Source organism: Trachurus trachurus, assembly GCF_905171665.1.
Source record: "Trachurus trachurus genome assembly, chromosome: 2".
Taxonomy (NCBI): Eukaryota; Metazoa; Chordata; class Actinopteri; order Carangiformes; family Carangidae; genus Trachurus; species Trachurus trachurus.
This window is the reverse complement of record NC_139914.1, coordinates 2,656,169-2,717,116: the sequence shown is the minus strand read 5'-3', so window position 1 is coordinate 2,717,116 and position 60,948 is coordinate 2,656,169. Positions and strand designations below refer to the sequence as shown.

Below are 60,948 nucleotides of genomic sequence, written 5' to 3'. Positions count from 1 at the left end.
ATTCCCCACATGCTGCTGCACCTTGAGTCAACATGTCACTGTGCTCTGAGAAAAGGAGGGAGGACGCTCCATCCACCCTTTATACTGCGTCTGTCCGGGTCCCTGAACGCCTCCTCAGACATAAACACAGGGTTTATAGCGACGGAAACATGAATATAAAGACGTGGAGGCTCGTGCATGAGGAGAAAAACAGATTTTAACGATCAAATCTGATGAAAAATGAAAGTTACTGTGTCGAAATAGATCAATATAATCAATATTTAGTTCGAAAAAAGGTCAAAACAACGTTCAGTATAGAGCTGTTTTCAGTTTCAACCAATTTCTGTCACAAATTTTGTAAATAACAGACAAAAACAATCATGAAAAGTATAAAATGTACATCTTTAATCAATTGTTTAAACCCAAAGTACCAAAAAAATCAGCTAAATTGATCCTTCCATAAAACTGAGATGATTTCAATGTAACAACAAACACAAGATTAAAAACAGAAAAACGTATTTAATGAATTAAAATTAAATCTAAAAACCTATTTTACAAGATTAAATCAAAACTGAATAAAAACAGAAAGTTTCTCGAACAATAAAAATGTCAGTGTTAGTGTGTGTGTGTGTGTGTGTGTCCTACTGCTCAGGTTCATCTGAACAGGCCGACTTTCTTCTTCTTGGGTTTGCTTTGTGTTCGCTCTGCAGGTTTGGACGAGGCGGCTGCAGACTGAAGAGGACAGAGAGGAGAAAATGTTATTTATCTGTAAAATAGTATTTGTTTCATGTAAATTTCCTGTTTTAACTTCAGTTTACGTAGTTTTTACACTTTTTTTTTTACAGTGAATGAACGACTCGTACCTGTTGTGCTGCTGCGCTGTCGGCCATCTTGGCTCCAGTCGCCGTCTCTGCCGATTGGCCGTTGTGACTCAGGTCTCTGTCGCTCTCCGCTGAGAACGACAACAGAGGCGAGATTTAAGATTTAAACTCAATAACTACAGATTTTTTTTGCAGTGCAGATTTAATTCAGTGTTACAGGAGTCGGCAGTGAACGTCACACGCACCGAAACTCTGGCTGCGGTCCGGCTCTTGTGTGGCAGCCGGCCTCTCCTCCACCTCCTCTTCCTCCTCCTCGGGCGCTTTGCGTTTCCGTGAGTTTGCGTGAGCGGTGATGGCGGCGTACAGGACCTGCAGGTCGGCGCCGAAGCCCAGAGCGTCGCCATCGTCGCTGCCGCCGCCGCTGCCATCCTGCTGCTGCGAACAAACCAGAGGAAGAGCCTGAAAGACGGAGGAGAGAGAAACACAGAGGGCGGTTAATGATGAGGTTTTTTTCATTGTCTTTTGTCAGATGTGACCAAATCTAAAAAGGGAAACAATGAATATGTGTGTTCATTATTGCTCAATCTGTTTGGTTCTGCAGCTTTAAAGGGATAGTTCAACATTTAGTCAGATCCTCCTCTCACCATAATCCCTATAGTCATAGCAGTAGGTTCATCACCTTTAATAATCGGTGCATGTTGTTTTGAGAACGGCGGAGCAGAGCCGTGAGCTACTCAGCAAACACAACGGAGGTGAATGGTACAGGTCATCAAACTCATCAAATACACAATCCAACAACTCCACAACGCTCTGGTGGACAAGTTGTGACCTGCACATTCACCACGCTATGAGATAATAACACAACGTTACCAGACAGAGTTGTTTTAGAGGTAAATGCAGCCGGAACTACATTCCAGACACGGCTGCTGGGCGGAGGGATTTCAAAAGCGCAAGTAGTTCCGAGCATTTGCTTCATGTGTCGTAATGTTGCATGCACCGATAATTAAAGGCAATGAACCTACTGCTATGACTATAGGGATTATGGCGATCCCTTTAAAGCCAATAAATCAAAGCCATATAACCAGATGCACGGGGTGAAAACATGACGTGAAGTTGCTCTGCCTTCAGCTGCAGCTCGGTGCTCGGTGCTCGGTGCGGTCTGGTCTGGGTATGTTTGTTTTACGGCCCTGCAGCAGAGGGAGACGTGCTGGAGCTGCGATAAGCCTCGAATCAAAGCTGCATTATTGGCACAGCTGACCACCGGTAGAAAGGTGAGCAGGAACAACTGGAACACACACACACACAGCTTTATCTAACCGCAGCTCTGACAGATAAGGCTGCGTGTAAACTCATGCGACATTATGCGAACACACGGCCGACGCGTTAGAAAAACACACACTATTCACTGGATCCTGATTTTTTTTCTTCTTCTCCCCACGATGGAGAGGACAAACTCTCCAAATTAGCTCCTCAAATATTGACCGGGGGGAGAAATTGGTGGTCTCCCGCTCGCTGTCAGGGCAGAGGGGCTCCTAAACACACTTTGGTCAGGTTTCGAGGTTTCGCATTGATTTATTTTTGTTATTTGTTTGTTTAAATATCGTAAAAATAAATGTATGCTCTGGTGAGGCTTAGTGCTGCTTTGGGCACAGAGACACCAATGTGCTGAGGGCAGAGACAGCAGCAGAAAGCCGATCCTTATTCTCTCTTTTTTAACATAACCCCCCCCACTCACACACACACCACCCCCACCTCCTCCCCCTCTGGTGCCAACAAGCTCACTTTACATTATTTGATCTGAAATATTGTGTTTATAATTGGTTAAATCCTGCTTATGTGAAGGCTTAATGCTCCTCCTCTGAAGCTACGGAAGCCCACTGGTTCCATAAATAAAACATCGGGAGACGTCGAGACAAAATAATAAAACACCACAAACATTTTAATTTTACTAAAATATAATAAGTTCCCACTTCCTGTGTTTTATTTTGAAGGGTTGACCTATAAGAATTTCTAAAAAGAAATCTCAGTGTAGTTTTCCATCTTCCCTCTGGAGCTCTAGTAACAACAGGTCAGTGTCAGCCAATCAGATGAGAGGAGGCTCTGAGCCGCTCTTCTGATTGGCTGACTGTTTTCTGAGTGATCTAATAAAAAAATGGAGCAGATTTCAGAATAAAACACTCACAAACCAAATCCTGCCAAGATGTTGGATGGATGGTGGGCGGGGCTTTGGGGGGGTGGCTGCTTTGTTGTGACATCACAAAGTGACAGGAAGTCCTGCCGGCTGGTTTTAAGGCTCAGTTTCTGAATCCAGGCTGTGTGCATTTCTCTGTGGACTGAGGCTTTGATACTTTCACAGTATTAATATAGAACCTAGAGCTGCTTTATAATCACACTACACATGGACATTTACCTTTATACTGTATGGAGCTTTAACACAAACATCTACCTTTATTTTGAAGGAGTTGTAATACAAACATCTACCTTTATTTTGAAGGAGCTTGAACACAAACATCTACCTTTATGCCGTATGGAGCTTGAACATAAAGATAACTCAGAGGCTGTTGTTTTTTTGGGACAGTGCGAGGCCTCCATACCTCCCTGTATTTTAGGAGAGGTATAAAAGTGGCGACAGGGTGCGAACACGGCAGCGAGAGGATTGTTATCTGCCGCCGCCGACCACGGACGAGATGCCAGACGGAGAATAAAAAGGTGATTACGGCGGGTCAACGACCTCTCGCCCGTTTTGTCGGGCTGAGTAATGTTCTGGAAAGTTCCCTCCCTGCTCTTATAAGAGAACAAAGTCTGACCGGACAGGAAACGAGGAGGAGGAGGAGGAGGAGGAGAGCTCACCTGTTGGCCACACCCCCTCCTCTCCACAGTAAAGAATGAGAGGTGAAGGTGATGAGAGGAGGAGGAGTTGGTGTTTCTCTATTATTAGCAGGTTGTTTTTTAAAAGGAGGAAGAGGAGGAGGTGTGTGGGGAGGGAGTTCTGGTGCCGGAGAGTCTCACACTCTCTCTCCCTCTTCCTCGTCTCTGTTGCTGACCTCATATTTACTCTCCCTCATTCCTCTCAACCTGGTTTTCTCTCCTCCGACACCTCAGCTTCCCGTGAGAGACCCTGAGGTCACGACCCGCGGAGGTCCAGTTTCAAATGAAGTTCATAAACACATAAAAAGTGGCCACAAAAATGATTAATTACAAATATGAACTAAAATATTTACTGATAAATTAAGAACTATAATTAAAAGTGAGGGGGAAAGTAAGGATGAAGATGCTGCGTTGCTACGGCGACACCGTTTCCTCTGCAGGTCACGTGATAAAAACAAACCATCCCTGTGTCAAGACGCTGCCTTCAAGTGTCACATATAATTCTATTTTTTGTTGTCCGTGACTCCTCACAGAGCCGAGTGACGTCAGCTGGTGCTGCGTTCAGGGAACTCTCCATCACAGTTAAAAGAAGAAAAAAAAAAAAAAGTGTTTTGTTTAATCTGCGAACTCCAGATGTTGTCAGCGGAGGAAAGACCAATATTTGTTTGTGGCCTGCGTTGATTTTCAGAGCTGTTCCTGCGTGGCTCGGCGCACCGCACACTTACACACGGCTGCTGGAACAGGAAGTGTTAAGTGTCACAAATAAAATACAGTATCCTCCTCTCCTCCTCTTCTCCTCTTCTTCTCCTCTTCTCCTCTTCTCCTCCTCCTCCTCCTCCTCCTCCTCCTCCTCCTCCTCCTCCTGCTGCTGCTGCCGTTGTTGTGTTTTGCCGTTTGCTGCTCTCATGTTGCTCGCAGTCTCATGATGTCTTTGCGGGACGCCGCACCCGGGCCGGTCCAGGCCGGGGCTCGGCCCAGCGATCAGCAGCAGCAGCAGCAGCAGCAGCAGCAGCAGCAGCAGCAGCTGAAGCCACAGAGGTTTTAATTACAGAGGCAGAGCGGGGACAACCCTGTGGAAACTGTGTGCAACTGACAGACGGCACAGGAGGAGGCGGAGGAAGAGCTACTGTACGGAGACGCTCGTGGAACTCGTCACAAAAACATCAACTACAGCCAGAAATAATGTCATTACTGGATTAAAGGTCCAGTGTGTAACATTTGTCAGGGTTTAATCTGAATATACTATCCACGAATATATATATATAAGTGTATACTCGCTATAAAATAAAGTTTGTTTGGTTTTCATAGCCTTATAATTCTTCTTTTATATATACATATAACAAGGGTCTTGCTTTAGAGAGTGTGGCCATCTTGCGCCGCCATGTTTCACGAGTTTCATGTTCATAGATAAACCAACGAAGAATCCCATATGCCATAACAGAACTAAATAAGAAAATGAAAAGAATATAATCATGGGGAATGCATATGTAAATGTGGGAAACTATAGGTAAGGTGTGGGGTTTTATGTTTTATGTATTTGTGGGTGTATGAAATGTGGGAATGCACGTAAATGTATGTAATATGGTCAAGGACACACTCCTGTGGTCCTTTTTCTTGACTGTCTGCACTTCTCGAGGCTGTATGTATGGAATGGTGAAAACAATTTTCCTGTAAAGGAATAAATCCATCTATCTATCTAAGAAGGTGGCAGGATATAAGAAGTCGGCGCAATAGATGTTAAATAAAACTGCTGATTTATTTCCTGACAGTCGACTGATTGTTTCTTCTTCTTCGTTTCATGAACAAACTGTGTCTGTTTCTGTTTTTATCTCACGTTTAAAATCGCACCATCAAGCGATAACGGTTCAGGTAAATCTGTCTGAAGATTCATCAACTACAGGAGAAACCCTCGGACGCCAGATCTTGGTCCGTCTGTATCTCTGCATCTGCTCTTCCTGGATCTTCAGGCATGTTTTCCTGCGTTAGGTTCCTTGTTTTAGACATTTTTTTGTCTCTGAAGAACTTTCTAATGTGCTGGATTTATATAAACACGAAGCACAGAAACACAAATTGTGTCTTTTAATAAAAAGCACAACCTTCATTTAAGTTTTTACTGGCTTTTTTAGGATTTGTTTAGTATTTTGGCTGTGACTGCACTAAAAGAAATTGCACTTGAAGACCTAAGAGTGATTCTTAATGCATTATATAATAGCACAGGGTGTCATATTGTTTTATATCTGACTCTGGCATTGATGTAAAAGTTGAACGCAGCAGGGCTGAGCGTTGTGTTGTTTCTCGCTCCTATCGGCCTCGCCTACTTATCACCTGGGCCCTGAATTCCTCAGGTGAGTGAGATAAAGAGCTGCTGCTCCGTTTGAGTCAATGATTCACCAAGGAGAGAGAGGAGGAGGAGGAGGAAGAGGAGGAGGGAGAGCTCTAGCACCTTTGTGGATGAACTGGAGCTGATACTGTCCCTATGTGGTGCCTTCAGGGCCACCGTAACTTTCAATACCTCTGCACAAGAGGGGATGTTACGATTACGATTACTTGTTTTCACAATTAATCGCGGTATGAAACGCCACAATTAATTTATCGCAAAGATTCCTAAATACCGTCACTTTCCAAAAATAGATTATGTCGGAACCATCTCAACAGATGTGCGCCAAAGTAAAGGTAAATGCACCAATACTGGTCCAGTTACCTAATGTAACATTGAATCGGTAGGAATTTTAAAGTTTGTATGTCTTTTGTAATTTAAAAAAAAAAAAAAAAGGATTAAAATAAACTTAAACACTTGGTAAAGATGACAATTAATCAATATAATGAATATATGAATGAATATAATTGATCCTTTATTAATAGATACATTAAATATTTTGTGTAAATGATTAGCTTTGTAATTATTTAGACTATATTTGATTTTACACATAGATAGTGTTGGAAATTTATTAACGCATTATAGTCGTGATAATCGTAATACCGTGATTATTTCTCTGACAATAATCGCACTAAGAAGGCTCTCGGCGAGGCGTTTGTCTCGCAGGGAGGAGGACGCCACTAATTATCAGACGCTGCAGAGTGGTTGCCGTGGAGATGTGAAGCCGCTGCCGCTGCTGCTGCTGTTGCCATCGTCTCGTGGGACAGGAAGTGGGCGACGTTCCCGAAACGGTGACGACTCAATTCAGAGCTGTGACAACTGTGACGCTGCGGCGGCGGCAGTGGTGGCGGCGGAGAAAAACTGCAAAGCACGCGTCACCACAACACACACACTGACACACACACACACACACACACACACACACAGATTCATGCACATAAACATGAAGATACAGAACACACACACCAACACACCAACACACCACACAGAGGAGGCTGTGACGCATGCTTTTGGTTTTTCAGCGCTGTGTGTTGGACGAGCGGACGGACACTCCCCTCTGCCCGGTCATGAGCTGCTGCCACCACACACTGACACACACACACACACACACACACACACAGAGAGAGAAACACACAAACACACTCCAAATTTAGGTCCTAAGGGAAGCTGATGTGATCCTAAAAGGATTTGAACTTTTTTTTTTTTCATCCTTCAGCTCCACGACCGGCTTTTAGTCTGTACCCAAGTTAAATCCAAGTGTGTGTGTGTGTGTGTTTCTGTGTGTGTGTGTGTGTCAGTGTGTGTGTGTGTGTATCAGTGGGAAGCGCAGGCTAATTCCACCCATGTAAATGTTGACCTGAGCTGGGTGGGGTGTTTGTGTGGTGACTGGGTGGGTGAGTGGGTTTCATGGAAAGCTGCAGTAGAAAATAAAAGCTCCTGCTCCTGTCATCATCATCATCCTCCCTCCTTCCTCCCCCCTCCTCCCCCCTCTGCCCCGTTGCTGTGGGAAACAAAAGGCCACAAATGGCGCAAGCACAAAATCCGCTTCAGACGCTGCTGTGGATATTTGCCGCCGTCCCTTTTTTTTTGGCACTCGGCACCTAAACATCAACGTAAATGTCAGAGAAGTTCAAGTTGAAGGAAGGAAGGGAAAAACCGACTGTGTGTGTGTGTGTGTGTGTGTGTGTGTGTGTGTGTGTGTGTGTGTGTGTGTGTGTGTGTGTGTTGTACCTGTGATGCGTCTCTTAGTCACATTATAACTCACTTTTTAAAAAAGCACAGGTTTTTGGGAAACGGGCTGATTCACTTCCTGAGATCGATATCACACCTTCACACTACAACAGCAACTACAACGTACAGGACTACGAAGGTTTCCTTGACGACAGCACCGCAAAACAACAAGACTCGGTTTGGTTTCCTCGGCCTTGATCAACTTCTGTTTTGTGCCTCATCAGAAAAACACTGACAGCAGGTTATTAAAGGGATAGTTCAACATTTTGGCAAATTCGCCTATTAAGTCTTATAGGAGGAGTAGGTTAATTACCTTTAATTGTCGGTGCAAGATGTTTTTAGATCGGCGGAGCAGAGCCGGGGGAGGCGCACGGTAGGTACTTTCACCTTACCCTCATCAAACTCATCAAATACACAATCCAACAACTCCACAACGCTCTGGTGGACAAGTTGTGACCTGCACATTCACCACGCTATGAGATAATAACACAACGTCACCACACAGAGTTGTTTTAGAGGGAAATACAGAGACTGCTTGATGAAAAACTGTCCCTGAAGGCAACGTGCATCAGCGGTTTTGCATGAATTTCCCTCTAAAACAACTCTGTCTGGTAACGTTGTGTTATTATCTCATAGCGTGGTGAATGTGCAGGTCACAACTTGTCCACCAGAGCGTTGTGGAGTTGTTGGATTGTGTATTTGATGAGTTTGAGATCTCAAAACAACATGCACCGATAATTAAAGGTAACGAACCTACTGCTATGACTATAGGGGGATTATGGCAATAAATGTTGAACTATCCCTTTAAGAGATTCATCAGACTATCTCAATGAACATCTATATATAAACAATCTTATTGATTGATTGATTATCCAGATCCATTTGATTTGAGCTGCACCAAATACAGTATATATCAAACATCATCAGTCCTCCTGAGCCTGTGGCGTGGACGTTGCCATGGAGACGGACACAGACGGCAACACAAACACCGGTCGCTTGGTGGTGGACAGACTGCGCACACACACGCACACACACACACACACACACACACACACACAGGCATGCAAAGGCCCTACCCTGATAGATAAATACTACACACACATGCCAAAAGCGATCCTCTGTTTGACGCATCCCGGTGACATTTTTCCTGAACACGTTCTATTCCAGTTTGGACTTTGGTCTGAAGGCGGCCTCCTCTTCCTCCTCCTCCTCTTCCTCCTCGCCGCCCGGTGGAATTTGCCATGAGAGAGGAGACTTTGATCTTCTTCTTCTTCTTCTTCTCCTCTTCTGCGGTCTCAACCATCACCAGTAGTCTGGAAACAGAGCCGCCTCTGTGACCCTGATGTAACTTTCCATGACTCCCGGTCGGTCGGTCGGTCGGTCGGTACCTGAGCTGGAGCCGCTCCACCTCCTCCTCTAAATGTGAATCTTTTCCTGGTTTGTCCTTTTTAGACAAACAGCATCAACAAACAGACGGTTTCCTCCCTGAGAAACCACCGCATGATGCAACCGATGAGCTCAACAAACTGGGACTTTATGCTGCTGCTGCTGCTGCCGCCGAGCAAACGAGGAGGAAATTTACCCACAATCACCTTCTCTGATGTAAACGCTCCATGTTTCCCCACTTCCTGTGATTTATTTTTGAAGAAGTTGATCCATGAGAAGCTCTGAGCCTCGCTTCTCATTGGCCGATTGTTTTCTGACTGATCCAATAAAATAAAAACGGAGCAGATTTCAGAATAAAAGACACAGGATTTAATTGTTGGGGGGATCAGAGCTGTATTAAAACACTGCTAATGCCAACGCTGCATTTCCTGCTGCTGCAACTTCACAATAAGAGCGTGTAATATACTGAAGGCCCATTCAGATGATATTAAAGGGATAGTTCAACATTTTGGCAAATTGGCCCATTGCCATAATCCCTATAGTCATGGCAGTACAGCCTCGTAAACCAGCCTCTCGCGGAAATGCATTTCATTTCATTTCTCGGGAGAGTCTGGCCTCATTCCCCCTGTAAGCGTTTGGGCTGGGCGGGAGCTGGGCGGGAGTAGTAGCGTTGACAGACAACCCCATTCAGCCAATCAGCAAGTTGGTGTAGTGACGGGGCTTTGCACCAGCCGGTCCCTGACTGGCCAACGTGCTGTGTCAATCACAGCGGCGACGCTGATTGGCTCGGCCTTCTGAGGGTTTCAGGCCAAACGCTTACAACGGCAATGAGGCCAGACTCCCTCGGAATGAAATGAAATGCATTTCCGCGAGAGGCTGGTTTACGAGGCTAATAGCAGTAGGTTTGTTACCTTTAATTGTCGGTGCAAGCTGTTTTTAGAACGGCGGAGCAGAGCCGTGAGCTGCTCAGAGCTACGCTACGGAGGCTCATGGGATTTCTTGGTTTCCCTCATCAAACTCATCAAATACACAATCCAACAACTCCACAACGCTCTGGTGGACAAGTTGTGACCTGCACATTCACCACGCTATGAGATAATAACACAACGTTACCAGACAGAGTTGTTTTAGAGGGAAATACAGAGACTGTTGATGAAAAACTGTCCCTGAACGCAACACGCATCAGCGGTTTTGCATGAATTTACCTCTAAAACAACTTTATTATTATGTCTAAGGGTAAAAATATGTAAAAATTCTGCCTCCATGCTGGTGGCTCGTTCTGTCACAGAGGCCTATACATGTTTCAAAGTGGTGAAAACATTTCCTCCATCCTCCAAACTGAATTTCATACTAAGCTGTTAACATTTCAGGAGAAGGAAAGAAGCTCTTCTGAAAAAAAAAAAAAAAAAAAACTACTCCAAGATCCACTTTGAAATATAAGGACACGGCTCCAGATGGGATTTAAATTACAGGAGGAGCAGTCGGCTCGGCTGTAATTATTACTGCCGCTCCAAGCTGAGTTAACATCACTGACCAGGGCAGGTAATAATAAAAACACCACACCTCCTCTTTGGGATTAAACCCTGACTTCAAATGTGATTTTAGTTTTGGCACAAAGTGTGAAATATGTTAAATAACAGTGACTTTTAAAACTGTTTTCTTATTATATAATTGACAAAATGGTCTCAGAGCTCTTATTTTGAAGGGTCGTCTTTAAATAAACAACTGAACATGAAGGTGAAGAGACACTGGAGTCACTTCAATAAAAGAAACTGAGGTAAGTGAATGTATCATCAGACACACCTGGAAAATTCCACAGGTAGATCTGAAATGCACACACACACACACACACACACACACACACACACACACACACACACACACACACACACACACACAGAAGTCAGGGGTCGGCAGCACAGTCAGAGATGAGAAATTCCACACCTCAATACAGTAAACCACAACACACACACACACGGAAAATGAAAACCGCTCAGCTTCCTGCCTCATTCTGATTGGTCGACAGTTTCTGTCATCGTTCCAGCGGCCGAACGACTTTTTATCATGTGGTTCTCGCTCGCCGCGCGCCGCAGCAGAGAGGACGGTTATGTGTGTGACCTCTTACCTTTGACATGAAGTCGTCTCTGTAGGTTTGCTCCTCAAAAACATCCGTCTGCAGCCGCTCTGGGTTCAAACACACACACACACACACACACACTTTAACATATTGATTCCATGAAAATAATTTCACAAATCCTTCAAAACTTGAAAAAAAAAAAAGACTCTTTAAAGGCCGTGAGCTGCTCAGAGCTACACTACGGAGGCTCATGGGATTTCTTGGTTTCCCTCATCAAACTCATCAAATACACAATCCAACAACTCCACAACGCTCTGGTGGACAAGTTGTGACCTGCACATTCACCACGCTATGAGATAATAACACAACGTTACCAGACAGAGTTGTTTTAGAGGGAAATTCATGCAAAACCACTGATGCGCGTTCCCGTCGGGGGCAGTTTTTCAGCAAGCAGTCTCTGTATTTACCTTTTTTGGGCATACATGTCAGAAGGACAACATTCCTTTTTTTTAAATTGATCTTTTGTAATATTCAAATTTTTTGAGATACTGAATTTTAGGTCATTAAATATAAGACATAATCATTACAATTAAAAGAAATTAAATAAATAAAGGAATGAAATGTTTCATTCTGTGTGTAATGGATCTCTATAATGTTTTAGTTTCACTTTTTGAATTGAATTACTGACATAAATAAACTTTTCCATGATATTCTGATTTATTGAGATGCACCTCTGTGTGTGTGTGTGTGTGTGTGTGTGTGTGTGTGTGTGTGTGTGTGTGTGTGTGTGTGTGTACCTCTGCTGAGCGTGGCTCCGTTCTCCCTGTAGTCCTGGATCTCTGCGTCCTTCCTCAGCAGCAGAGCTCCCAGCTGCTCCACCTGTCTCTGCAGCAGGCGGCTCATGTCCAGCAGGGGGCGCACCAGCTGAGCACACACCTGGACACACAAACACCATAGATAGGTTTTGCATGAATTTCCCTCTAAAACAACTATGTCTGGTAACGTTCTGTTATTATCTCATAGCGTGGTGAATGTGCAGGTCACAACTTGTCCACCAGAGCGTTTTGGAGTTGTTGGATTGTGTATTTGATGAGTTTGATGAGGGAAAACCAAAGAAATCCCATGAGCCTCCGTAGTGTACCTCTGAGCAGCTCACGGCTCTGCTCCGCTGTTCTAAAAATAGCTTGCACCGACTGTTAGAGCCATTTTGTATATTATGCATAAGGTGATACATAATTCAGATTTGTTGGATTTATCCTTTATATACCGTATTTGAGGTTATAAGAATGCCTATTAGTTAATAACAGCTGCTCTCTTCTTATTGGCTGAGACGTGCGTAACGTGATGTATGCGTAATTTGGTTCAGTTATGATTATGGAGGCGAGGAGAGCACACTAGTTTTTGACCGTGCTGTCGTGCTAATTGTGCTAATGATTATTGCCTGATTTTGGATTGCTACACAGTTTTTATTTTTTGTTGTAACTTGAAGAAAGGTTTCAATAAACCCTCGTGATAAAGAAGAACTGTGGAGTTTTTGTGGCAGAAGACACGCGTCAACTACATGCTTGCGCTCCATAATTTTAGTGTGTGTTTAAAAAGTAAAAAGAGATGGAGCCACACTTACACCGACAATTAAAGGTAACGAACTTACTGCTATGACAATAGGGATTATGGCAATGGGCCAATTTGCCAAAATGTTGAACTATCCCTTTAAAAACTCTTCTGTTCTTACAAATTGCAAAACACCCCAAGCCCCAACAAGAGATTTTATTGGCTGCTATGTGTGTATTATCACTCTCCTGTATCTTTTACATAAATGTCATTAAATAAAATAAAATTGAATGGTATGTATTGGATATGGCATTTAAATCACTTCTAGGGCTGCCCCCCAAAATTAGCCTTGGTCGATTGGTCGCAGGAAAAAACAAACCTTTGGAGCCCTGTCTCAAAATCAATATGAAAGACTATGGGGCTTTTATTTTGAAGGGCCAGATACAGGAAGTCGTGACACTTTTTGTTGTTGTTTTTTTACACGGCACGGCAGGTCTCTCTCTCTGCATCAGAGACCCCCAGCCTGAGCTCAGTCACTCCCCCTCCTCTACTGTGTTTATTGGTGATAAACGGGCATACTTCCTGTAGTAACGCTAAAACCAGACCGGCTTGTTGAATCTCGGACCCAACACGGCCGGACTCATGAGCGTTAATTAATTAATTCTCAACCCGACCGCGGGTGAAAAAAAAAAAAGGAAAGAGAAAGCCAGCGGCAACACTGCTACTGCTGGTGCTGCTGCTTAGCAGCTACAGGCTGAATGTCATTGCTCCGTAAATGCCCCCGGAGGTAATTGTAAATTCCCAACTTTATTTGAGGCCAGAAAATAAACAGTGACATAATCGATTGTGGCACGTTGCCGCATCGATGCTGAATCGTGCATGTCCCGCATTGCAATGCATCGCCGAATCGATTATTGTTGACACCCATAATAATAATAATTATTATTATTAATTATTATTATTATTATTATTATTATTATTATTATTATTATTATGATATTTTAGGTGTGGACCGTACCATTGTGACGGGGGCGGGGGTGCAGAGGAACTCCCAGTAGAAGGGCAGCCCGGCCAGTTCGCTCTTCAGCTTCAGGCTGATGTCGCCGTCCTCCCCCCGCGTCAGGGAGATCTGAGCGTCGCCGTCCAATCGGCCACCTGCTCCTCCTCCCGTCAGACAGGGCTGGACCACCTGACTCAGGTGAGAGAAGAAGGCTCGGACCGGAGCTCGGAGACGTCGGTTCAGCTCCTGAAGGAAGGAAACGGGTTAACTCTGCAAAACGACTGATCAATATTATCAGTGTTGCTGTTGTTTCAGTTGTTTTTAGTGAATTATCAGTTGGTTTTTAGAGACAACGACGGGCAGCGGCAGGATATTCTGGTTCGGATCAGAATTAAAGTGATAGTTCAACATTTTGGCAAATTGGCCCATTGCTATAATCCCTATAGTCATAGCAGTAGGTTCGTTACCTTTAATTGTTGGTGCAAGCTATTTTTAGAACGGCGGAGCAGAGCCGGGAGCTGCTCAGAGCTACGCTACGGAGGCTCATGGGATTTCTTGCTTTCCCTCATCAAACTCATCAAATACACAATCCAACAACTCCACAACGCTCTGGTGGACAAGTTGTGACCTGCACATTCACCACGCTATGAGATAATAACACAACGTTACCAGACAGAGTTGTTTTAGAGGGAAATTCATGCAAAACCTATCTATGGTGTTTGTGTGTGTCCAGGTGTGTGCTCAGCTGGAGCATTGTGGAGTTGTTGGATTGTGTATTGGATGAGTTTGATGAGGGAAACCAAGAAATCCCATGAGCCTCCGTAGCGTAGCTCTGAGCAGCTCACGGCTCTGCTCCGCCGTTCTAAAAATAGCTTGCACCGACAAATAAAGGTAACAAACCTACTGCTATGACTATAGCGATTATGGCAATGGGCCAATTTGCCAAAATGTTGAACTATCCCTTTAAGAAATGTATTTCATCCTTAAACTTATTCCAACCTGAGCTCGGCTCTGGATGGCGGCCGAGTCCATCCTCTCCTCCCACACGCAGACCATGTCGGTGAGCAGGACGTGATACTCAGAGTCTCCAAACCAGGTCTTGGCGAGGAGCCGGCAGCCGCTGATGCTCACAGGAAGCCACGGGCGCTGGAGGAGGACGTCAGACCGAGCACCGCCGCCGCCGCCGATGGTGGACATGATGGATGACACAGAGACTGAAGGTGGAGAGTCACAGAGCTTCAGATGAGATTATTTTTAAATTTTTATTGCCAAGAGCAGTAAAGGTTAGTTTACAGCTCGAGGAACTTGTCTTGGTGTCAGGTGCAAACATAAAGGTACCAAAAATAGAATTAAGAATTTAAATAAAATAAAATAGAATGAATTAAAATAAAATTAAAACATTCTAGTGCAATTCATGATGATTAACATTCAGTCCAGTTTCATATTTACTTTTTGGACTTTTTATGCTTCAGAAACTGAATTTACATTAAAATACACGTGTTTTGATTGAAAGTTTTGTGAATTTAGTGTTTTAATAGTTGTCATTTGGGTTAAATTTGACCTCAGATGATATGATTTTCGCTAAAACAGTAAAAATGTAATGAGAATACTAATCAGTGTAATGAGGAGTCGTTGTCAGAGTTTAAATCTAATATGTTTTGCTGCTAAACACCAGAATAAACACTTGTGTAGCCATATAAAGACATTTAATGTGACAGTGTGCAGGTCTGAGTTTGGCTCTGGGAGCGGATACACCCAAAACACGGTGTAATTTGGTTTTTTTTTATCAGATGTCTTCTCTCTTTTTTTTTCTTTTTTATCACTCACCTCCAAGGAATGCGCCCCCAAACGCTGGACTGAGATCTGTTAAAGCCGCGACAGACGCCGTCCCAGCCGCATAATCACCACCTTTCCCCGGGGGCAGACCACGGTGGCAGCTCCTGTGGGCTCCCGGCTCCTCTCCGCTGATCTGTAATGGGTCTGTTTTTCTGGGAAAGCACAGAGGTTATTTCTCGTCAGTCGCTTTTTCGACACACCGAGAGTGTTTCACTGGGTGACTCAGGCCAATTTGGAGAGTGCAAAAACACCAAATCAGTGACTTTATGACTACAATATAGAGCCAAACAAAGTCGGGAATGGGATGCCAGTGGTCAGAGAGAGTGTCAGGGCCGGAAGTCGTCCTGACACAAAAACAACAGCAGCAACAAACTCTCATTCATAAACCACCTCACCATTTAAAATCCTTTTAAACCTTTTAATTCATTTATTTCACAGCCACAAAGCTAAGATGTCCAAAACAAGCAACCCTATTATTTACGATGTTTTTAATTGAACTTTTGAGTCTCTGAAATATATTAATGATAATAATAATAAAGAAATGTTGATCAGCCTGTCAATCTTTATTCAGAATATCTAATTTTAGTTTGTCTGCCACTTTATATAGCTTCTGTTATTCCTATTTATTTAATTCCATTATATATTCATCTCATTATCTTTTATTATTATTTTATTTTGTCTCTTATATTCATGTTTGGTCATGTCTGATTGTTTTTATGTATGGTATACCTACTGTACTTTGTTCATTGTTGAATATAAATAAAGATTTTTTTTTTTTTAAAGTAGGCTACTACCATTTAAAATAGGCTACATTTTGCTTCTTAGCACACATTAATAATAGTGTTATATTTAAAAAGGTATATACATCATGGAAAGCTGGTGTTTAAGTCGACACACTGTCCGGTGCAAACAGTGAATGTATAAATGTATAAAAACCGACAAAAAACGATGCACAGTACCGAGAAGTACAAGTTTTTAAAAGAGACTTCTGCCCTCAAATTAAAGTGGAAATAAACTGCTAAAGAGCTGAATTCACACATCACTGAATTAATAGTTTTTTATTATTATATTATTCATATTATAAGCCAACACAGCTATGATCTGGCTAATTCTATTCACCTGTGTCTGTATCTGTATGAACTGTCTAATATTTACTGCTAAAATGCTAATTTTCTAAAATGCTAACTAACCCGAGGCTGATAACGTGATGACGTTAGCCTAGTTTGCTTTTGCGGTCGCTGTGAACTTTGACGTAAATAAATAAAGTGATGGCAGTGAATCTTCAGCCACAGCGGTTTATAAATTATTAAAAAAACAACATTTAACATGTGTAAACAAACGAGTATCTGGACTTTAAATGTACCAGCAGTTCACGCTGCTCCGACGTCGGTTCCTGTTGAGGTTGTCACTTCCGGTTCGCAGCGCCGACGTCAAACAAGAGCACGTGTCAAAGGTTCCGCTTTCAACTCTACTGTAAACCACCAAGGGGGCAGTTGTCGGTCTGAGAAGTGAAGCTCACTTCCGCATTCAAAAAGCTGCAATCCCCTCGGCTGTCGCTGGGGGCTGGCTCCAGAAGGGAGCAACTCCAATCGAGCCCCATGTTAAAATAGCCAATTTTACAGCTTAAAAAAACATATTTACAGCCTGGTACATTTTATTATTTTGGTCTCAATCGATAGTTTCTACCCCCGCACACACTCTGAGGGGGGTGAATTTTTTTTAAAACTCTACCGTTTTACTATTATTAGGTTTAAAGTTCTGGCCAATTAGGGCGCGGAACCGTTGAGTGACAGGTCCGGCGACCGCTGCTACGAGGCCAGTGGGCGGGTTCTCGGCCGGCCAACGGCCGCACCGCTCCAAATATGGCAAGTAGAATCCAACATGGCGCGGCTCAAACCCCCGTAGTAGCGGCACAAAACAGACTCCCCCAAACCAATGGGTGACGTCACGGACGCTACGTCCATTCTTTTTACAGTCTATGTAAACCACACACATCCGTGGTTATTTTATTTTTTACATTTAAGCAGAATGGTCTAACTACTCTAGATGAATAACAAGACACACCACTTTGTATAAGTGCTTTCATATGAATATTTTTTATAAGAGAAAATAACTTTTTTATTTCAATAGCTTCCAAGTTATGTGACCTACTGACCCCAAACCAATGCATAATGGTCTAACTACGCTATACAAACCTCACTTTGCTGCTCGTGCTGTGAAATAATTTTTGAAGAGAAAATAACTGATAAAACACTGAGCATAAGTATGGGATCACCTGGACAGAGAAAGAAATAAGAGACAGCTGCAATCTTAAGAAGAACTCTGGTAAATACTGGAAGAGGCTAGGACTGCCTATAGCAGCTACTTTATTATTATTATTATTTTTTAATTTGTGTGAAGAAACATGTGGAACAGTACAGAAGGATGGGTTGATAAAGTAACAACAGGAGGTGAGGTGCAACGTTTAGTCCTTTGTGTTTGCGAATGGCTGACAGTCTTTGTTGGCTTCTTTTTTGAATGTCCGTGGTGTGCTGATCAAAGGTGAGTTTATTGTCCAGAGTTATTCCCAAGTATTCGAATGTGTCCACTGTCTCAACTGTTTGGGTGTTTATGATGGTGGGGTGCTGAGGTGAGGGGGGGCTGAATAGTAATTTAATTTTTGTTCTATTGACATTGATTTGGAGATGGTTGTCTGTGCACCACTTGGTGAAATGAGTGACTGTGTTGTGATAGTCCAGAGTGGATTGGTTGTCTGAGAGAAGTGCAAGGATGGCTGTGTCATCGGAGTATTTGAGATATGACATGGTGGGTGAAATGCTAAGGCAGACAGCATTGCTTCATCCAGTAAAAATGCTGCCATGAGGCCTACTACAATGTCCTTATGGATTGTAGTTGTACTTTAGCCAAAAAGCTAGGCTATGTATTGTGTTACGTCTATATCTAGGGGTGGACAGGGCGCAGCATGAAATAAAACAAGGAAAACGAGCACAATCTCAGGCCAATTAGGATACTGTATGTATTACTGTAATCCAAAATAACCAAATAAAGACCCTCCCAGTCATTGGGAGTAACACTGGCTCTAGGGATGAGTACCTTTCACATTTGAACCGATACAGTGTACTTTTTTGCCTGTATGTGTGGTAATTAAAGTTATTTTGTATATTTAAAAAAAATAGTCAGAAATTCTGAATTTTTAATATTTATTTCTTGAATAACATCAAGTAACTCCAACATAAAAGGAAGGAAGGAAGGAAGGAAGGGATTGACAGAGTTGAGGATTGCTGGAAAGCTCCTGTAGGTCTGCAGCTCTTTTTTGGCCTGACATCTGCCTCCGTCTGCAGTAGCAGGGCGGTCTTCATCCTCAAAGAGCTGACCAAGTGCTGCAAGCTTTTTCTGTACTCTTGGTGGTGCTGCCTCTTCTCCTTCAGATGCATCATCTTTCTCCAGCTGCACATTTCTTCCTCTCTCTTCCTCCTCTTGGGTCACAACTCCACCCTTCAAAATATAGTATTAGAACAATATGTTTGTATAAGAACAGAACACATAAGTCTACTTTATGACCCCAATGAACAAACCTTGTTTCCACTTAGTGCCACAGCTGCATGAATCTTGACTTTGATGCACAGATCTAGCGCTGTAGCCTCCTCAAGGAACCCTCAAAGCTCTTTATTTGCTTCTTCCTATCAAGAACCAGCAGAGGGCAACATCTCCTGCTCAGAGACACAAGGTGAAACCATAGACTGCATGGGTGAAACAGACTCATGGACTTCACTAGCCACTGGAATGGGACAGACTTTGGCATCACTGCAGCTGAGGTCAGCTGACAATCACACAGGAAGAGGGGAGAGAAGAAACGGTCAAATGATAACGGGTAGTTTAAAAAAAAAACCAAAAAAAACAATTAGGCCTAATCCTACTGTAAATAGAGTACAGTCAAATTTAAAAGTTCAAAGGGCTTTTATTCTGAAATTCCTCATCAGATTTACCTGATTTTTTCTGTGTGTCATCTTGAGGTCTAGTACTACCAGTCTGAATTGGAATGGTTGAGTAATAACGGGTAGTTTTTAAGAATATGAATCCTAATGTACATAGAATACATTGAAATATGGAAGTTCAAAGGGCTTTTATTCTGAAATGCCAAATCAGATTGACCTGATTTTTTCTGTGTGTCATCTTGAGGTCAAGTACTATCAATCTGAAGTGGAATGGTCGAGTAATAACGGGTAAAAAAGTAGCCTAAAGTAGCCTACTGGTAAATCTTTTTAATATAGCTCTGGTGAGTGACATACAGTCATTTGGAGGCAGAAACTCCCTTTCACTGAAACATCAGGAGCTCGAATCAATTTTTGGCAAAGAAAAAACTCCAAATCATGCATTAATATGGCCCTTTACTCATTTTTCAAGTGGTATCTTCTAGATACAGTATAACTCTGTGTGCCAAATGTCTTTGTTGACGCAGCAGGGCTGGAATGCCTGGTTCACATGTCGAGAAAAGAGGAATACACAGCCTTCGGTCTGTTTGACTGGCAAACGCCTTACGAGCAAGACAACAGTCATTTAGCTATTTAAAGATTTGCTAAACCGTGTACAGGTGTTAGATCCTGATGAACGCAGCTTTAGAGCTATGTAAACTACACTTTTCAACAGACTGTGCGCGCTCCCACGGACGGAAATCAGTTTTTGGCGAGAAACAACCACTTTGACTCCGACTCTCCGCTCGCGCTGCTCCGTCTCCACCATGGGCTCCGCTCGCGCGCTGCGGCTCTCTGCGCTCTGCGCGCGGATCCAGCCCGCGGCTCGGTCCGGTCTCGGTGCCGCCTCGGCCAGAAGGAACCTGAACGTCCAGAGTCAGACCACTTCAGAGGCGGGACGGCTGAAGAGCATCGATGACCTGCCCGGACCCAGTATGTCCACCACTCTGTACTGGCTCTTTGCTAAAGGATACGCGGACAAGAGTCACCTACTGCAGGTAATATTCACCGTGTGTTGCCTCCAAAGAGTGAGATTATACACTGTCTGATGTTAGTTTTATCTGTGTTTAACCTTCCTCATGTGTTCGGGTCACCGGTGACCCGTTTTCAGGTTTTAAATGCATACCACATAAATTGGTTTATAGCATCAAGGCTTTTTGACTTTGTCAGGAACCTCTATTTTAACAAAATAAAACAAACAAACAAAAAAATTCCCACAAATTTCTAAAATGCTCTGGTTAAAATTATGACATCTGTGTTAGGGTCAATTCAAGAACAATAATTAGAGTTAAAACTGAAACGTGCAAAACCAACCTTAAGGAAGCCTAACAATGTAACCAAGAGATGAGAAACTAATGGGATGATAAATAATAGTTTTTGTGTATTTTACAGCTGATTTAAGACTCAGGTCAAAACTGACACTAACACCATAATTATTAGTATTTAATGATAACATCAGGAACATTCTCAGGTCTAATAACTCTGTTCAGAAGAGTTTTAAAAACTAGAATTACAACATGACAGGGAGTGTAATTTGCATATTGTGGTAATGTTCAGATTTAAAGTCTGGGCTGTCTGAGTTTGTGTTGAATAATTACCCAGAATCCTGTGTAGTTAGTTAGTGTTAGTGATATATTGATTACTGCAGGAATTGAAGTTAACAACATCTTCCAGCACTTTGCAGAGCTGCAGAATTCATTCACACAGTCACTGAACTGAACGTCTAATAATAATTGTCCCTCTGTGTGTGTGTGTGTTGAAGGGTTTACAGAAGAGTCTGTACGGGCCCATTTGGCGCTCCAAGTTCGGCCCGTTCGACCTGGTCAACGTGGCGAGTCCGGCGCTCATATCCCAGGTGATCCAACAGGAGGGTCGGTACCCGGTCCGCGCCGAGCTGGCGCACTGGAAGGAGTACAGGGAGCTGAGGGGACAGGCCTACGGTCTGCACGTGGAGTGAGGACTAACACTAAACCTTCAAGTGTCATTTCCTGTGTCTGTGTGGGGGGGGGGGGTTCCTCATGGTGCCTTCATGGGTCCCCTCAGGTTCGTAATTCAAAGAACCATTAAAGGGATACGCCAAGATTTATTTTTTCGTGTCTTGCCTCACTCCTGAGTCCATGACCAGCAGATAGACACCATCCTTTCGACTGTGTGTGCAGTAACAAGGGAGATACGGGCAGAGCTGGCGCACCGCTAATTAGCTTATCTCAAACACTGGAAGTGTATGGGTAGTGTTAGCCTGCCTCCACCTAAAGTTGCTAATTAGCTTAGCTCAAATACTGGAAGTGTATGGGTAGTGTTAGCCTGCCTCCACCTAAAGTCATCCGAGACACTCTTCAGCAACTCTAAACGGAAACCGGCGGGCCGATCTTCGTCTCAGAGCTGACAAAACTCTCCAGTAAGGCATCTTGAGCGGTCAAATGGCGGTAACGGAACGAGAACGGTCAAAACGGAGGGTTCAAGCAAAGTCGGTTTATTTTGGTTCAAGCTAGGTACATCGAGGGTAGGTTAGCTTCCTATTTCAAAGTAAAAGCACAAATTCTATCGTCATGGTTTTCTGTATGTAAAGGGCAACGGGTGTTTTATTTTGTGAAAGTAACCGGAAGTGCGTTGGTCACAACGGCTAGCTTGAGTAGCGCTGAATTCGTCCAAACAAAATTGTATTTGTTGACAAATTAACGGCTACTTTCTCACCTAAAATGTTTGAAATGTCGATAAAGTGATATATTTACAGAGTTTAGAGCTAAAATGAGGGTAGGAGGCAGGCTAACACTATCCATGCACTTCCAGCGTTTGAGCTAAGCTAATGAGCTGTGTGCCAGCTCTGCCCGTATTTCCCTTGTGCATGCACAGTCGAAAGGATGGTGTCTATCTGCTTGTCATGGACTCGGGAGTGAGGCAAGACACACACAAAAAAAATGTTGGCGTATCCCTTTAAAAGCTCTGTCTCTCTCTAGAACAGGACCGGAGTGGTACCGGCTGCGCCGCGTCCTGAACCCCAAGATGCTGAAGCTGCGGGAGGTGTCGGCCTTCGCTTCCACCATCCACCTGGTGGTGGGAGACCTGCTGCAGCGCATCGAGCTCCTGCGCCACCGCAGCCAGGACGGGGTCACGGTCTCTGACCTGGCGCCCGAGCTCTACAAGTTTGGTTTTGAGGGTAAGAGGCAATGTTCCCTCTAATTTTCAAAACTCCTGAGCAGAAATTCAACTCCCCTGATGACCTGCTTGAGCGACTGCGACAGCTTAAGCATACACAGTACATCCACATGCTGGTGCTATGGCCTCACCTGTCCAACTCCAAATATCAATACAATCGGCTATTACTATAATGATTAATAACAGATTATTTTGACAACATTAAAGGCTACTCCATATCTAGGTCAGTTACAGTTAATGAGAACAAAATACAATATTGTTTTGGCAAAATAGATTTTGCATTTATTGCCATATGACCATCAAGTTGGTGTCATCAACTCTTGGCACTGAAGCATTCTTGATATGAACAGTAATAATAATTCTCGAGCAAAAACTTAAATCGTAGTTGCACTACAGACCACAGTGCGTGTGTGTGTCTGTGTGAGTGTGAGTGTGAGAGAGAGCTTGTAAAATTGTAACTGTTATGTTTTGCCAATGGGCTCCAAACAATGAAAGAGAGGGATGGAAACATTGTCCACGCCACACTTTCCCCTCTGAAATAAACAGTGAACTAGTCGGGTACATTTGAGTGTGCAACTTTTTTGTCTTCTGAGCTTCCCCTCCTCCTCCTCCTGCTGCAGGTATCTCCTCCATCCTGTTTGAGACCCGGCTGGGCTGCCTGCAGGAGGACATCCCCCAGGAAACGCTGCGCTTCATCGCCGCCGTCAACGACATGCTGAGCCTGTCCGACATGGTGATCCTGTTCCCACGCTGGAGCCGCGGCGTCCTCCCCTTCTGGAGACGCTTCGTTCAGGCGTGGGACGACCTCTACGACGTCGGTAGGCAGGCGGCAGAAACGACTCGGTCCAGCCTCCAGGTGTGGATTCGGTTTCTGCTTTTCTCACCCGTGTGTTTTTCGCGTTCAGCTCAGACGCTGATCAACAGGAGAGTGGCTGAAATCGAGGCCCAGGTGAGCGGCGGCGAGCCGGCCGAGGGCATGTACCTGACCCACCTGCTGTCGTCCGACCAGATGAGCAGAGCCGAGGTTTACATCAGCGTCACAGAGCTGCTGCTCGGAGGAGTCGACACGGTAAGGATGATGACGTAGAACTTTATTAAAGCAGAAGTAAGTGATCCGGTCGTTTTGGCTAACTTCCTGTTAGCAGTTAGCAGTCCCCGCCCTCGTCCCTACGTCACCACATTCACGCGCATCCCTTGGCTGCACACACAGAGAGGACCGCCCCTCTATGCCGTTCTCTCTCCTCATTGGATAAAGGTTGTAGGATACAAGGAAAGTTTTCTCCTCGGCTTACAGCAGAGCAGAGTGACTGACAGACCCGTGTTTCAGACCAAACACTCTATAGAAGTGATTGCTGTCGGAAGATAGAACTATTTAAGACTTATATTAACACAAACATTCCGCTTACTTCTGCTTTAATTATCTTGGTGAGATGAAAAGAGACACAGCAACAAATCTCCAATTTAAATCTGGAGTAAAAAACATGGAGTAATATCAAAGTCGTAGGTTACAAGCCGCTACATGTCGAGTAAATGTCGCCTGGGGACAAACCATACAGCTGATAAGACTGGAGCGGTGTGTTCAAGGCCCCTAGGGATGTAATCTTGTGTTGATTATTTCCAATCTGACATGTTTTTTTATCTCACGTGTTGCTCAGCATCATCGTCCTCGTCTCCTCTGTCCATCGCTGGGTTCATTATCTTTCTAACACCTGGAAGTTTTGATGTTTTTAAACCTGAAACGGGTGAATTTGACTTTTTATAACTCGGCATTAACATCTAAACCTGTGCCTGCGTCTTTAAGCCTCGCTCTGCTGACACCCGACCTCTGGTTGGAAGCTGTTGTGTTTGGCCCAGGAGTCTGGACGGAGAGGCCCAACCATGGTATTCCTGGCAAACGACAGGAAGTGACGTAAATCACTCCACTAACAGAGATGCAGGTCATTTCCCTCTGACCTTATTTAGTTGTTATTCAGGGAGCAGGTTCACGGAAATGACGAAAGTGCGAATGCGCTGTGATTTCTCAACATGCTTTTGTCTTCTTTACCAATGTTTCCTGCCAGTGTTTCACAAACTCACAAGTCTCACATCGCAGCCTGTTGATTCACAGGCAGGTCAGATATTAACCGTTTGTTTGACGCTGTCTACGTGAAGTCTAAGGCTCAGAGTCGATCTTATCTGTTCACTCTAGAGTCTGATTGAACATCTGGGTCAAGTTTGAAATGCTCCATCAAGGCGCCGACCGGGAGATCGCGTGATAACGAGAATGCAAGAGAGAGAGCAAAGAGAATGCTGTGGGGGATAAATGTACGAAGTAAATAACAGAATTTCGAAAACCTGGAAAATGCTTGACCAGTTTTCCATGGAAATGGGCTCTATGCACAGCTCCACCACTTCCTGGATTTAAGGCAGGTCCTTTATTTCCTGTCTTACATTATTGGACAAACTGATTAATCCAGGTGTGTATGACCATTGTGACTACTCAGACACACCTGGATTAATCAGTGTGTCCAATAATGTAAGACAGGAAATGAAGGACCTGCCTTAAATCCAGGAAGTGGTGGAGCTGTGCATAGAGCCTATTGAGAAAGAAAAAAAGTCAGTGAATGGAAAAAGATTCATCACATCAGCTAGCAGAGCTATGTTTGACTTTTTCAGATGCCAGCCCCAAAACTGACGACTTTGGGTTGATAAGTGTTTCCAGTTGTGGTCCCAGAGGAGCAGCACAGAGCTGGAGTGGGTGTAGTTGCTCTATGATAACAGATTATTTCATAGATGAGTCTGCACATCTTTAAATCAGACTTCTGGGACTGGAGAGGAATAAACATAGAAACAAACCATGTAAATGTACAAAATAAGGTACAACTGTGGAAAAAGAAGACTTCTCCAACACATTTATACGGTAAGTGTGTGGCGTAGTAATAACATGTCTGTCACACTGTAGCAGCAGAAAATGATTTCAAGAAAAGAGTGAGAACCCTGAATGAATATTTGCATATAAATATATCTACATAGAGGTACAACCAGAAACATGCAGAGTTCCATGAATTAGACAGGACCGAGGCTGTCCACTGGCTGTGGTCCAGCGTGTTGGGAATCAAACATGCAACCTGCAGCAGCTCAGGGCTCAGTGTGTGCACTCTAACCACTGGTCCATCAGGACGCCCCGGCCTGCAGCGTATTTAACGTCAGAGCTCAGATCCGAGGCGTGGACTCGACCCGTCAGTCCTGATGTTCGACTCGCTGTCAGAGTCTGTGACATGTGACACAACATCTGCAGAACCACAACAACAGTTCCTGCAGAACTGCAGCTGCAGGAAGCTCCAGCTTCCTGCAGCTGGAGCGTGCACGCAGCTGGAGCGTGCACGCTCCAGCTGCAGGAACGTTGTGTAACAAACCAAACACGCTGGCAAAAACCAAAACCACTTGTGTTCTGCACGGCTGAGCAGCCAGCGCACAGTGGAGGTTGTCGTCCAGGCAGAGCAGATCCGTTTGACTGGAGGGAACCAGAAACGTCAGGCTGCAGGAAAAACACAGATCCAGAGCCGATCGCAGCAGAGCCTGTCTGGCTGCATTCCCAGGTGAGGTTGAGACTTGTTGCCACTGTTTTATCCTCGGGCTGGAAGTTTGACAACGTAGACCTGGGTCCCTGCAGCCATAATAACCCAGGTCTTATCATCACCACCTCCTCCCCCCATCACAACAGATGAGATCATTTTACCATCATGTTTCCTCTGAGTGTGCATGTTGAGAAGCTGCAGCTTTGTCTCCAGATGCGTGATGAGGTCGGTGCCATCATTTACGACGGTGGTGTTGTTGTTTTACTCTTTCGCTTCTATCTCCCGGATCAGCCGTAGATGCAATAAATAATGCACAGATTAACATGCAGGCATTTTACACAAACTAAGACCAAGAAATGGGATCATATGGAAGGAGAAAGTTCGTTCACAAAAAAGCCTGTGACACATGATGTTTTCATGCCAGGCGAGTGAGGCATTTTTGTAAATAATGTAAATAATATATTTTGTGTCATAGTTGGAGCCCTCATTCTTTTTCCCCTAATCCCCAAGACCTCAAAGAACAGTTATATAGTGTCTACAAAGACGTTCATATCATTTTCTGTGCGTTTCCAACAAATATATGTTAAGTTTATTTTCCGTTTTTAATTTTCTTTTCTTTTTCTGATCATATATCTTTTTCTACATTCACATGACACCGCTACAGGATGAATATTCTGAAAGCCCAGGTTGTCCTGAAAAAAAGGATGTCAATTACATGATTGTGCATCACAGGGCTGAAGTTTTACAAGGAGTGTGTGTGTGTGTGTGTGTGTGTGTGTGTGTGTGTGTGTGTGTGTGTGTGTGTGTGTGTGTGTGTGTGTGTGTGTGTGTGTGTGTGTGTGTGTGTGTTTCCCCCCAGACGTCCAACACCTTGTCCTGGACCTTGTACCACTTGGCGAGAAACGTCGGGGCTCAGCAGCGGCTGTACGACGAGGTGAACTCGGTGTGTCCCCACAGACGGGAGCCGAGCACCGAGGACCTGAGCAGGATGCCGTACCTGAAGGCCGTCATCAAGGAGACGCTGCGGTCTGTGCTCTTATCTTGACAGCATGACCTTCGACCACTAATATTCCTTTTTTCTTTTCTTTTTATTATTTTGAATTCAATTTGACTTGGCATTTGATTATCTTATTCAAAATGTTAAACTTTTATCGTTATAGGAAGCCAGTGCATTAAACATATCCTCCATTTTAAAATTTTGCACTCTCACTACAGATGCTTTATCTAATGAACTGAACCTCTCCAGCCTCCAGTAATAATGTTAAAGGGATAGTTCAACATTTTGGCAAAGTGGCCCATTGCCATAATCCGTATAGTCACAGCAGTAGGTTCGTTACCTTTAGTTGTCGGTGCAAGCTGTTTTTAAGACGGTGGAGCAGAGCCGTGAGCTGCTCAGAACTACGCTACGGAGGATAATGGGATTTCTTGGTTTCCCTCATCAAACTCATCAAATATACAATCCAACAACTCCACAACGCAAATTCATGCAAAACCGCTGATATGCGTTGCCTTCAGGGGCAGTTTTTAAGCAAGCAGTCTCTGTATTTACCTCTAAAACAACTCTGTCTGGTAACGTTCTGTTATTTGATCTGGATTGTGTATTTGATGAGTTTGATGAGGGAAACCAAGAAATCCCATGAGCCTCCGTAGCGTAGCTCTGAGCAGCTCACGGCTCTGCTCCGCCGTTCTATAATAATAATAATAATAATACATTTTATTTGGAGGCGCCTTTCAGGTCACCCAAGGTCACCTTACAAAAAAGGAGGATAAAAGATCATAGTATCAATAAAAACAAAACAAACAAAACATCAAGATAAAAGTGAGTGCAGTGCAGAGTGTCTGGTTTATAGGGAGTGTGCCAGTTTGAACAGGTGGGTTTTAAGTTGGGATTTGAATGTTGTGATGGAGTCTGACTGTCTTATGTGTGGTGGGAAGGAGTTCCAGAGTTTTGGTGCTGAGCAGCTGAAGGCTCGGGCACCCATCGTGCTGAGGCGTGATGTGGGGGTGGTTAACAGTCCAGCAGAGGTGGAGCGGAGGGAACGGGAGGGAGTGTATTCTAGAAATATCTTGCACCGACAATTAAAGATATCGAACCTACTGCTAAGACTATAGGGATTATGGCAATGGACCAATTTGCCAAAATGTTGAACTATCCCTTTAATAATAGCTAATATTAATAATACCCGGTAGCTACGGTGTTTTATTTTGTTTTATTCCTGACCGGGTCTCGCCAACCAAGTTTTGTCCACTTTAGAGTATTTTTTGCACGTTCCACTTCCTGTTTACCAAAAGCTCAGCACGTGGTCATGTGACTGAAGTTCTGTTCAGGTGTGGACGTGTGATGATGGTCGTCGTTATGCAGGAAGTGGGCGGAGTCAGCCTGACTCACTAATGCTGTAGGCGTCGTTACTCAGAGTCCAGCTCTGGTGTGGTGAAATGGGATCTTTAAAATGTTTAAATTTTTTTTTTTTTTTTTACTCATTTGACCTATTTAATACAAATAAAGATGAATAAGATCAATCAAAACACTGGAAGCGTTGGACTGGATTCAGTTGGAGGATTAGTGAGAGTCAGGGCTGAGGCTGTTTGCTCTCTGAGTGTTAATGAGTCAGATGAAGAGTTGACAGCGTGTTGGATGTTGGCCAACGTGACACACATGAGTACACACACAGAGACACACACAGCCCAGAGGTGTGTGGTTCAGGCATGTGAACACAAACCTTACACAACGTGTGGTGCAACGGCCCAGGTGGTGAGTTCACACCTGCAGGTCACAGAGCGTTGATTGAACGTGACCATCTGGTTTCTCCTCCTACTCCAGACTTTATCCCGTCGTCCCCGGAAACGGACGCTTCGTGTCAGAGAATGAGGTCATTCTGGACAACTACTGGTTCCCGAAGAAGGTACGTCATCCTTCAGCTTTAAAGGGATAGTTCAACATTTTGGCAAATTGGCCCATTGGCATAATCGCTATAGTCATAGCAGTAGGTTTGTTACATTTAATTGTCGGTGCAAGCTATTTTTAGAACGGCGGAGCAGAGCTGTGAGCTGCTCAGAGCTACGCTACAGAGGCTCATGGGATTTCTTGGTTTCCCTCATCAAACTCATCAAATACACAATCCAACAACTCCACAACGCTCTGGTGGACAAGTTGTGACCTGCACATTCACCACGCTATGAGATAATAACACAACGTTACCAGACAGAGTTGTTTTAGAGGTAAATTCATGCAAAACCACTGATGCGCGTTGCCTTCAGGGACAGTTTTTCATCAAGCAGTCTCTGTATTTCCCTCTAAAACAACTCTGTCTGGTAACGTTGTGTTATTATCTCATAGCGTGGTGAATGTGCAGGTCACAACTTGTCCACCAGAGCGTTGTGGAGTTGTTGGATTGTGTATTTGATGAGTTTGATGAGGGAAACCAAGAAATCCCATGAGCCTCCGTAGCGTAGCTCTGAGCAGCTCGCAGCTCTGCTCCGCCGTTCTAAAAACAGCTTGCACTGACAATTAAAGGTAACAAACCTACTGCTATGACTATAGGGATTATGGCAATGGGCCACTTTGCCAAAATGATGAACTATCCCTTTAACCTTTCTTCTTCTTCTTCTTCTTCTGTCTTCTCAGACTCAGTTCCACCTGTGTCACTACGCCGCCTGTCACGACGGGACAGAGTTCGTCGACCCGGAGAGCTTCATCCCGGAGCGCTGGCTCCGTGACGACGAGTCCCGAGCGGCGCTGGGCTTCCACCAGCCCCACCCGTACAGCTTCATCCCGTTCGGCGTGGGCGTGCGAGCCTGCGTGGGGAAGAGGGTGGCGGAGCTGGAGATGTACTTCGCTCTGAGCAGGGTGAGCCACAGACACACTGACACCTGAACGCCTCACTGAACAAACACAATGCTCACCTCTGTGTGTGTGTGTGTGTGTGTGTGTGTGTGTGTGTGTGTGTGTGTGTGTGTGTGTGTGTGTGTGTGTGTGTGTGTGTGTGTGTGTGTGTGTGTGTGTAGTTGATGCAGCACTACGAGGTCCGGCCCGAGGACGGTGCCTCGCCTGTGGAGCCCAAAGTCCGAATCCTGATGATCCCGGCGAACCCCATCAACCTGCGCTTCCTGTCCAGAGCCTGAAGAGATGAACCCTCAAATTGACCCAATTTGTTCCCTTCCTCCATCCTTCCTTCTTTCCTTCCTTCTTTCCACAATCCTTCCTTCCTTCCCTTCATCCTTACTTCTTCTTCCTTCTTCTTTTGATCCAATTGACCCTCCATCTTTCTTTCCTTCCTTTTCCCTTCCTTCTTTTCTCCCTTCCTTCTTCCTCCCTAGAATGAATCTGTTCCCTCCCTCCATCTTTCTTTCCTTCCTTCCTTTTTCCCTCTCTTCTTTCCACAATCCCCTCCCCACACACACACACACGCACACACAGCAGTCAATCAGAGATGAGCTCACACACACAACAGCAGCTTTTATAATAAGTTAATTCATCACAAGACACAGAACAGAACAGAACAGAACAGAACGTGTCGACTTCTGGTTTCACTAACAAAAACAAAAACAGACACAAACATTAAAAGAAGCTCCAGCTCCAGATTTTGTCTAAAGAAAATCAATTTTCACCAAAAAAATAAAGAAAAGTAAAGTAAAGAAAAGAGAAGGGGGTCAGGTGATCTGATGCTTCCTCCAGGTAACAGGCTTGTCTAAATGTTTCACATATAAAAAGCCAAATGAATCTTTGTGCATCGTCCACATGTAATAAATCAATATCTGCTTTTATTTGACTCCGCAAAACGCTGCAGAAAAATCCACATAAAAACAGAAACACTACAAATATCACACTGAAGAATCAACGGTTTGTGCAAAAAACTAAGTATTTCCTCCATAAATCAACTGCACGAGACAAATAAACAGCATTTATCTGTTTTTTTTAATGCAAATTTCAGAAAGAGTTCAGACATGATCATCAGACTGGTTTATTTTACAGCTGATTTAACTCCGTCCCATGGTCCAGCCTCCAGGAATGAGGTTGGCTGCCTTCACACACGCACGCACACACATACACAATCACACTGTCCATCTGAGCCTTCAAAGACTTTGCCTCTTGCACAATAAAATAATCTCAATATCTGCAGTGTTTGTCCAGCCAACGCCTGCACAGTCTTAAATCCACTTTTATTTGTCATCAAGTATTGATCATGGTGGTGCGTTCAGGGACCACAGTGCCCCCCTCTGACCGTGAGGTGCAACAGCAGCCTCTCGCCACCTGGTGACAGTTTCTCCACAGTCTTTTTCTGTGTGATTTATTCACATTTATTCAACTTGTCATGAGTCAAGACTCGTTCAACACGAAGCGTCGGTTTCATTTTAGTTTAAAGATAAAAACTAGTTTTATTGAGCAGGAAAGGAACGGAGGACAGGAAGACAGGCAGGAAACAAGTTAAGGAGAGAAAGGATGTTCACACGTTGAGTTGAAAAGTTGAAGTTGGTTTTTATTCAGCAGCTAAATATTTTACTTTAATAAGTCACAAATAACATGTACATAAAATAGTTTCTATATTTTTCATGTTGATGTCTCTAATATTATATTTTACTATGTAACAGACCTTTTTATGTGATTCTTTCTGCACAAATATAAAATAAAACACATTCATTAAAATGCATTTTGCATTGCATTGTTTTATTGTGTTTAGTCTCCCTCCCTCTTCCAGATGTTAGCCTCCTGAGACCCTGCGTCAGTCGGCAAGCAAGGAAACGTCACTTCCGGTTAGGGCCGTGGGGGAAAACAAACCGTGTCCCCCATACACACTCATGCAAAAACGCGGCATTTTAAACCTTTGTCAAAGGCTTTTTCGCCGTCCTGTCTTAGTTTTAATCACATGTATATGCTGACAGAGAGCTATATTTTTAGAAACTCATCACGATCTGGGTCGATTGTTGTCCGTACATTTAAAAATATTAGGTATTTCACAGTCAGTCATATTTGTCTTCCCCCACGGCTCTGACGCTCTCTTAGTCGCCGCCGGCCGGCTCTAGACACTCGTAGACACTGCCTGAGTTATTGTGTATTATTTTGCACCGCAAATAAATTCAAAAACCACAACCTGAACTTTTATATCGGAACTTCGCTCATCTTCTCCAAACGTGTAACGCTCTGACCGGAAGTGAAGGTTGCCGACCCTGCTGACTCGGTGTAGGCTATGGCTGTGAAAACTTTATATTTTAAGATGTACGGACAGCAATCGACCCAGATCGTGATGAGTTTTCTAATATATAGCTCTTTGTCAGCATATACATGTGATTAAAACTAAGACAGGACGGCGAACAAGCGTTTGACAAAGGTTTAAAATGCCGCCTTTTTGCATGAGTGTGTATGGGGAAAACGGTTTGTTTTCCCCCACGGCCCTAACCGGAAGTGACGTTTCCTTGCTTGCCGACGAGGACATTACATTTTTGCCTCTTAGCACCATGATACTCCATTTTTAAAAACTTTGACCTATTAGCCACATTTAGGGACACTGGACACTGCCTGCACCAACTTGTGGTGATATCACAAATTACACCAATTTCTTTGGGGTAAAAAAAATGGCGGGAATTTCAGCCGGAGCCTTCTATGGCAGTTCCCGGAAGATAAAAGACCAAGGTAAGAATTAAATCCAAATTTTATGAATGAAACCAGTGTTTTTATGTACAACAATGTCTCTGTCTTCATATGGCATTACAATTTGACACATTTTAGTAATAGCAGCAGACTAGGACCTTTTTTTTGGCTTTTAGGTTGCCTTTAACATCTGGCCAGGGACAACGGACGAAAACTAACGTTATTATAAAAGCAAAACTAACGTTATTATATACGCCTTGTTGGCTAAAGTTTTTCTTTTAACTCTGTTTATTAGTGGTGCACTGTCCCTATGAAATAAACTAATAAATGAAAAATGAAAAAAAATAGGACATCAATAAATGTCACGTCCTCGTTTGAGGACATTGGGACTATGTTATGTTATTAAAGTACCATATTTTTTTTTTTTTTTTGTGATATCACCACAAGTTGGTGCAGGCAGTGTCCCTAAATGTGGCTAATAGGTCAAAGTTCTTAAAAATGGAGTATCACGGTGCTAAGAGGCAAAAATAATGTCCTCGTATGAGGACGCAGGGTCTCAGGAGGATTCACATTTCTAAAAAACTACTTGTTCTTACTTGACCTCAGGATGACACTCAGAAAAAATCAGGCCAATCTGATGTGGCATTTTAGAATAAAACCCCTTTGAACTTCCATATGTCACTGTATTCTATATACAGTAGGAGTCATTGTTTTTCGACCCAATGTCCTCGTATGAGGACACTGATTTGTGAGAGAACTACTTATTGTAGAAAGCTGAAATTTTGAATGTACACAAATTGGGCCCTTCTGGTCCCAAACAGCAAATACAGTTATTTTATGTTGAGATAATCCCAGTGTCCTCATATGAGGACATCATTTTTTGCAAAAACTACTTCCTGTACAAAGACAAACTTTAGGTAGGCTATTGTACTTATTAGGTCCTACTTATCCCAGATAGCAAGGAGAAATAAAAAATGCACCAGAACAAAGCTCTGGTCTCAGGAGGCCAGAGCCATGATGATGTGATGCAGCTGCAGCAGATGTGCAGATGAAAATGCTTCTTTGTGGCTGCAGGTGAGACACAGGAGCATCGACACAGTGGTATTTTATATTTTACATGAGGAAACATGTTTCAGCAGTAGAATACGTAAATTAATAAGATAAACATTGGCGTTAGTGGGATTTTCAATGAGTATTTCTTAAAACTGGTGCGTTTGAGGACAAAAATGAAGTAAGAATGAGTGATTTGTAAGTGTATTAAGTAGAGCTGCGTGTGAAATATTTCTCAAATGCATTAAAATACATTAAAAGTGGCCATATAAAGTAAATGATGAGCGTGTGTGTGTGGTGTGTGTGTGTCTGCAGGGGGCGCTGCAGGACTTCATGATAACTGCACACTGTAAATGTGATGCGGACTTCGGCTCTGACGAGTCCGGACTCGTCACTTTTTGCAGCGGAGGCCACCGCGTTCAGAGACAGAGAGGCTCCATATCCTCCATCCATCCATCCATCCCTCCATCCCTCCACCCAGTCAGCCCCGCTGCAGCTCCAGCTCCGGCATGTAACCCGGGCTGTGGTTCACCTCAGACCGGCTGCTCCGTCCTGGTTTTCCGCCCCCCATGGAGGACTGAGGGAGGTCTGGATCCAGCGGGGAGACGGGCAGCTCCACGCCGACGGGAGAGCAGCCAGGTCGGGGATAAAGCGGTGATGATGGTCGGTGTCCCCGGCGGCGGAGCCTCCTTTTACCGTCATGTGGAGGACGGTGAGTGGACCAGCAACGCGCACGGTGCGTCTCTTTTGTCTCAGACACGCACGCACGTAGGCTACATGCACGCACACACACACGCACACACCTGCTGTCAAACACCGCGGATGTTTGACAGCCGAGGGACCGGGCCTCTCTGCGGAGCGGATCCAGGTCAGGTGATGTCGGGGTCGAGTCAATTCCCTCTGATTATAGCGGATGGATGAACGGATGAACGGATGAGTGCATGGATGGATGGATGGATGAAGGGCCGCTGTGTTTACAGAAGAGGGGAGTTTGTCCGTGTTGGTGGTGGTGGTCGAGTTTGAGCTGTCCCAGCGGTCCCTGAAGGGCTCTCAAACAAACTGAAAACCTGTGTGTGTTTAACTATTAAATCCTTCATTTTGAACAGTGTGTGGCAGCAATAATCAAACTAAAGGCTGGTTGAATCGATTAAACACATTTTTTAATGAATCATAAATTAATCAATAGCAACTGATCAACATAAAAGACTAGTGCAGAAGATTTTCAGCTGCTCTGCATTTAATTTCAGTGTAAATAGAGAATGAAAAGGTGATTTATTGCCATTTCATAGTCTTTTCTAGTTCAGTTCAGAATTCAGAATCTGAGGGGTTTTTTTTTAACACGTTTCTCTTTGGTTGATGTAAATGTGTGAGAGGCTTCAGAGACACAAGCTCCATCTTGATGTTGATTTTGTTCATTAGACAAGAGGAGAGAGAGTTGAAGAGTCGGTGCTGGAGGTGACTGACCTGAACTATTTTATTTTGGTGCTTTGAACGTCACATGACACCTGAACGTCCCAACATGACATCAGCAGCAGGTTCAAATGGACTTGGATGTGTTTGACTGGATTTTATCTTGTCATGTCCAGTGTTGTTGATGGGTGACGTGTTGTGATGCATTCAAGAGGCTCGGTTTTTTACCATTTTCACTAAAAGATTCATGTTTTTCATGTTGTTTACTTCGTCCTTCTCATTCTTGAGGACATTGATATCTCAGAAAAAGGTTAAAAAACGTCTTCCAGTACATGACAGGATGTAACGGTGGAAGATTGTAGTTTTGAGCCTTTTCTTGGTCTCAGAACAAAACGCTTTTATTCAAGGATCTTATCAGCAGCAGTGAAGCACTTGAACATCTCACGCAGAGTGCACTTAACCTTGCATCCTGAAAAATACCGCGCTGTGAGTGTCACACAAAGGCAGCACGAGTCTCTTGTCTTTCCAGGGACACAATTCAGCAAAAACATGGATGACAGGACTGTTCTCAGACCAGTTGGTGACAGACGAGTGGATTCATGGTCCCTGGAGGTCGTTGCACGGCCTCCTGGGAAAGAAGTCGGAGAGGGGGGGTTCAGCACTGAAATAATCCTGGACGTTGTTTTGCAGATTTAACGGTGACTTTCCTGTGACAGACTCTGCAGACTCTGCTGCTGCTGCTGCTTCTTTGTGTATTCACTGAGCGTCAGGCCGCCGTCTTATCAGCGCAGTCAGGCGGCACAGCTCGAGCTCTGCGGCCGCCGGGGGAATGAAAAATGCCACAACACGTCGCCTCGGATCCACTAGTGGGTCAACATCTCCAGCATGGTGCCTCTCGCATTCCTCCCCCCTCCTTCCTCCTCTTCCTCCTCCTCCTCCTCTTCTTCCTAAGTGCAGCAGCAGCATGTTGGAGTCAAACCAAGAAAACATGTCTCATTTGTCCTGTCATCTTTGAATGCATCACGGCCTGCGTCATGTCCACACCAGATTGCACAGATTGATCATCAGGTCGTGATCTCGTCGTGTTGCGTTCAGTTGCAGCGCGGCGTATACTGTATGTAGAAGCTTCCTGCAGCTTTGCTTCTTCTCAGAAGTGTTTGTGTCAGTTTCCTGGCTGCGAGGCGTTCAGGGTCCAGCTCATTAGCGCGAGCGGAGGCCCTGCCTGCCTGCCTGCAGCTCTGAGGGCCAGATGTTTGTTGGAGGATGAGGAGCCTGTTGTTGTCGGAGCCGACAGGTGCGGGAGGCGGAGCAGAGCCTGCAGCCTCCGTCCACACTCAGGATCAAACATAGATCGGGTCGTTTATCAGGAAAAACCACCAAACATTCACTGACTGTGGGAATTTCATTTCATTTCCCAGTTACACTGCAAAAACTCTAAATCTTTCCAAGAATATTTGTCTTATTTCTTGTCAAAATGTCTAATTTCTAGTCAAAATGAATCTCTTTCCACTTTAAACAAGACTCATCACCTAAAAATTAACTTGTTTTTAGATAATTTCACTTGTTTCAAACAAATTTTCACTTGAAATAAGTAGAACAATCTGACAGTGAAGAAAAACTTGCCCCACTATCAGATTTTTCTACTTATTTCAAGTGAAAATATGCTTGAAAGAAGTTAAAAGTGTCTAAAAACAAGCTGCTTTTTATGTGATGAGTCTTATTTTAAGTATAAATAGATTTATTTTGACGAGAAATGACATTTTGACTAGAAATAAGACAAATATTCTTGGTTAGATTTTGAGTTTTTGCACCGTACTATGAAAAGTTTTTGGTTTTGTGGAACAAAGAAAGAACTGGTTAAATACTAAAACACTTCATGATGATCAAAATACTCATTAGTACATTAGTAGATCATCTTCATCAATGCATCTATTGATTATTTAGTGACATGATTACTGGGAATAATTAGACGGATCGTCACAGCTCCTCACGTTGGAAACCCTGCGAGTGTCATCGACCCGGTGCTGCGTGGTCGCACGGGGCCGCGCCATGTGACAGAGAGGATCATGGGTGATTCCTGCACGTGTGATTAGTTGTCTTTTGTTAATTAGAGTTATTGATCGGCTCTGTTTGGTTTTCACGAGCCAGGAGGAGGTTGGTTGTTTGTTCGTTTGTGTTGGTTCAACTTTGTGACTTTGTGATGTCACAACACGATGTGATGTACAGTCACGTGTAACGTTTAGCGTGATCAGAGCTTAAAGAGGCGCTGTGGTGCGTTCAGGGCTCCTCCGACGCTGCGTTTGGTTTCTCCTCCAAGGGAACAAATGTCATTGATATTCCTGAGCAGCTCTCTCAGGGCACCACAGGATTAAGCCGTGTGAAAAGAGAAGAAGGAGCCTTTCATTGCATTTGCGCAAGAGTTCCTACGGTCCTTGAACATGTCGCTGCAGGTCTGAAGACACCTGAGAGGAACCTGCTGCTGCTGCTGCTTCTTTCTTTTTTTGGCACAGACAGGAACAGAGCTGGAGTCGTTATCGTCGCTACCCAGAGCTCACGACCTCATTAGCCCGCCATCACACTGATACCAGGATTATCCTACGGCACTCAAACGCACCACAGGCCCCCGGTGTCAAGTGATCAGCGTGAAGTCGGTTCATTTTCCACCAGAGCTGTTAAAAAAAACATGTCGACATCCATCCGAACGCAGCCACAAGCTGAGCCTTGGAAAAACTCAGCCGTCACGACTTCCTGTGACTTTGTGATGTCACAACAAAACAGTCACCAAGCCCCGCCCCCTCACCATCACAACAATAACCATGCAGGATTTGTAATAAACACATGAATCGTGCAGAGGCAGCCTGTTTGTGGGAATGAACCCTTCAAAATAAAACATAGGAAGTGGGACACAGGGGAAAATGTAGTTGTTGCTTTTATTTTGAAAATCTTTGTGTTTAACCCTCCTGTTGTCCTTCTGGGTCCCTTTTCCCTTCCTTCTTCCCTCCCTTCTTTCCCTTCTTCCTTCCTTGAATGAATCTGTTCCCTCCTATCTTTCTTTCTTTCCTTTTTCCCTTCCTTCTTTCCACAATCCTTTTTCCCTTCCTTCCTTCCTTCCTTCCTTCCTTCCCTTCGTCCTTCTTCCTTCCTTTTTGACCCAATCTGTTCCCTCCCTCCATCCTTCCTTCCTTTCTTTCTCCCTTCCTTCTTTCCACAATCCCTTTTCCCTTCCTTTTTACATCCCTTCTTCTTCCTTCTGTTTCCTCCTTTCCTTCCTTCCCTTTGTCCTTACTTCTTCCTTCCTTTTTGACCCAATTGACCCAATCTGTTCCCTCCCCCCATCTATCTTTCATTCCTTTTCCCTTCCTTCTTTCCTCCCATCTTTCCCTTTGTCCTTCCTTCCTTCCTTCCTTCCTTCCTTCCTTGACCCAGGAGGACAACAGGAGGGTTAAGAGACAGTGAGCTCCTTTTAGCTTTTAGAGACTGAAGCAGATTGTGGAGACCGGTGATGGACGCTGTCCTCTCTGCAGTCTGTCGGGGTGAAAACAGTCTGACATGGACAAAGACCTCAGTGTCCTCCTCTTCCTCCTCCTCCTCCTCCTCCTCCTCCTCCTCCACTTCCTCCTCCTCCATCAGCAGATTCTCCACATTCTGCCCAATCACGGGAGTTTGAGAAGTGGAGCAGCTCATTCAGCTCTCAGCCTTATGTAACCTGCCCAGCGAGCGTCTGAGGAGGTGTGAGAACGCCTCGGCCCTGTTGGCACCGCCGCCGCCACCGCCGCTGCTGCTCGTGTCTAATCCTCCACGGACGAGTCGTGCCGCCGTTTGTTAGAGAGAGAGAGAGACAAAGAGAAGAATCTGAATACGACAAAATGGCACAGCTCAGTTATTAGTCATGATCATTTATTCGTGAGTTGGCTGGTTGGTTGTGAAGTTGTGTGATGAAGCAGCAGGTGCAGAAACTGGATGATGGTGGTGGTGATGGAGTAAACAAAGGGATGAGGCTGAACAGTGCAGATACATGTGGTCTCACTATTTGGCAAGCAGCAGCTCCCAGTTTTAAAGAGATAGTTCAACATTTTGGCAAACTGGCCCATTGCTATAATCCCTGTAGTCATAGCAGTAGGTTCGTTACCTTTAATTGTCGGTGCAAGCTATTTTTAGAACGGCAGAGCAGAGCCGTGAGCTGCTCAGAGCTACACTACGGAGGCTCATGGGATTTCTTGGTTTCCCTCATCAAACTCATCAAATACACAATCCAACAACTCCACAGCGCTCTGGTGGACAAGTTGTGACCTGCACATTCACCACGCTATGAGATAATAACACAACGTTACCAGACAGAGTTGTTTTAGAGGAAAATACAGAGACTGCTTGATGAAAAACTGTCCCTGAAGGCAACGTGCATCAGCAGTTTTGCATGTATTTCCCTCTAAAACAACTCTGTCTGGTAACGTTGTGTTATTATCTCATAGCGTGGTGAATGTGCAGCTCACAACTTGTCCACCAGAGCATTGTGGAGTTGTTGGATTGTGTATTTGATGAGTTTGATGAGGGAAACCAAGAAATCCCATGAGCCTCCGTAGCGTAGCTCTGAGCAGCTCACGGCTCTGCTCCGCCGTTCTAAAAATAGCTTGCACTGACAATTGAAGGCAACAAACCTACTGCTATGACTATAGGGATTATGGCAATGGGTCAATTTGCCAAATTGTTGAACTATCCCTTTAACCTACAGACTGAGATAATGAGCTAATTATGAATGAGTATCAGGGGACTCTTATTGTGAAGGGGCACGGAGCTGAGTGTCTTTACCTGCAGCCGACAGGTGAAGCAGATGATGACGGTTGGACAGACGGACGGTGTCTCTGTCTCTCTGTGGCACGTGACCTCACAGATGTCATGATCCTGCATCCTGCCTGCCACGTTTCCACAGCAACCAGCATCGATCGCCGCGTGCAGAGGGGACTCTTCCTCCTCCTCCTCCTCCTCCTCGTCCTCCGGAAGCCCTGATGACACACTCGTTCTTCCGTTCGGAGCGACGGGACGCTGGCAGCTCCGCTCCGAGCTCGTGGTGAACAACTCCGGTTCCTGGCAGCTCACACACCGGTAGAGAGAGAGAGAGAGAGAGGTGTGTGTGTGTGTGTGTGTGTTTGTGTGTGTGCAGCTCAGTGTTCAGACGGCGAGAGCAGGGACCAGAGTCCGGATGAAAAGATGCTGCAGCCTCGGTGGAAGCGGCTCGTTCCTCAGGTCAGTGGCGATGGAGCGGTGTCTGACCTCAGTCTGGACACTGAGCTGGGAACAGTAACGATCTGATTTTATCTGAATTAACAGCAAAAAAGTTTTAGTTTGGTTGTTGTGCATCGTTTCTGATCGACTTAAACATTAGTTTGGTTAAATTTCAGTTTATTTTGTGTGATTTATTTAAAGTTTAAAGGTTGATGTTTATATTAAAACTCCATAAAGTACAAAAAAAGGTTATTTCAGGACATTAAATGCAACTTAAAGTGCTTAACAAGAGGAGAAAATAAGAATAATAGCTGTAAAATAACTATAAAACAGTGGAATGTAGTCGCTGTTTCACACATTATGCGTTCAGAATCGCATGGTTTTCAGACGTTGCACATGTGAATAATTAGCAGCACATGTGTTGTTGTTTTTCAGGCATTTCACATATGATGCGTTCAGAGTCAAGTGTGGTTTTTGGACGTTTTGCTTGTGATGCTTTCAGAGATGCATGTTTTTTTTGGACATTTTACACACGATGTCTTCAGAGTTGCACATAGTTTTTGGATGTTATGTGAAATATTAGCAGCTCATGTATTTTTTTGGGGACATTTCACATATGATGCGTTCAGAGTCACATGTGGTTTTTGGATGTTTTGCTTGTGATGCCTTCAGAGTCGCATGTTTTTTGGACATTTCAGACAAGATGCCTTCAGAGTTGCATGGTTTTTTTTGGACATGATTTTACACATGATGTCTTCAGAGTTGCACGTCGTTTTTGGATGTTGCACATGTGAAAAATTAGCAGCTCATGTGTTTTTTTTCGGACATTTCACATATGATGCGTTCAGAGTCACATGTGGTTTTTGGACGTTTTGCTTGTGATGCCTTCAGAGTTGCATGTTTTTTTTTGGACATTTTACACACGATGCCTTCAGAGTCACCATAAAAAAGTCAGTGTAAGATCAGATATTGGCTGATAATCCCTAGTTTTAAGGATCAGCATTAATCCTCTCACTGTGACATCATTACCTGCTCATCACTGATTCCTGCAGAGTTTAACAAGCCACCAGTCTGTGCGCTTTTTATGAATGCCACCAGATTTTTTTTTTTTCCCATGCTGCACCTGTTTCCGGGCTGATGGAGCTGTGTGTGTCTGTGTGTGTGTGTGTGTTGTTTTGGATGGTGGTTGTGAAGCTGCTTGTGGAGCAGCTGAGGCGCGGTGACTAATGCATCAGGAGGTTGTTGCGTAACGCGACACGGTGGGAAGGCCGCGGGCGTTTATTATTTTGTCTCAGTTTCCTAAACGCATCACTACACGTCTGCAGAAATATATTTAAATGAGGCCGTGAGTCACCGCCGGCCGGGTTATGAAACCAGCCGAGACGCAAGACGACACGTCTGCAGGTGAAACGAAAACAACATCAACATTCTTTGAGGTCGCCGTCTCTTTAAGATGCAGGAGATGAAGAGTTAATGAAGCGTGGCCGCCTCCTCCACCACCAAACAAACAAACAAAAGAGTCACTAGTGAAGGTTTTTCGCCAACGCATCATCGCTGCTCAGCACCTGCCGCTCTCATGCAGGAGCTGAAAACTCCGACCCTGGAGCTGGTTCATCGAAGGCATCGCGGGCCTCCATCATGTAGGTCAGAGCTCTGTGTTTATTAATAGACACAGTTTTCTTTATTCATGAAAAGCCCGCTCTGTTTTCCCGCCAACGCCACCACCGCTGATGAAGATGATGATGATGATGATGTCATCAGTCAACATGGCTGCTCATGTGTGTCAGTGTGTCGTCGGCGCCGCGTCGACTGATCATAAGATTTTATTTCAACTTGACTCAGAGCAGCGGCGGCCATGTTTGTTTTTGTTTTTTTTGCTCCGTCTCAGTCTCATGGACGCGTTACCACGGTGACGTCATGATGTCAGAGGTCAACCGCCACCCGTCCCCCTTTCCCTAAGTCCACAGGTCCATCTTGTTTTTCTCTGTCCGACCTTTGCACGAGGAAAAACTTAAATAGACGCCGTTGGCTTTAAATCCAACGTGTGGAGTGAAACAGTTAAATTCACCATAAAGACAAAGATTATATTGATTTATTGATTGATCGATTGATTGATTTATGTACTTATGTACTTTAAAAGAAAGAAAATTGTGATATTGTGATAGCCGACAGGAAATGAGGCGTTGTTTGATGTCTCATAGGTGCACGCTGCTGCCACCTGGTGACCAGTGTGACTCCTTTATTATTATTAATAATAATAATAATGATAAATGTGAATATTAATATAAAACCAGTTCCTTTAGAAACTTAACCTGCTGCTGTGACATCTCAGTCGTGTGTGTGTGTTTATGTTTTATTCATAATAGTGTTGCTGTTGGAGCAGACACACACACACACACACACACACACACACACACATTGATGTACATTCAGAGGGAACAGACGAGCCCATTGATTGGCTCCCACCCTGTTGCTATGGGAGTTTAAGCTGCTCTTCCATTGGTCGAGCCGTGGACCGGGGCCTGACTGACTGACTGCCGGCCGGCCGGCCGGTCGGTCGACTGGCTTTCTGTCTGTCTGTCAGCATCCCACCGTCGTCATAGCAACAGACAGGAAGCAGGAGGAGGAGGAGGAGAGTGTTCGTGTTGTTGTTGCCGCTGCTGCTGCTGATTTGAACAGCAGAAGAAGAAACTCCTCAGAGGATGATCCGTCTGCTGCACATTTTGATCTGCAGCCGTACGACACGGCTTAATGCCTCGCACACACACACACACACACACACACAGGGGCAGGGTCACTCGGTAGCGACCTGCTAATCCTCCATAAAAAAGATGATTATGAATGTGACATGTTTGGATGAAAACGGGGATGAACATGTAGAGAAATTGTGTGTGTGTGTGTGTGTGATGTGAGAGATTGTGTGTGAGACTGTGGCCCGGCGGCGTTGACCCACAGCTGCGTCTGTCCGTCCTGTTTTAACCTCCCTCCTGTGGGAAAATGACATGTTCACTGGCTCCGCCCCCTCTCTGGGTTTTATTGACAGTTTTATCTATTTTAAACGTCATTGTCTTCCACTTCCTGTCTGTATTCAATTAAAAAAAATTCCATAAAGTACAAAAAAAGATTATTTCAGTACATTAAATGCAACTTAAAGTGCTTAACAAGAGGAGAAAATAAGAATAATAACTGTAAAATAACTATAAAACAGTGGAATGTAGTTTGATGCCTTCAGAGTCGCATGGTTTTCAGACGTTGCACATGTGAAAAATTAGCAGCACATGTGTTGTTGTTTTTTCAGGCATTTCACATATGATGCGTTCAGAGTCACATGTGGTTTTTGGACGTTTTGCTTGTGATGCCTTCAGAGTTGCACGTAGTTTTCAGATGTTTTTACACACGATGCCTTCAGAGTCCCCATAAAAAAGTCAGTTTCTTGTAGTTTCCCCCAAAAAAACCAGCAGTGCCCCTGGAAACCGACTCCAAATTAGCATCCTGGTCACACTCAAGACTCGAGACAGATGTGGTTTTCAGTTTTATCTCCTCCATCATGGCTGGAGCCTCAGGGCCGAGGAAAAAGAGGGAGGAGGGAGTGAAGAAAAAGAAGAAGAAGGAGGGATGAAGGGAAGGAGGAGAGGAGCGGTGGAGCGGTGGTGGAGCTCCTCATAATGAGAGTAAAGTTCCCCAGACAGGAGTTACATAAACACCTCTGACCCAGAAACCTCCCACAGCTGGACTGGACTCACCCCGACTCCGAGAGGGGGAGGAGGAGGAGGAGGAGGAGGAGGAGGAGGAAGAGGGAGTCCAGTTCAGCCTCTTCTTAGTGAAATCTTGAAAAATCCTGAAGAGTTTGGGAAATTCAGTGAATCATAGTTTTCTCTCTTATATAATAAAGTTTACTCATCGTCCTCTCACTGTCCACGCTCGCTCACTTTCACCTCTTATGTAATAAATGTTTTATTTTTGTTTTAACCTTAAAGATTTTACAGTAACATTTCATTTCATATTCATACCATTCATGGATTACATGCATACATTACATGATTACATATGTTAATATATATAAGGAGCAGGAAGCCCCTTTCTAAAGTTATAATTACATTAGCTTATATACCAAGTATTAACACCAATACCACACATTATTTCAGAGAATTAAAGATGAGAAAACATAATAATAACAAAAAACAATTTGTCTATCTTTTAACTTTTAACTCATACACTTACTTTTAATAGGCACTTATATGCTTGTACAGCTTTTCAATTCCTTGCTTTGTGAATGCCATAGTTTTACACTTGCAACAGAAATACACATTGGTCTTAAAGTTAGCCGAGCAAAATCAACCTTTAATCTGTTATCATTCAAGCATATTAACATTATTTTTTAACGTCTGAAGATCTAACTCTCTCTAAATAATAAACAAAATGCAGATAACTAAGGTTTAAAATCTAAGTACCTGCAGTTTCAGTCGATCATGTGACCAGTAGATATAATAATACTGTATGTGATGGTAATTTCACAATAAAAGCTTCTTAAAAGTGATGCAGATTAATGTGGAGGCCGGTGTGGACAGTGAAGGCAGCACAGCAGGAGAGGAGGTGAAACACAAGGTGAGGTTGAGCGGGAATGTCAGGAATGGCTGCAGCTGACAGGTGCACACACACACACACACACCACACACGCACACACACACACACACACACCACACACGCACACAAGCTGAATAACAGAAGAAGAGGAAGGGGAGAGTCAGCTGCTTCAGACAGAAAACATGAGTGGAATACAGATGAGGCTGCAGGAGAGGAAACGAGGGAAGGAGGGAGGGAGAAGCTGAATTAGAGCAAACTTTATTCGCAGGAAGACAATGTGTTTTTTTCAAAATAAAATCATAAAGAGGCAGGAAAGTCGTTAGGAAAAGATCTATGAGGGTGAATAAATGTGTTTGTTTTGTGGAGTTCAACGCTTCTCGTTCACCCTGAACGCATCACGACCAGACACGAGAATCCAACACCCGCTGCCATCTGAGCTATTATTACCATCCACTGTTTCCGCTGTCAGGGGGAGGCGTGTGTGTGTGTGTGTGTGTGTGTGTGTGTGGGGACGGAAGACAAAATCTGTTTTCACTGCAGCAGATTTAAAAGTCACTTCACTGATCCGTGGTTGAGCTCATTATGTGATTATGGATCACATCAGCTCAGTTTTACTGTTTGACTCTTTTCCCGATAAAGCTGGAAATGTTTTGTCCTGATTTGTCGGAGCTTCCTTGAACGCACCACGCTGATCTCTCTTCTTTATATATGAGGCTACCGCTGTGAAACTGAGCCTCAAACCTTCCTGTGATTCTGTGACGTCACAACTGAGCAGTCAGCAAGCCACGTCCACCTCAGAGCCTCCTCTCTTCTGATTGGCTGACACGAGAGAGTCTTATTTTGAAAGTTTTCCTTTTTGTCTGTCCACAGGTGAAGCCACGCAGATGGACGGTGCTCCGTAGCCTCCGCTGTCCCTCGCCTCCCACCTGATCGCCTCCTGCTCCTCCTCCATCACTCCTTCTCTCTCTCTCTTATTTTCTCTTCCTCCTGGTCGCCATGACGACCACGCTGGAGAAGCTGCTGGCCCGGCCCGAGCCGGAGCTGAGCCCCGATTGGCTGGACGGCTGCGAGGACACGGGCGGCCGCTACAAGGTGGTTCCCTCGGTGGTCTGCTCCATGTGCTGCCTCTTCGGCATCATCTACTGCTTCTTCGGTGAGTTGGAGCTCGTTAGCAGCTCGTTAGCAGCTCGTTAGGAGTTTGTTAACCTGTTGTTTTGTCACCACTACTACAAGTGTTATACACATACATGTGCCAAAGCAGACATGACAATAGATTTGTTATTAAATATGCGGGTGATGCCGTTATTATCAGTCAACTGCAGGATTTTTAGCGCTGCTGTGAACAGTCTCCAAATAAACTAAGACGTGGTGATTGATTTGAGGAGGAACACCGACTTCAGACCATCAAGGTGGTGCAATCCTATAAATATCTGGGGAAATATCTGGATTGAATTTTGTAGCCAACTGTCAAACTGTGTGTAAGAAGGGTTGTTTGCACTGTTTAAAGTGATAGTTCCACATTTTGGCAAATTGGCCCATTGCCATAATCCCTTTAGTCATAGCAGTAGGTTCGTTACCTTTAATTGTTGGTGCAAGCTGTTTTTAGAACGGCGGAGCAGAGCCGTGAGCTGCTCAGAGCTACGCTACGGAGGCTAATGGGATTTCTTGGTTTCCCTCATCAAACTCATCAAATACACAATCCAACAACTCCAAAACGCTCTGGTGGACAAGTTGTGACCTGCACATTCACCACGCTATGAGATAATAACACAACGTTACCAGACAGAGTTGTTTTAGAGGTAAATACAGAGACTGCTTGATGAGAAACTGTCCCTGAAGGCAACGCGCATCAGCGGTTTTGCATGAATTTCCCTCTAAAACAACTCTGTGTGGTAACGTTGTGTTATTATCTCATAGCGTGGTGAATGTGCAGCTCACAACTTGTCCACCAGAGCGTTGTGGAGTTGTTGGATTGTGTATTTGATGGGTTTGATGAGGGAAACCAAGAAATTCCATGAGCCTCCGTAGTGTAGCTCTGAGCAGCTCACGGCTCTGCTCCGCTGTTCTAAAAACAGCTTGCACCAACACCAACAATTAAAGGTAACGAACCTACTGCTATGACTATAGGGATTATGGCAATGGGCCAATTTGCCAAAAATGTTGAACTATCATGTGTGAATGAGAAGTAACTCTCCCTCCCTCGCTCCTGGTCTCCTAGGTTACCGCTGCTTCAAGGCGGTGATGTTCCTGACGGGGCTGATGTTCGGCTCCGTGGTCATCTTCATGCTGTGCTACAAGGAGCGCGTGCTGGACACCCAGCTGAGCGTGGAGGCGTCGGCGGGCATCGGGCTCGGCATCGGCACGCTCTGCGGCCTGGTCACCATGCTGGTCCGCAGCGTGGGCCTCTTCATGGTCGGCCTGCTGCTGGGCCTGCTGGTCGCCGTGGCCACGCTGGTCGGCATGGAGGAGCTGTCCGACAGCCCGCCGCGCTCCGTCTGGGTGCCCCTTGGCGTGCTGCTTGGCCTGGGCATGCTGTTCGCCGTGCTCACCCTGCAGTGGCAGCGCCTCTTCACCACGCTGTCCACCGCCGTCTTCGGCGCCGCCGTCATCACCGTGGCGCTGGACTACTTCGTGGAGCTCTTCGCCCTCGTGCTCTACATGTACGAGCGGATGAAGGCGGCGCCCGGGAAGCCCGTGTGCTGGCTGACCTGGGTGGTGCTGGGCGTGTGGCCGGCCCTCACGCTGCTCGGCGTGGTCGTCCAGTGGAAGGTCACCGCCGAGGGATACTCGCACACTAAGGGTGAGGAACCGCCGCTAGCTTTTGGCAAAGATATTCAATATATGGAAAGATCCTCCATGAGCGGCTGCTCCAATGATAGAAATGGTTTACACCGAGTCGGCAACCAAGGAAACATCACTTCCGGTCAGAGCCGTGGGGGGAAAACTCATCAAGATCCGGGTCGATTGTTGTCCGTACATTTTAAAATATTGGCTCTTTCACAGTCAGTCACATATAGAGAGCCGAAGCGGAAGCAGGAAGTAACGGCGCCATGGGACCTCAATTCGAAAAAAAAGTCTCCATACAAATGAACGGGAGTCCAAGTTTTATTTCGTGATCCATTTGATTTGTGCCCTGAGAAAAAAATATGTCCTGCAACAGCATGGCACGGCATCACGTTTCATGAAGAGAAATCAGCAGTTGCAACAGAAGAATGTATTTTGTGTGACGACGCTCTGCGGACTACAAATCTGGTGTCCCACAAAAAATATGGCACAATTCAAATGGATCACGAAATAAAACTTTCAACCCATGGCGCCGTTACTTCCTGCTTCCGCTTCGGCTCTCTATATGGAAAGATCCTCCATGAGCGGCTGCTCCAATGATAGAAATGGTGACACTTCCTGTCTCTCTAAATGGGCGTGGCCAACCGTCACCACCTCGTCTGTGAACGTGTGTGTGGATTTATACAATTTGTAGGTAGATGAAAGTGAGATATTTATATTTTCTTATGATAACATTAAATATTTACACTACTAACAGTAATATTTAGCATGACAAAGATAATTTAAATCATTTTCACGGGAGTTCACGGCCGTTTGTTTGATGTTGCCTAGGAGATCTGTGCCAAATCTGGCGAGACTGTGTCGTAGAGACAGAGACAGGTCTTGAACAAAGTGGATTTTCTCCTGATGTGTCCGTCTGAAAATTGCCATTTTCGTGTCAAACTGTTCAGAAGAGATGTGGCTTGTGAAAAATTAGTCCAAAATTTACTTCAGTGACTGTGGGGAGAAAGAATCGACCATAATCGGTGTTCACGTTAAAGCAGAAGTAAGCGATCCGGTCGTTTTGGCTAATGCTGCGTTCCAGGCAGGCTTTTGAAACCGTAAATTACAGCTTCAACTTACGATTTTGTAGCGTTCCAGGCAACCCACTCGTGTTTTTCCGACCTGTTTTACCTGTGAAAGTCACTATAACGGCCACTCGTAACTTCCGACCTGTGAACTCGTACCAGATCAAACTGGTACGACTTCACAGGTCGGAAAAACACGAGTTACGGGCTGCCTTGAACGCACCATAACAGTCCTCGTCCCTACGTCACCACATTCACGCGCATGGCCTTGGCTGCACACACAGCCCTGCATGCCGTTCTCTCTCCTCATTGGATAAAAACTGTAGGATACGAGAAATGTTTTCTCCTCAGCTCAGAGCAGAGCAGAGTGACTGAGAGACCCGTGTTTCAGACCAAACACTCTATGTAAGTGATTGCTGTCGGAAGATATAACTATTTAAGACTTATATTAACACAAAAATATCGCTTACTTCTGCTTTAAATTGTCCCATTGGAGTCAATTCACTCTGTGCTGCCTCTGGTCTCCCTAAAGGGGCGTGGCCATGCAGAAGCCCACGTGACATCATACAGGAAGCTGACTGGTCATGGAAGGTCTTGGTTTATAAACCGTCTTTGCTTTTGGCTCCTAGCGTCTCCTTCTCGCTGACTCCGCCCCCTCCTCCTCCTCCTCCTCCTCCTCCTCCTCCTGTCGTCCACAGTGATCATCAGCCGGCAGCAGCGGCGGATGCAGGTGATGCGGATCCGCCAGCGCGACGACCGCTTCCGCAACAAGAAGAAGAAGAAGCAGCAGCAGCACGCCGCCGCCCACCACCAGGCCAAGCAGCTCCAAGAGCCCGCCTACCGCCGCAAGCCCAACCCCATCCGCCGCTATGACACCGACGTCCTGTCACCGGTGAGGAGTCCAGGCATTTTATGAATAAAGGTTGAACAAATTGCAACAAAAGCAAACCCAACTGGCTTTGTGTCCTCAACATGTCCTGAGTGAGGGAAAAAAGCCCAGAAGAATCCCATTAGGAGAAAGTTTAGAAAAAGACCCAAATATAGCCCATTCATTCGCCTATTCATTATTTTTCTCACTTGAAATTTAACCTTTAGATATCTCCATGAAAATTACCCAGTTGATTACTTACATTAAGACAAACAAAAAATGTATTACAAGTTTTTTGAAATTCTTTGTTAACATGAGCAAACAGTGCATAATCTAATTACGTATGGCTCATTTGCATACACACAACACCAGATCTAAACACTGGGTATAGCAGGTGAAAATGTCTTGTTCTGTTCAATCTTGTTGACATATTGCAGTAAAAACATAATGTTAAGGTCTGAATGGAACCCATTTGGCTACCCATGAGCATTAATACATAGAGACAGTGAGGAAGAAGGAACTTTAAACCAGTCTTTATTAATTATTATTATCAACTCATCCCAATTTCACCTTTATAGCTAAAAACAGTGGAATGTATGCTAATTTATGCAATTGTGATCATGTTAACAAAGAATTAAAAAAAAAACTAGTAATACATTTTTTGTTTGTCTTAATGTAAGTAATCATCTCAGTAATTTTCATGGAGATATCTAAAGGTTAAAAATGTTACCCTATTCACATGAGAAAAATAATGAATAGGCGCATGAATGGGCTATATTTGGGTCTTTTTCTAAACTTTCCCCTAATGGGATTCTTCGGGGCTTTTTTTCCCTCACTCAGGACATGTTGAGGATACAAAATCAGTTGAGTTTGCTTCTGTTGCAATTTGTTCAAGGTTGACCCCCATTTTGGCTTAAAGTGACTGGACTAGAGTCGGGGCGGCGGCGGGTTGGAGGCGGTCGAGTCGTAGAAACTAAACTTCTGTGTTTTGTTTCCTCCAGAGCTACATCCAGAGCTTCCGGGACCGGCAGGTGCAGGCGCAGCCGTTCCCCGGGCGACTGGTGGGCGGCCCCCACGGCGTGGTGGACGTCGGCTACGACTGCGGCTCCACGGCGCCGCTCACCGGGGCGGCGGGACCTTCTCTACGGGTTTGACAGCACCACAAAACGCACGACCGCCAGCGCCGGCCGCGTTTAGAAAGCAGAAACAGATTCTGTTTTCAGAGACAATCTGGGTTTGAGGATTCGGACACGCTCAAAGGGGGCTGGATTTACCCACAATGCAACACACAGTTTAACCCTTTACTAATTCAGTTTGAGGTCGTAAACCTGCTGCAGCCGTCGCTGCACCGGTTTGATCCAGATGCACAAATGCATGCACACACACACACATGAGGAAACCCAGCCAAGACCTGATCGGCTCTGCTCCGGCTCCGATCCGGCTCTGCTCCGGCTCCGATCCGGCTCCCGACCCGTCAGTCTCCATCTCAAAAGCCAAAACCAGATCAGGGATCGGGGGGTCCGGTGAAAACCCGCCTCAGGTTCACACACTCCGCCGCCGTCGCTCCTCGGCCTCTTAACGACTCGACACTTCGTCCACAAAGGGAAACGAGGGCGCTGCAATGCATCCTGGGAACTATTTCTCTGCTCTCTGTGCCATCTGGACTGAAACAACAACAACATCCTCTTTAAGTGTTTTATTTTGAAAGGGTGGGGGGGCTGAACCTGAACCTGGACCTGGACCTGAACCTGGACCTGGACCTGGACCTGGCTCATCCTTGGTGCTGGACGACACTTTGTGGCCTCGGTGTGCGAGGAGAGTTTGTTCACGAGCCGCGTTCACGCACAACACGTCGTCGACACATTTCACGATGCGTTCAGGGTTATAGGATTTTACGGATTAAAAAAAAAAAAGACATAAAATAAAAATGCAGCGCGTTCAAAATGGACCAAAATTAAAATCAATGTGTACTGTAATGTGATTGGTGCAATGTCTGGATGAGCTGTTGCCTAGCAACCGTGACACCAGGTATATTTTCTTCACTAAAAAAATCTCTTCTTCTTCTTCTCTGCTGTGAAGCAATAAATCTTCTTTTCCTTTTTAGCGACGATCAGAAAAAAAAGAAAACGTGCCTCCTTGAACGCACCTACGTGAACGCGGCTCAGGCTCCTCCCACTTCGTGCATTGATTTTTTTTTTTCTTTCTTTCTTCTTTATCCGTGGAAACACTTTGTTACTTTTATTTTGTAAAGGACAAACAGACAATGTGTGAAGGGGGAGAGGGAGAGGGCGTTTTTAATTAATTCATCCGGACTGAAATGCATGATAGCTCCGCCCACTCGTGGCTTTGTCCCCGCCCCCTTCATCACGTGCATCGATGTGAAACTTGTACATAAACACAACACTTAGTGACTTTATTTGTTTTGTTTTTTTTAGTTCATTTATTTTTTGTACCACTTCCTGTCGGGAATCGAACCTGCTCCTCCTCCACCACTCCTCTTTTTCCTGTGGGACGTTATTTATTTGCCAATTTTAATTTATTTTGATGTTTTATTTAAACTGACTCTGACTGTGATCATTAAAGCATGTGTTTCCTCTGGGCCTGTGTAACAGCTGCAGCCTGAGCGTCGTCTTTAACATAAGCACTCGAACGCATCACAGGTCCACTTTGCTTTATCATCTGAGGATTAGAGATCTATAAATATACGGTATTATTGTGTTTTTATTATCACTCCTGGGTCATTGTACAGAAATGTCCCATAATTGACAGGAGACAGTGAACTCACCATGTTCCTTTCTTCAGGAAAAATGTATTATTTCCAAAATAAGAGTAAGAGCACCACTTTTCTTCAATAATTTATCATATTTATTCAGCACTTTGTTTTTTTGTCTTTTTTATATCATTTATTTGATAGTTATTAACACATTTCTGCAGTTTAAATCAAAAATAAATAAGTTGCACTCACATTTTATACATCTTGTAATGTAAGTGGTCAATTAAAAACAAATATTGTCAAATCGATTGATCAGTGAGGTTTAATCGCTCAAATGAAATATGAATAGACGGAAAAATAAAGTGTAAAAGTTCAGTGAAAAAGAAAAAATGGACGCTCCTCTCTCTCTCTCTGTTTCTTTTCTACCTCGCTCAACCTCTCACTTCATCTCCAGACTCTTCTTTATCTCCTCCATCTTCTCTCTCTCTCTCTCTCTCTCTGCTGATAAAGGACAATCTCTCTCGTCCTCCTGATGATCCGATTGGACAAAAACAGTCGAGACACGTTTCCGTTACAGACAACAGAAGAAGAAAGAAAGAACCTGTGGTTAAATGTCGACTTTAATTTTTTTTTTTTTTTTTTTTAGGCTGAATTCACCTGAGCAGGTTTTAAAAAGTTCCTGTGCATCGTCCAGACTCTGAAGTTTAGAGCTGGAGACGAATAAAAACAAACAACTTCATGTTGAAACAGATGAGTTTGTAAAGTCTCTTTTTGTTTTTGTCTACTTTTATTCGTGCATCTATTTCTTTTTCTTTTTCTTTTTTCTATTTAGTTTTTTTTTCATGCGTCCATCTCTTGGAGGGCTTTTCTTCTTCTTCTTTTTCTTCCTCTTCTTCCTCTGCTGCAGGTGTTTACATGATGTCCTTCTGGTGCTGCGTCGACTCGCTGACGACCTGCAGGACGGAGACACGGCGAAGGTCAAAAACACAGAGACACGTGAGGGCACTTGAATGCACCAGACATCTGCTTTTTAACTGCTTTTTATTTAAACTAACTTTATTTATAACACATGGACAAACAAACGGGAGTGAAAGAGAACGCTGAGACATTAAAATGATTAATTGTGTTGTGAAACCAAAGACTCAAACTCATTTTAGTTCAGGGGCCAAATTAAGTGCAATGTGATCTCAAGTGGGCCGGACTGGTAAAATAATAGCATAATATCCTATAAATAATAAGAACTCTAAACTTTTCTCTTTGTTTTAGTGCAAAGAAGCGCATTATTAAGATGTTTACATTAAAGAACTATCCTATTACAAAACATATTATGACCAACCTGAAATTTCTTGAGAAAAATACATGCAATTTCAACAACATAATGCCTCTTCTGTCTTCTATGTACGGTAATCTTAAATCTGGTAAATTCATCCCGCAGGCCGGATTGGACCCTCTGGCGGGCCGGTTTTGGCCAGCGGGCCACGTGTTTGACACCCCTGCTCTATATAGTTTATAAACCGTCTTTGGTGAAACTACAAAGTGTGTGCGTCACTTTCAAGGTTCCTGCTGAAACCTTTGTCTCAGGTAGGAACCTCTGGGAAGAGTATCCCTGAGCTCTGTGGTGCGTTCACTTGCACGTTCCTTTTGCTGCACAGCTGGAACTAATGAGGCGGATTGTGGACGGTGGCGAGGCATCTCCGTGGAAACAAAGCAGGTTTTATATCAGAGGAGACGCTGCCTCACTCGCTCCCATTCCTGCAGCTGCTCTGTGGATTCACTGTTTAACCCTGTGGTTCTACTCCGTTTTTACACTATAGATCATATTATTTATCATATTTGTTGCTTTGATGTGACAGAAAATGTCTAATTGCTTCAAATTTTTCTACTATTCTTCAAAACAAGTTGGTTTCTGTTGTTCTGTCGTTCATCCTGAGAGAGAGCATAACGTTTTTTTAGATTTGACCTCAGATTAAACAGTAGCTAGTGATGATAAGAGATGAAGACTTGTCTCGACACGTGTTCCCAGAATGCCGTGCGGTGGGTCGTGCGTGTTTGTGGGACGAGTCGTTGCATGTGTTGATGTGTTTACTTGGAAACATCTGAAATTCTTTCTGAATGAGACGCTCATTTGCACCGAATCAAAGGTCACGGCCCCGGAAAAAAAAAAGAAAAAGATGTCGACTTAGTTTTATTTTCAGCATCAGACGCTTTAAACTAAACGTGACCAGTGACCCGGTCTGAGTATTGATCCCTGAACCCATTAGGACAAATCAATCAAAACAGATCAATACGTGGTTTAAAGAGTCGACTGAGGTTTTGTTGAACCAGGTCATTGAAGATTAACTTGTTAATCACTTTGTTTTTACACACTGAACCCAGATACTTTTATTTTGTAGGGATATTTTTCAAAATAAAACAACAAATACCAGTAGATATCAGTTTACCTCTCCGTCACGGGTCTCGATGGTCTTGATCAGAACGGTTTTCTTTGAATGCATCTCAGAGGAGCGCTGCTGGTGCTCAGGGCTCGTCTCTGTTCACACAACATGAAACCAGGTTAATCAATTGATTGTAAATAGATTATTATGGGATGAACTTGTTCAGGATATTTAAATAATGTTGTAATGTTGTATCTGAAACTATGAAGGTCAGGTGGGAAAGCCATGCAGCTGAACTGAATTGTGGGTCACAGAGTCCCCTAGTGGTGTGTTCAGGTACGGGTGGACAGGGTCGTACCTCTGTAGCTCACGGTGGAGTAGCTGTGCACAGGCAGAGTGATCCTGCAGGAGAAGAAGAAGAAGATTTAACAAAATAAAACCTCACTTCCTGTCTTTTATTTTGGCGAGACACTAACAGGCAAAAACACTGTTTTTTCATGTATTGATCAATTTTGAGAAATCTCTTACAGACACCAAACCTTCCAGTTTGATCCCTTTCTATATTCTGAAGGTTTTTACAGAGGGGATTGTTGATATATCATTCACAGCCTCATTTATACAACATTTTATTCCTAAAAACATGGCGAAATTTGATATTTTTAGGGCTGGTGACAGTATTTTCTCATTTACAGCGTGATAAAAAGAGATATCCACAATCCCTTCTGTAAAAACTTCTGACTCTTCTGTCAATAAAATAAAACAAGAATTTTTAAAGAAGCTTTATCCATTTTTCAGATTTCTGTTCTGGAAATGTATGCAAATTAGCGCATATTTCATCAGATATAGCCTAATTTACATATTTAAACACAACATTTGACAAAACTTGTAATACAAAAAATATTTGTCTTAATGTGAGTGATAAACTTGGGAAGTTTCATGGTGATATCTGTTAGTTTACATTTTTACCCTGTTCACCTGTAGTGTCTCCCCTTACAACAATAAAAGCCTCCTCTCTCCTCTCACCTGCTCTCCTCTCCCTCCAGCAGCTTCCTGTAGGTGGCGATCTCCACGTCCAGCGCCATCTTGATGTTGAGCAGGTCCTGGTACTCGCGGAGGTGACGCGCCATCTCGTCCTTCATGTTGGAGATCTCCGCCTCCAGCCGGGCGATGGTGTCCTGGAAGCCGCCGGCCTCGCGTCCGTGCCGGTCCTCCATGTCCCGCATCTGCCTCATCAGGGACTCGTTCTGTCAAGGAGAGGAGAGTGAGTATGTGTGTGTGTTGTGTACGTGTGTGTTGTGTGTGCGTGTGTGTGACGTACGGTGCCTTTGAGGGAATCGATCTCGCAGGTGTAGGCCTGGATCTGGTGTCTGAACTCCATGGTCTCCTGGCGAGCCGTCTTCAGCGCCTCGTTGTTCTTACTCACGGCCTGGTTCAGGTCGGACACCTGGAGGGGTCAAAGGTCAAAGGTCATGTGTTGCTGCTGCTGTTAAAGCTGCCTGCACCTGCACCTTTAAAGGGATTGTTCAACATTTTTGGCAAATTCTCCTATTGCCATAATCCCTATAGTCGTAGCAGTAGGTTCATTACCATTAATTATCGCTGCATGTTGTTTTGAGACTCATCAACTTAAATACACAATCCAACAACTCCACAACGCTCTGGTGGACAAGTTGTGACCTGCACATTCACCACGCTATGAAATAATCATGTATAATTATGTAACGTTACGACACATGAAGCAAATACTCTTCAAATAACTACTTGCGCTTTTGAAATCCCTCCACCCAGCAGCCGTGTCTGGAATGTAGTTCCGGCTGCATTTCCCTCTAAAACAACTCTGTCTGGTAACGTTGTGTTATTATCTCATAGCGTGGTGAATGTGCAGGTCACAACTTGTCCACCAGAGCGTTGTGGAGTTGTTGGATTGTGTATTTGATGAGTTTGAGATCTCAAAACAACATGCGAAACAACACCTACTGCTGTGACTATAGGGATTATAGTGTGAGTAGGATCTGACTAAAATGTTGAACTATCCCTTTAAAGCTGCCTGCACCTCCTCCTCTCACCTTGGACTTGTACCAGTCCTCGGCCTCGGAGATGTTCTTGGCGGCGATGCCTTCGTACTGAGCTCTGATGTCCCTCAGCGCCGCCGTCAGGTCCGGTTTGGACATGTCCATCTGGATCTGGACCTGAGTCTCCTGCATCTGGGTCTGCAGCTCCCGGATCTCCTGCAGGAGGAGGAGGAGGAGGAGGAGGAGGAGGAGGTTAATACATGTCCTAAGAAGGTGGTCAACAAAGAAGAAGAAGAGGAAGAGGAAGAGGGAACCTCCTCGTGGATCTTCTTCAGGAAGGCGATCTCCTCCTGCAGCGTCTCGATGCGTCTCTCCAGGTCCAGACGAGCCAGAGTCGCAGCGTCCACGTCCTGCAGAGGGTCAGTGAATCACACACGGTGTCAGACAACATTATATAAACATCACAGACTCACAGAGCGATCTACCCCTCCTCTAATCCTTCAAAATAAAAGCATGGCAGAGGACTCACCGCCCTGAACGCTGCCAAGTTGTTTTCTGCTTCCTCCTTCTGGAGAATCTCCTCCTGGAGTCTGGAGGAGGGAGAAGACAGATGCAATTACATATTTCTCTAATGTCCTTTGATTTTTTTTAAATGTCTTGTGCTTGCAAATGTTTTTTTAATGCAGCGGGAGCAGCTTGAGAGATGATCCTTCGAACTGTAAAATCAGAAACAGCACATTTACAAGGTGGCAGCAGACGTTACTGTGATCCTTTAAAACACAAACACGCTTTATTTAGATTTAATTACGTTAGAAAAAATCATCTTTAAATCAAAACCTGCTGAGGAAACTGCAGGAGTCGGAGGAGAGATGGAAAACTGGACAAAATCCTGAGATAAAAGCTGCGTTTTGACTTCAGTCTGAGTCCCGAGGCGTTCAGGTGAATGTTTTTTTAATCTGTGATGTTGAGTTTCAACGTCGAGGAGATTTCAGTGTGACAGTGGAGACGTAAACGACCGGGAGGGAGAGAAAGGACAGAGCATCAGAGACTCCTCTTTCCTCTCCTTTTATAGAAGAGCAAACTGTAAACACTCTGAGTGTGTGAGTGTGTGTGTGTGTTGCTGCAGACATCTGACCAAAGTCAGAGCACACACACATTTATCATCAATCAGACTTTATCTTGCGTCACTTATATCTTAAATGTTCTTCATAAATGAACAACTTGCAGCAACTGAACCACGTAGTAAAAAGAAAAAGCAGCATTTGCATTTGTAGTATGTTAATTATCATGAATAAATGAGTAAATTGTAGTTTAATGTTTAAGAGTCAGAATAATTAGGTCACGTTGCTGCTGCTCTGTTTTATAGAGAACAGAGAGAATATGGATAAAAAACAAGATAAAGATCAAATGTAATGAGAATATATAAAAAAGAGAAAAGAGAATTTGTGATTCAGATTAAATACATAAATAGAAACTGCAAAATAAGTAGTAAACCTCCATCTTTAAGAGTAAAATAATGTAAAATTAAAATATATTATTGTCCAAAATGAAAAAATATGGATCTTTAATGCAGAAAAATTAAATATTATAACTTTAATGCAGGTTCTTTAATGTATTTTACTTTGATTATCTGGAGATTAACGTGTTCCTGTGATGCTTGTTGTAATCCCTCATCCTCACTCTTCTTCTTCATGTTCTTCCTCGTAGAATAGATTAATTATTTTTTAAATCAAAATTAACAATTTATAGAAAACATTTTGTCAACAACTTAAACTGGTGGATAAACCAACAGCAGCGTCTCTGATTGGATTTGCTCTGTTTACATTCTGTTCATAAACTTTATAATGATAAAGATAAACGGTGACGTGATGCGTTCGAGTGCAGTACGAAACAGCAGATTTAAAAATAGCAGATAACACACACACACACATACACACACTGATCTCTTCTTAAAGGGACACACTCCGCCCACCTGATTTTGACCTTGTCCAGGTCGTCGACCAGGTTGTCGCGCTCCAGCTCGATGCGCGACCTCTGATTGGTCAGGATCTCGACCTGCCTCCTCAGCTCGCTCATCTCCTCCTCGTACAGGTCGGCGATCCGCGTCGGCTCGCGTCCGCGCAGCCGCTCCACCTCCACCGTCAGCGCCTGGTTCTGCTGCTCCAGGTAGCGCACCTTCTCGATGTAGCTGGCGAAGCGGTCGTTCAGGTGCTGCAGCTCCACCTTCTCGTTGGTCCGCGTGGTCAGGAACTCCTGGTTGAGGGCGTCGGCCAGGCTGAAGTCCAGCGTCTCGCCCATGCCGCCGTAGGACCGTGACACCCTGGACGCCGACACTGGGACGCCGCCGCCGCCATAGTAGCTGGAGGAGATGCGGTACGCCGCCGGGGCCGACTTGCGGCTCACCTTGTAGTGGGGTGGGAGAAAAAAATCGATTCACATAAGTAGCCTATCGCGGTATTTATTTTATTTTTTTATATTGTGCAATGTGCATTTGTTTGCCGTTTTTACATACAGAGAGTCCAGGTTTTGAAAAGGGGTTAAAGGGATAGTTTACTGTAGGAGCCTAGTAATTAACATACTCCATTATAAAGTGAACTTAAAGGGATAGTTCAACATTTTGGCAAATTGGCCCATTGCCATAATATCTATAGTCATAGCAGTAGGTTCGTTACCTTTAATTGTCGGTGTCGGTTTTCGAGGTAAATACAGAGACTGCTTGCTGAAAAACTGTCCCCGAACGCAACGTGCATCAGCGGTTTTTCAGCATGAATTTCCCTCTAAAACAACTCTGTCTGGTAACGTTGTGTTATTATCTCATAGCGTGGTGAATGTGCAGGTCACAACTTGTCCACCAGAGCGTTTTGGAGTTGTTGGATTGTGTATTTGATGAGTTTGATGAGGGAAAACCAAAGAAATCCCATGAGCCTCCGTAGCGTAGCTCTGAGCAGCTCACGGCTCTGCTCCGCCGTTCTAAAAACAGCTTGCACCGACAATTACAGTAAAGGTAACAAACCTACTGCTATGACTATATATAGAACTATCCCTTACAGTTCTCTGGAGTGTTCATTTCTAGGCTCCTACAGTATTTGTGTGCAGATAAATGTTAAAAATGTAGCAGTTTACCTCAGTCTGAAATCTCATTTTATCAGAAAGGTTTCAGAAGAAAGAATCCCAGCCCTACCTCGTAGACCCTGGAGGAGACGTGGCTCCCGCCGCCGCCGCCGATGCCGCCAACGTGGCCCAGCAGCGAGCGGTTGAGGGATGGCGAGGCGTAGCCGCCTTGGCCGAAGGTGCGGCGGTAGGAGGAGGAGGAGCTGTAGGAGGAGGCCATGTTGGAGGACTGAGAGCCGCAGCAGAGAGGAGCACTGAAGAAGAACCTCCTGCCCCCCGGCTATTTGTAGTTACCCCCCCTCCCTCGCTTCCTGCCCCCGCCTCCCACTGAACCGCCCTCCCTCCGTCTCTCCTCCTCTTCATCACGACAGATTTGTCTGTTACAACTCAAACATCACGACACATTCAGGTCCCTTTAACCCTCCTGCTGTCCACCTGGGTCAAGGAAGGAAGGAAGGAAGGACAAAGGGATAGAAGGAAGGAAGGATGAAGGGAAAGAAAGAAGGAAGGAAGGAAGGAAAGAAGGAAGGACAAAGGGAAATATGGGAGGAAGGGAAAAGGGAAGGAAAGATAGATGGAGGGAGGGAACAGATTGGGTCAAAAAGGAAGGAAGGAAGGAAGGAAGGAAAGAAGGGAGGGGGAAAAGATTGTGGTAAGAAGGAAGGGAAAAAGGAAGAAAAGGAAGATGGAGGGAGGGAACAGATTCGTTCTAGAAAGGGAAAATGAAGGAAGGGAAAAGGGAAGGAAAGAAAGATGGAGGGTCAATTGGATCAAAAGAAGAAGGAAGGAAGGAAGGGAATTGAGAAAGGAAAGAAAGAAGGAAGGATGGAGGAAGGGAACAGATTGGGTCAAAGGACA

General features: G+C 44.4%; 4 protein-coding genes across 6 annotated transcripts; 2 read left to right on the top strand and 2 right to left on the bottom strand.

Annotated features, from left to right (window-relative positions):
* Positions 1-362: 362 nt before the first annotated feature.
* Positions 363-17,031, bottom strand: nhej1 (nonhomologous end-joining factor 1). 3 transcript variants are annotated; one of them, XR_014595933.1, is made up of 10 exons: positions 16,990-17,031; positions 15,618-15,778; positions 14,790-15,026; positions 13,809-14,036; positions 12,037-12,175; positions 11,288-11,346; positions 1,883-2,085; positions 1,046-1,259; positions 843-931; positions 363-711 (listed from the first exon to the last, which is right to left on the bottom strand). XR_014595933.1 is itself a non-coding variant. In XM_083986923.1 (9 exons), the coding sequence occupies exons 3-9, from the start codon at positions 14,985-14,987 to the stop codon at positions 634-636; spliced, it is 1,005 nt and encodes a 334-aa protein (XP_083843049.1). In that variant the 5' UTR covers positions 14,988-15,004; positions 15,618-15,778; positions 16,990-17,031; the 3' UTR covers positions 363-633. The 3 variants fall into 3 exon arrangements, 1 of the variants encoding a protein (XP_083843049.1); XR_014595934.1 differs by having other exon boundaries at positions 14,790-15,004; XM_083986923.1 differs by lacking the exon at positions 1,883-2,085 and having other exon boundaries at positions 14,790-15,004.
* Positions 17,032-20,364: 3,333 nt separating this feature from the next.
* Positions 20,365-30,439, top strand: cyp27a2 (cytochrome P450 family 27 subfamily A member 2; the record flags this gene model as incomplete). Its single annotated transcript, XM_083987596.1, has 9 exons — positions 20,365-20,595; positions 21,360-21,550; positions 22,555-22,754; positions 23,374-23,571; positions 23,659-23,822; positions 27,170-27,336; positions 29,132-29,213; positions 29,936-30,157; positions 30,316-30,439. 9 exons carry the CDS (start codon positions 20,365-20,367, stop codon positions 30,430-30,432), a joined length of 1,572 nt encoding a protein of 523 aa, XP_083843722.1. The 3' UTR covers positions 30,433-30,439.
* Positions 30,440-46,156: 15,717 nt separating this feature from the next.
* Positions 46,157-51,033, top strand: tmem198ab (transmembrane protein 198ab; the record flags this gene model as incomplete). Its single annotated transcript, XM_083984715.1, has 4 exons — positions 46,157-46,313; positions 47,379-47,960; positions 49,710-49,903; positions 50,881-51,033. 4 exons carry the CDS (start codon positions 46,157-46,159, stop codon positions 51,031-51,033), a joined length of 1,086 nt encoding a protein of 361 aa, XP_083840841.1.
* Positions 51,034-53,473: 2,440 nt separating this feature from the next.
* desmb (desmin b) lies at positions 53,474-60,310 on the bottom strand (the record flags this gene model as incomplete). Its single annotated transcript, XM_083985290.1, has 10 exons — positions 53,474-53,545; positions 55,034-55,122; positions 55,326-55,369; positions 55,991-56,211; positions 56,286-56,411; positions 57,034-57,195; positions 57,294-57,389; positions 57,509-57,569; positions 58,952-59,382; positions 60,161-60,310. 10 exons carry the CDS (start codon positions 60,308-60,310, stop codon positions 53,504-53,506), a joined length of 1,422 nt encoding a protein of 473 aa, XP_083841416.1. The 3' UTR covers positions 53,474-53,503.
* Between the last annotated feature and the right edge of the window lie 638 nt (positions 60,311-60,948).

Bases quoted from the DNA above. Each gene is read 5' to 3' on its own strand.
- nhej1 (XM_083986923.1), bottom strand. From the start codon at position 14,987: ATGTCCACCATCGGCGGCGGCGGCGGTGCTCGGTCTGACGTCCTCCTC. The intron at 14,037-14,789 runs GTTGGAATAAGT...TCCTTCCTTCAG, and splicing joins CCATCCAGAGCCGAGCTCAG to GAGCTGAACCGACGTCTCCG. The intron at 712-842 runs GTACGAGTCGTT...TGTCCTCTTCAG, and splicing joins ACAGCGCAGCAGCACAACAG to TCTGCAGCCGCCTCGTCCAA.